This window comes from Pteropus vampyrus, unplaced genomic scaffold (assembly GCF_000151845.1).
Source record: "Pteropus vampyrus isolate Shadow unplaced genomic scaffold, Pvam_2.0 Scaffold635, whole genome shotgun sequence".
NCBI lineage: Eukaryota > Metazoa > Chordata > Mammalia > Chiroptera > Pteropodidae > Pteropus > Pteropus vampyrus.
Genome location: NW_011889416.1, coordinates 231,163 through 303,251, shown reverse-complemented (window position 1 = coordinate 303,251; position 72,089 = coordinate 231,163). Strand labels below are relative to the sequence as shown.

The 72,089-nt window shown below is 37.3% G+C and overlaps 2 protein-coding genes across 3 annotated transcripts; one reads left to right on the top strand and one right to left on the bottom strand.

The window, feature by feature from the left end:
• The first annotated feature begins 28,264 nt into the window (after positions 1-28,264).
• PGK1 (phosphoglycerate kinase 1) lies at positions 28,265-55,024 on the top strand. The gene is made up of 11 exons (XM_011384935.2): positions 28,265-28,434; positions 36,892-36,942; positions 39,583-39,738; positions 39,849-39,993; positions 46,286-46,389; positions 47,039-47,158; positions 51,875-51,989; positions 52,233-52,412; positions 53,604-53,781; positions 54,068-54,166; positions 54,537-55,024. Exons 1-11 carry the CDS (start codon positions 28,370-28,372, stop codon positions 54,575-54,577), a joined length of 1,254 nt encoding a protein of 417 aa, XP_011383237.1. The 5' UTR covers positions 28,265-28,369; the 3' UTR covers positions 54,578-55,024.
• A 1,482-nt stretch (positions 55,025-56,506) lies between these two features.
• On the bottom strand, positions 56,507-66,230 carry TAF9B (TATA-box binding protein associated factor 9b). Of its 2 annotated transcripts, none has more exons than XM_011384934.2 (7): positions 66,075-66,230; positions 65,402-65,483; positions 64,944-65,080; positions 64,714-64,848; positions 63,806-63,881; positions 60,843-60,953; positions 56,507-59,993 (listed from the first exon to the last, which is right to left on the bottom strand). In XM_011384934.2, exons 1-7 carry the CDS (start codon positions 66,123-66,125, stop codon positions 59,830-59,832), a joined length of 756 nt encoding a protein of 251 aa, XP_011383236.1. In that variant the 5' UTR covers positions 66,126-66,230; the 3' UTR covers positions 56,507-59,829. The 2 variants fall into 2 exon arrangements, with proteins under 2 accessions (XP_011383236.1, XP_023381638.1); XM_023525870.1 differs by lacking the exon at positions 66,075-66,230 and adding an exon at positions 65,670-65,697.
• Between the last annotated feature and the right edge of the window lie 5,859 nt (positions 66,231-72,089).

The window sequence follows — 72,089 nt, the reverse complement described above, 5'->3', positions numbered from 1 at the left end:
AAAGCAATCCAGATGTATATCTAAATATTAGGCAGAATTCAATCAATAATTTAAAAATTTGCATGGATAATACATAAAATGATTAATTCAAATACAAATACATGAGAATTGACAGTCTATTACAGTGATAATTTTGTATTTTTCAGAAAAAAATGAAAGGAAATTCCTCTTACTTTTTTCTTTTTATTATTATGACCAGCTTTTGATATTTCATTGTTATTGAGATACATTTTTAGAATAAAATTTTGTTCTCCCAGAAGAAAATAAAGTGCATAAAGTTAATTTATGGTGGAAATCTCATTAAAAGTCAATATAGAAAGATGTTCTTATCCTAGTATTTAAAAATGCATATGGGATTATTTCTTTTGTCCTGACCACAATGCAACATTGTTAGTTGTATACTTACTGGATTTCATCTATGTTTTTGTGACTTCCAAATGAAAATAATTCCAGGAAAGCATCATATTAAAGCTATTTAAAAATTGTTGACACATCTCCAGAAGTAACTTTATATAAATAGATTAAAGATTTAAATGCAAAACAAATAAAAGTTCTAGAAGAAAATAGAGCCAGATACTTAAATTTTCTTAGAGAAGTGTTGGGAAAGGCCTGTCTAAGCACAAGACAATCAGAAACCATAAAAGAAAAGACGTAAAATGTAAAATTGTTATATGTCAAAACAACAACCCATCATAAAATAAAATTAAAAGACAAATGAAGATAAACACATGCAATATACAAGTGAAACTTTTAATAAGTAAAGATCTCTTATCAATCAATAATAAAAAGGTGAATGCCATAAGAGTCAAAGGGACAAAGGAGTTTTATGTCCTTAATGGTCCTAATAGTTGAGACTCAATTCATGGAGGATTTTCTTCAAGGATGGCTTCTGAAACACAGAGCCTAGACTTTCATCTACAAAGTCTTAGCTGCTCTTCCACAAGAGGCAGAAAGGAAAAATTAACCTTATAATTCTTTAACTATTCTTAGAAAATAGAAAGCATAAACTAGTATCTCCATAGAGTAACCTGCCACATTAGTATGTATTGCTTCTATAATCAAAATATCAGAATATATTTTGATACACACAAAACAACAAAACAAGTGAAAGAGAAGCAAGAGCTTGAGCCCTTGGGCATCATGCAGTGACCTGGTTCCTTTCCAGGACCCTAACAGTATTGCAGTGACTGCACCCTAGCAGTCAAGTTCTGCTGGGAAAGTCTCTCCACCCAGCAACTTGACACCAGTGTAAATTCTTGCTCACTAACCTCAACTGGCCCCTTAACTCTGCTCAGCAATCTTACCCTATTTCTTTGTTTAATTCATGTTTCAATACCCCCCAAACCCTTTTCACTTTTCTCAAATCCCTAATCCTGCTAGTTCCCCCATTGTCACTCTGAGTAGATGACCTTACTTCTTATTTCACAGAGTAGATATCATATGGGCATTCTTTCAAACATTTCCTGCTATGAAATATACAATTCTGTCCCCATCCTCACTTCCTTTTGAACCATTAAAATATAGGAGATAGTTGCCCCTTCTCTGTTGAATGGGTATTATCTCATTCAGTAAATAGGTGTTGAATGAATCAATCAGGAAGTTACTCTGACCTGGGAGTACAGTGAAATTTTTCTCTGCAGTCTTCATGGTTCTACTGAGTTTTCAATTACTCTGTGTTTGTTCCAGTAAATCTGAGAAGACTGGGGCACTACCCAACTTAAACTAGACTGTGAGCTCCTTCAAGGCAGGGACGGCATTTGATTTATCTTGGTATCTTCCTCAGCTCTGCACTGTGCTCAGTAAGTGTGTTTGTTCAAACAGGATGCATGAAAGAATGAAGGATTACCATGTGACCTATCTTTGGCTGCTCTTGCTAATTTCATATGGCTTGAGAAGCTTTGTTACATTGGAATGAAGTCTCAGAAGAAAAATCCTTCATTCATTCTCATTTCAACAAAGAGCACATGAGTGATTAGAATTCAGAGGCTACCAGCTGGAGCAAGATGATTTCTCTGTTTCATCTTAGGAACACACACACACACACACACACACACACACACACACACACACACATCACACCACACAACAATGCTAAAGAGGAAAATGATTGAAAATGGGATGTTGAGAAAGTGAGGCAGAAAAAATAGACTGAAAGGTTAGGATGTGGGCCTTGAGAAGCAGGAGATGAGAAGTGAGAAGGGCCTTACTCATCTGTTGCAAGGAAAACGATCATATGCTCACTATTCCTCCAACACACATTCTACTTTCTGAAAAACATGCCTCTGCTGCCTCTAGGATGGAGGCAGACTATAAGTAAATATTTTATTAATTGGAAAGAAAAATACAACTACCATAGTTGAAAACATGTAAAAAAGCTAGTGAGAAAGCCAGAAATACAGCTGGTCAGCAAGTATACAAAAATATATTCTTATACATAAAATTAAAATGATAAGATTCCATTTTTTGACTAAACAGATGGTAAAAATGAAAAAGAATTATTACCATTTGTAAGTAAGGATTTGACAAAACTGTTATGCATTCATCTTGGGGATATTAGTGATAAATCTTCCCTTTCTAGAAAGCAGTTTGACATTGACAAAAGCCTTAACGTTTTACATACACTTCAATCTCATTCATAAGAGAAATGGAAATTAAAACTATAAGGAGATACCATTTTTACTTTGTCGAGCAAATATTAAAAAAAAAGTGTGTATGCTATATTGGGTTGGTGGGGAAATGAACACTCATACACTGTTGATGAAATATAAATTAGTAGAACTTCTTTGGAGGGCAATTTGCAATATTGATCCATAATTTAAACCAAAGCACTTTGACCCAGAATCAGTAGGAATTTATCCTACAGATATACTTTTCCTTCCTTGCTAAGACATCCATATAAGGATATTTATTACAGCATTGTTTTTAGTAGCAAAAGATTGGAAAGAAAAGTCCTTCAGCTGAGGAGTGGTTGAATACAGTTTGATACATACAAATAATGCAGTCATTGAGAAAAATGAGGCTTCACCTCTAACCTAGGCTTGTAGATTCCCAAGAGAGCCAATTTGTGGACTTCTGGCCTGACCCCTAGTTTCTTTTTCTGACTTTCTTCCCAAATGTGAAAGACTGTATTTAATATTGTACATCTTATACAAATAACTTTATTTACATTAATATATATATAGGTATCCATAGAATGTTGGGTAGATTTTTTTTTGTATCACCTTTTTGAAAATGCAAAATTATGACCACTTGCAATTAACTGTGATAGCAAGAGGGAGGAGATAATCTCATAGTTCTTTTTATTTTATTTTCTCATGCTAAAATATAACATAAAATGTACCCTTTGAACCATTTTTAAGTGCACAGTGGCATTAAGCACATTCACATTGTGCAAACAACACCACTATCCATCTTCAGAACTTTTTCATTATCCCACACTCAAACTCTATAATCATTAAACAATTCTCCATTCCTCCTCTCCCCAACCCATGGTAACTTTTGTTTTACTTTCTGTCCTATGAATTTGACAACTCTAGGTACTTCATGTGAATAAAATCATGTAATATTTGTCCTTCTGTATCTGGTTTATTTCACTTAGCATAATGTCTTAAAGGTTCATTATTTAATTTTTGACATGGAAAATAAAAGAAAAATAAGACATGGAAATTTTCCAAGGCATTTTGAGTGAAAAAAAGCAAAACCATGTGTGTAAATACATATATATGTATATATACATATGTGTATATATTGTATATATTATATATATTTTGCTATCATTTATGTGAAGAACAAAGAGAGACTTGGAAGGTATGAGAGAAGAGAGAAACTTATTTTTCATTGCATATCCTTTTATATAATTTGAATTTTCATCATCCTGTGTATGTATGTATGTACGTATGTGTGTGTTTTCCATTAAAGATTTTTTTTCAATGCCTATACTCTTTGATCTAGCATTTTGACTTCTAAGAATTTATAATAAGGAAATAATTGGACAAATGCTTAAAGATATACGAAGCTAATTTTTGAAGTATTGTATGTAATGTTGAAAATTAGTAAACCGTAATAATGTTTGGCAATAGGACACTGATAAAATAAATAATGATATGTCCATAAAATGAAATGCTATACAGCCTTCATAAATGACAGTATAAATTTATATATTTACTGACATGAAAAAAAGTCACGATGCATTGTAAACTGAAGAAAGCAAGTTATGAAACAGTAAGCCTAACATGATCCTGCTTTTATACACATACATTTGTATGTCTATATACAAAGGGGAAAATCTATGAGAATGCACACCAGAATATTAACAGTGGTTATTATTAGGTAGTAAAAGTTTGGTTTAAATTTTTACTTTTAAGGTATCTATAATTTCTAATTTTGCTCAGACAATCTGCATTATTTGTGTACGCATATGCATATGTGTGCATGTTTGTGCATAAATACATGATCATAACTAAAAAATTTAAAAAATCCTAAGCACTGGATTCACACCAAAATGTTAATGGTGATGGTTGTCTTTGTGAGGCGAGACTGGGAGAGGGGGGCAAGTTTATTCATTTTACTTCTTGTGTCTTTCAAATTTTCTATAATGAATATGTATTATTTTATAATATTAAAAAAAAAGGTTGAAGAGTAGCATCGAGGGCCAGCTTTCACTTTTTACTTTCTTTATTCTTGTATTGTTTGAATTTGTTGCAGCAAACACATATTAACTTGTAATGAAAAACAAACATTAAAAATGTGTTTTATCCAGACTTCGCATGAGCCACAAATAAATATGTTAAACTTCTGCTGTTTTTAGATTAAATTAATACTTAAGCAACACAGCTTAAGCCATAGTGACTAATTCACTCCACAAAGACTTCCCTCTGGCTTTCTTCTGCCTTAAGTCATTATTCTACTCTCTACTTCCTTTCATCATTAAACTTCTTCCTTAGGTGGATTGCTTTACTATTTTCATTGCTGCCCAATGCCTTTTTATGTCTCAATTTCTTTTTATCAATGTATTTATTTTACTGAAATTGTTTTTATTCAAATATTATCTTATAATTATGAAATTTATTTTACCCCCGTACATTGCAAGATCAGTTGACGTAATCATATACCTTCTTTAAAGATATTTCTCCAATTATTTGAAGAGGGCAAATCTTCTACTGATTCCCTTAGTCTCTGAAACTTCTTCCCTTTCCTTACAATGTAGAAATGTAGGTCTTTCCACAAAGACCTGGTGTCAGCTTTCTTTTCTCTCTTTACGAAAATAATACAGTTCTTTTATTTTGTATAGATCCTCATTTTCTTCAATTTTATATTTACATATAAAGTAAATTATGAAAAACTCTGCTAAAATATTTGGCCATTATCTCAAACTCAGATGTATAACAATGGCCTCATGATTTTTTCTGGCATTTTCCTTACAATAGTATATGTTCTCCTTCCCATGTGCTTTGAAGAAATTAACACCTATCCATTATCTAGACTTTAAAACTAGAATCAGTTACATCAACTTCTCCTCTTATGAGCTTTATATGCCATCAATGACCTACATTCCATTCACTCTATTGCCATACATTTCCTTGCCATGTCAATTTCTGCTTTCTCCAATCCTACCCTGCTAAGGAATTGGGAATAGCTCCATTCAGGCCTGAGGTCAATTTTAATTAAAATAGGCAAAAAGATCAGATACAAGAGCTGGTGCATTTTAAAAGTAGTTGTGTTTTGTTGCCATAAGCTAAGAATATAATGTGTCTAAAAATTGATCTACTCCCCAGAAAACTGTGGCTTTCATTAATTTCCGTGAATTAGTACAAACTGTATTTATAGAGTTTATGCTTCTATTTGCTAGATATAAATGTAGTTTTATACATGACCATTTAACAATGTTTTAAAACTCTTTCCAGTTCTTTCAACTCTCTCTCCATGATGGAGAAAGGAATAGCTTGACTCTTTATTTCTAGTTGTTGGCATTCTAATTCAATAGATACCCTACATCTATTTAACACACTAAATTTAAAAATTACCTTTTTTGTCACTACTTTTCAGAGCTTAATCATTTCTTACGTAGACTATAATAATATGCACATTTTTAAATTTTATATCTTAATCCAAATTTAACATGGCTAGCTATATTATTTTTTGAAAATTATGGCCATGCTCCTCCTCTGATTCACACCACTACTTAGATTCTTAATATAATATTTAAATATTTGATATAATACCTAAAAAGGCTTTACAATTTTGCTCAAATCTGAATTTTAAATTATACATATTAGGTATGCATTATTTCCTTTAGTTGCAAAATTAAGTAGGGTGACTATACCATGTAATTGATTATAAAAACTGGGTACCTACTGAGAAAAACAGGAGATGGAACATAGAAATAAAAAGCACAAATCAAATCTATCCCAGGCACACTGAGATGTATGGTCAACCTGACACATAATGTTTATCTGGCCTTGTAATTTTCCACTTGTGTACAACAGATCCTTTCTCCCTTGGAGTGATCCTCCTTGTAAAACTATTTATACTTTAAATTCTACCTTAAATGTAACATTTCTTATATTTTTTCATTCTCCAAACATTAAATACATTATTTAAGTTTTTTAGGTTGAAAATGACAGAAACTCAACTCGGATTAACTTATTGGGAAGTCTCCAGGTGAACTAAGCCTCAAGCATGAATAGATTGAGTTGTGGGCTCCACCTCACTAAACTCCTGCCACTCTCCCTTTAACCGTGGCTAGATCTTTTATATAGCAAGTGGAGTAAGGACATGGCTTCAGGAGGTAACAGATTATGTTATCAAAGATGGAAATTCAGGAGGAACTACAAGGAAGAAATGTTACTGATTTGGCTTAAGCCTTCTGTATATTTCTTGGCAGATTATGGTCGCTTGGAGGCCTATGTCATATTTCTACCATTACATCCGGAAGGACAGGAGTCCACTATAATTGGCTCCCACCATAACCACAATCAAGGAAGCCTTTATCAGAAAATAGAAACAAGATTTTAGAAAAAGTGAAAAGGGTCGCTAGAGCAAATAATTATTTGGTAGTAAAAAATAGATCTTTATGTTTGAATACATGTGTTTGAATCTTTATGATTTGTCAGCTATCTCTCTAAGCTTTATTTTCATTTTCTATAAATCCATTGGAAAATACTAAATAATTTTTTTTAACAACTCAGAGTTTTAAGCGATTTGTTATTATTGATATCAATATCATCACTTATTTTCTCTTGATGTGTCATCGATCATATTGTGCTTTTTCTTTTTAAATAAAAATATACCTATAAAAATGTATTTAAAAAAAACTTTCATTTTTAAATAAAAGAAGTTATCCACACAAAACCTGCACAGAAATGTTATAGCAACTTTATTCATAATTACTAAAACTTGGAAGCAACCACAATTTTCTTCAATAGATGAATGGATAAATAAACTATGGTACATCCAGACAACAGAATATTAATCAGTGCTAAAATGAAATGAGTTATCAAGTTATGAAAAGATATGAAGGAAGCTTAAATGCATGTTACTAAGTGAAAGAAACCAATGTGAATAGGCTATGTACTGTATGATTCCAACTATCTGACATTCTGGAAAAGATAAAACCATGGGGACAGTAAAAGTATCAGTGGTTGTCAGAGTTTAGGAGGAGAGAGAGATGAATTGGCAGAGCATAGATGATTTTTAAGGCAGTGAAACTATTCTGTATAATAATTTAATTGAGGATATATGTCATTATACCTTTGTGAAATCCTGTAGAATATATGAACCATAATGTAAAGTCATGATTTTTGTTAATAGTAATGTATTCAATATCAGTTCACCAATTTAAACAAATGTACCACACTAATGCAAGATGGTAATAGAGGAATCTGTGTGGGGGTGAGGTTTGAACAAGTAGTATATGGAACTTCCTCTACTTACTGCTCAATTTGGCTGTAAACTTAAAACAACTTCAAAAATAGTCTATTCACACAGACAACAGTTTAGTGATTACCAGAGTGGGGAGGTAGATAAGGGTAAAGGAAGTCAAATATACGGTGACGGAAAGAGATTTGACTTTAGGTGGTGAACACACAATGCAATATACAGATGATATATTATTGAATTGTACACTTGAAATCTATATAATTTTATTAACTAATGTTACCCCAATAAATTTAATTAACCCCCCAAAAATAGTCTATTAATTTTTTTTAAATGGTAAATTATCATGAATGAAGAAAACCATGGAGAAGTTCCCAAATGGCAGAGATGACCTTCCCTCCCAGCTCTGTGGACCTCCAGGTGCAACACCTGTGTCCAAATGTCCTCCACAGTCATTTCTTTACAGCTGTGGTGTGCAATGTCTTTTGCAATTTGATGAACTGCCTCCCCTCAATTTCAGCAGATTTGTACCAAGGCAAAGATGGAAATACCTCAGAATAAGCGAAAGTGATAGAGTTAACCAAGCATTTCCTGACATTAAATAAGTACAAATATATGAAATAAATAATTATGACATTAATATTTTTTATAAGCAGACTACTGTGGGCCTATGACTGATGGGAGTGTAAGGAGGAAATGGGGAAGTGAATGGGGGTTAGGGAGTGGTGGTGGAAAGGGGAAAATTTCAGAAGTGCTTGAAAATAAAGGAAAGGGGTGTGATAGAAAAGCCATGTGTAAAGGGGGGACACCTTAAGACAATTTCTAACATAAATGACCAGAGAGGAGTAACTGTGAAATTATCATTAAATTCTACACCAGGATGGAACATGGTCACAAATCTGAATGGAGATTAATGCCTGTTTGTTTTCAATATAAAGATATTTTCAGGTTAAACTTCGTGGCTCATTTGCTGAGAAGTCTGTGCCTAAGGGATGCCCCACACAAGTAGTGGGATTGGAAACTAAGTGATGAACCTCTTAATTGCTTAAGAAGATGGATTCTGCCCACTGGGCCCTTACTTCAATGAGTGCCCACACCAAATGTGAACAATACTTCCTTGTTTTTGTTTTTGTTTCGTTTCATTTTGGTGCTGCCTAAACCAGACAAATTATTAACTTAGCTGCTTACTTATGGGTGACCATTTTAATCTTTATAATAAAGTTGCATTTTCCCCTAATATAGTCTACAAATCCAATTGCTAAATAATTTACAAGTAAATAAATGAGCTTAAATTACAAAAAGATTGATCCTGAATCATTGGTCAAGGGAAGCTATAAAATATTAGCTGATGTTGACTTTCTATTGTTATGGAAAAATTTATGTGATTCTTGTCCAGAGTCTGGAGTTGGGCCAAACTGGCATAGAACAAATCTCTCAAGCTTTTCTTCCAGATGAGGGAGGAAGAGAATTCTATGATTATGACTTGGAGATAGCTGGAATGCTTCTTTCAACTTAGTTCTCCTAGTATGACTCATGGTTTCAGCAACGTGAAGAGAAGGGCTGGAAGGGAAACAGAAATCCCCACAGGGCAGAGGGTCACTTTTGGCCTAGCAAACATGAAAGCAAAGATTGCACAGGAATGAAATAGTATTTGTCTTAGCCGATAAACTGAAAAAAAAAAAAAAAACCACTTCCATCTCAAATAAAATCCATAGTTGTTTCCAGCTCTTTATATTTTAATTAAAAGTAAAACTTAAAAAAAAAAGGCTTTTTCTTAATAGTTTCATTTGAATTCTTTTCTTAAATTGATGGATTGGGTTTATATTTAGACTTCTTCCCAAGCACTTCTGCATTTGTAAAATGCGGAGTTAATATGCCTCATAATATTGTTGGACAAATCAGGTAATATGGGTGTTATGGGCTAAAATGTGTTTCATAATTTATATGTTGCAGCCCTAACTCCCAGTACCTCAGAATGACTATATTTGGAGATAGGACCTTTAAAGAGGTGATTAAGTTAAAATGAGGTTGTTATAGTAGGCCCTAATTAAGTTTAACTGGTGTCCTTATTAGAAGAGAAAATTTGGACACACAGAGAGACACCAAGGATGTGTGTACACAGAGAAAAGACCATGTGAGAACACAGTGAAAAGACGGTGGTCTACAATCGAAGGAGAGAGGTCTTAGAAGAGACACCCCTGATCTCCTAGAAGAAACTTTGATCTCAAACTTCTAGCCTCCTTAATTGTGAAATAATAAAGTTGTGTTGTTTACGCCACCCAGTCTGTGATATTTTGTTATGTTAGCCCTAACAAACTAATACAACTTGTGAAACATTTAGCATGATGCCTATCCCATAAGTACTCAATGGTCGTTTCCAGTTTAATTAGAGCTTTTAAGATAGGACACTATGCTTGCCAGCCGGGCTCCTTGATGTGAAATGCAAATCTTGTTAAAATCTAAAAGTTTTTTGAAATCCAATAATGGTTTTACTTACTGAACAGAAGGCATGATTTTAAATGCTAATCTAGAAAGAATTGACTTGGTATAGTAGACTAGCAGAAACATAGTTTATAAAACCAATTCTTTTTTCCCTTCTTACAAATATTGTTTTCCAACAATACTATTTTGCCTTATAATTGTCTATCACAACTAAATTTTTTCTCATTGTGGAAAATTTGGAAAATAAAAAAAAAATAATGAAATAATAAAAAATAATTGATGATGGAAATATCCAGAGACAACTACATTAACATTTTGGTTTATTTGCTTCCATGCATATATGCTTCTTTTTACATTTGATTTTGTATTGTAAGCATTTCCCTGTGTTATACAAATGTTATGTATAAAAGATTCCATCACATGGATGTACCACAGTTTATTTAACTTCCCCAATCTCAAGCATTTTGTTTATTTGTTTATTATAAATAGGCTGTGATGAACGTCTTTGTGGAAAAAAAATCCCTGTCTTTTTATTTTTTTCTGATTACAAAGTAATATATGTTTATTGTAAAGTATTTAAATATTACAGAAATGTATATTTGGAAACAATATACCTGGAAGCAAATAAAGTTATTCTTTATTATGAAAAATACCAAACATAAAAAAAATTAGGAAAAATAGTATCATGAATTACCATATACTCATCACCTGGATTTTTTTTTTTTTTACTTTTTATTCACTTTTAAAAATTTGCATGAGCTAAAATTCACTCTTTTTCATGTATTCCAAGAGCTTAGACAAATGCATAGTCATGGAACCACCACCACGGTCAGGCGACATTCTATTATTTCCTCGCCCCGCCCAATTTTCTCATTCTTCTCTTTTATAGTCAGCCTTTTCCAGGATAAATGAAAGCACCAGAGCCAGGACTAGAGCGAGGCGAGTGATGTGCATGTGGCAAAAAATGTAAGGAGGTCCCTATTCTCAGGTTCTGATCTTGCATTTGTTTGACCCTGAACGCCAACCTTGGGTCATCCTACTCCTAGCCCTTGGAATCAGACAGTATATAGCATTTTGAGAATGGCTTCTTTAACTTAACATAATGCCTTAGAAAATCATCTATGCTATTACATTTAATAATCGTTTGTTCCCTTTTATTGCTGAGCATTATTCTATTGTACCCCACTTTTTTCTTAACCATTTATTTTAAATTTTATGAGTTTGAAGTTGTCTTCTCCTCCTGTCCTTCTCTAAAACATTCCAGTTATTATCACATCATATTTATAACACTCTTTTCATTGAAAATATGTTCATGGAACACTGACCATGTTTCATATGTAAAAATGAACCCAAAGTAAATTGAAAATATACATATAGAGTTTCAGTTAAGATGATGTCAAAGCAATTGGATGACTAGTTATCTCAGGCACTTCAAGTGTTCAATGCATATCATTATCTGGCCAAGTCTATTCTAAAATAAATCCAAGTAGTTACTTGGCATTGTGGCAAACAAAAAAGTTGACTAAATTTTGTATTTTCAAGTAGTTTTGTTGATGTCCTCTAGGGTAATTAGCTTCAGGTGTTTCATTTTTATTATTTTTATTTTTTAATTACAGTTGACATTGAATATTATTTTATATTAGTTTCAGATGTATAGCACAGCAGTTATACATTTATATAATTTACAAAGTGATTCCCCCGAATAGTCTAGTACCTACCTGGCACTATACCTCAAAGGTAAAAGTATCAATAAAGCCAGATATTAAAGCAAGATGTTCAATAGCACTGCTTCTTGTCAACATTTTCCTAGAAGTCCCAGTCAATGAGAAAGAGAAAGAAAAATGCATAAATATCATAAAGGAAGAGACAAAACTATCATGGTTTGCAGGCAATATGAGTTTCTTCTAGAAAATCTAAGAGAATATATATAGTTAAAAAGTTTTGTCTTATTATTGTTTTTTAAAGTTATCACAAAAATTTAATTCACCTTGTTCAACCATTTACATCCACATCCAAATCTTGTTCCATGTGTAGCTTATATAGATTGATAAGTGGTCAGGGTTGTATGGTTCGGATCAAACTCAAGAGAAAATGAAAGACAGTATCTGTTAAATATACATATAATGCCCTAGCATTGTTTATTTCTTGTTGTGTATTCTGTTTTCCTGGCATACTTTCCCCCATCCTTTTATTTTTTAATCTTTTGATTGAGTATACATACAGAAAAGTGCACATATCATAAACCAGATGAAATTTCATAAATCAAACACACTCAAGTCATGAGCAGCTAATCAGCAAACTCAAAACTCCCTTGTGTCCCTTTCAGTCACTACTTACCCCTTGCCCTCTAAATAATTAAAACAAATTTAACAACAGATTTAATGTGCTGCCTATAAGTTGAATTATTATAAACAAAATCATATTCTAATCCAACTTGCTATAAAGCAAATAACCTTTTGTAATGCAAGCAATCATTTGTTACTTGTAATCATCTGAATTTTGATATATATTTGGTTTTGTTAAAGCAGAGCATATTTTAAATTATATTCCACAACCAAACTAGTATTACTTTTGAATTATTTGATAGCTTGAATTATCTACGACACTGTTCACCTTCATTAGTGAAAGTAACTAAATTATCTGTGTATATATAATGTATTGTCCTTTATGTAGAATGATAACATGCCTAATAGAGAAATGTGGTTCATGGTTCTTTGTATGATCAATCATTATTTTAGTAGCATGTATATATGAACATTATTCTTCAATTTGTAACTGTACGTAGAATCTGCTGGAATTTGTAGATTTGTGTCATCATCTTACAACTAGGCCAACATCTTTGTTCAAACTTGCCTTGCTTCAAACTTTTCTTAAAATGTTTATTTTGCCCTCTCTTTCAGTTGCCTTAATTCCAGTCTTTGATCATGAGCTATTTGGGTACCTTAATGTCATTGGGGCATTATGCATGTCCTAGGGTTGATCTCTTGTTCAACTGTAAAATAAATTTAAAAAAAAATTATTTGCAATGAGAAATAAAACTACCGTTGTGAGTAGACAACAGAAACGGCATTTCTCAAAACTTATTGTACATTTTTAGATTCATCTGGGGTGCTTGATAAAATTTTCTAACTTCTCCTTTATTTGCATTACATTTTTGTATCATATGAAGTTTCATCTGCTATATGATTTAGTAAATCTCATAGCATCTTTGTTGCAAGTTTTAGGGAACTAGACTGAGTTTTTGTCATGGCCCTTCCTTTTCCGTGTCTACCCTACCATTTCCCAGACTCTCATGTTTCATCCACCCAACCCCTATCACTGTGGCTCACCCAAGCCTGCCATCTTCTGGTAGTGTTCATTGCATTATTCCTTTTAGCTTTCATTTCTGAATGAAAGTCAAATTCCTTGTTTCCATTTTCCAGGACCATAGAAGCCTGGCTAATTCATAATAAGGTGTAACTGGGTGGTAATTGCTTCATAAGATAACTCTCCAACTCTCATTTTGCCAAGGCTTTCCAAACTTTTACCCAAGCATTGCTTTAAATGGTAGTAGTGTTCATGTACTTGGTAGGTTCAATGCATAATGGAAATCTGAGCAAGAAGGCCACTTAGCTCACTTTGAAGCCATTTGGAGATCCTTATCAATTCTTTCTATACATATAGCTGTCTTTGTATATGACCCAGTGGCTAAATGATTCAATAAAAATTCCTTGCAGGCTTCCAGGGGATTTTCCATACAAACAGCCTGTCTTAGCTCATGCTTTGGACTTTCCTAAAATCTCTTAAAGGTTTGCAAACTCCAAACAAAGAGCGTCTGGCCTTGAAGTGTCCGTACCTCTTGCTGAGCCACTCCAACTGCAGCAGTAGTGGCAGCCAGCCTTGGTTCACAGCTTAGCCTCTCCCAGGTGCCTCCAAGCCCAGCAAGGGTGGAAGACACCTGCAGATCGCTTTGTAGTTCATGCCAGGTGGCCCTGGGCAGGGCACTGGCAGTGGCTGAACTTGGCCTGTGGTGAGGCCCATCCCAGGGTGTCCCGGGGCCAATATGTCCAGTGGCTGGCTTTGGACCTCTACAGAGCACCACGAGGCTGCCTCCACAGACGACGCACTGGGCAGATGCCAGAGCTCTCCGAAAGCGAGTCCTGTTATGTATTGTCAGCCCCTGCACAACAATTCCTCCAATGTAGCACCGCCAGTCTTCACAATCAATCAGCCCGAAGGTCAGTCTCTCCCACTGATGTGCCAACAGCAACCAAGTCTCAACTAGAATAGGAGGGCACACACAATTCATACAAGGGACACACCCATAGCTCAGGTAACCAAGGGACACACCCAGGGCTCAGGTAACCAGGGAAGACTGCGCCACTGGGCCCTGCAGGATACCTACTACATAAAGCCACTCTACTAAGACCGGGAGACTTAGGAGCTCTACCTAATACATAGAAACAAACACAGAGAGACAGCCAAAATGGAGTGACAAAGAAACATGTCCCAAATGAAAGAGCAGAACAAAGCTCCAGAAAAAGAATTAAACAAAATGGAGATAAGCAATCTACCAGATGCAGAGTTCAAAACACTGGTTATAAGGATGCTCAGTGATTTCAGTGAAAATTTCAGCAAAGAGATAAGAAACATGAAAATGGCGATATAAAACATAAAAAAGAACTAGTCAGAAATGAAGAATACAATAACTGAAATAATAAATACATTAGAGGGAATCAACAGTATATTATATGAAGCAGAGGTTCGAATCAGCAATTTAGAAGATAACAGAAAACACCCAATCAGAACCGCTAAAAGAAAAAATGAATTAAAAAAAAAAAGATAATTTAGGGAGCCTCTAGGACAACATTAGGCATAGCAATACTCACATCATAGAGTTACCAGAAGGAGAAGAGGGAGAGGAAGAAACTGAAAATCTATTTGAAGAAATAATGACTGAAAATTTCCCTTTCTTGGCAAAGAAAATAGACATACAAGCCCAGGAAGTGTAGAGAGTCCAAAGCAAGATGAAGCCAAAGAGGCCCACATCGAGACACTTTATAATTAAAATGCCAAAGGTTAAAACAAAGAGAGAATCTTAATAGCAGCAAGAGAAAAGCAATTAGTTACCTACAAGGGTGCGATCATAAGACTGCCAGCTGATTTCTCAACAGAAACTTTGCAGGCCAGAAGGGACTGGCATGAAATATTCTAAATGATGAAAACAAATACCTACAGCCAAGATTATTCTGCCCAGAAAAAGCTATCATTTAGAATCAAAGAACAGCAAAACAGCCTCCCAGACATGGAAAAGCTAAGGGAGTTCATTGCTACCAAACCAGTATCATAAGAAATGCTAAAGGGATTTCTTAAAGAAGAAGAAAAAGAAAAAATGATCAAAAATATAAATAATAAATAAAATGACAATAAGTACATATCTATCAACAATTACTTTAAATGTAAATGGATTAAATGCTCCAATCAAAAGACATAGAGTGGCTGAATGGATAAGAAAACAAGACCCTTACATATGCTGCCTACAAGAGACTCTAGATCAAAAGACACACACAGACTGAAACCAAAGAGATGGAAAAAGTTACTTTATGAAAATGGAAACAATAACAAGAGACAAAGAAGGACCAGTAATTCCACTTCTGGGTATTTATCCAAAGAAACCCAAAACAATACTTCAAAGGGACATGTGCATCCCTATGTTAATTGCAGTACTATTTACAATAGGCAAGATGTGGAGGCATCCTGGGTGTTCATCAATGGAGGACTGAATAAATAATAGGTGATACATATATACAATGGAATATTACTCAGCCATAAAAAAAGAACAAAATTTTGCCATCTGCAACAACATGGATGGACCTAGAGGATATTGTGCTGAGTGAAACAAGTCGGACAGAGAAAGACAAATGTCATATGATTTCACTTATATATGGAATCTAAAAAGCAAAATAAATGAACAAACAAAACAGAAACAGACTCACAGATACAGAGAACAAATTGACTAGACGGCAGATGGGTTGGGGATGTGTGAAAAAGGGGAAGGTATTAAGAAGTACAAGTTGGAAGTTACAAAATAGTTATGGGAATGTAAAGTATAGCATAAAGAATATAGTAAATAATACTGTAATAGCTATGTATGGTGTCTTGGGTACTAGATTTATCGGGGTGATCACTTTATAAGTTATGTAAATGTTCAATTACTATTTCGTACTTCTGAAATTAATATGATATTATGCCAACTGTAATTGAAAAATAAAACAAATTATTTTAAAAATATTAAGCTTCATAAATATAGTTTAAGACCTTTTTTGTTTTCTCATTTTATAGATGAAAACTATGCTTCAGAGGCTTAGTAATTTATCCAAGATAACACAGATTGTTTTTATTGTAGCCAAATGAGTATTAAAATCTAGCTTTTGTAAATTATGCTATAACATTTTATGTACAGTGAATTATGTATATAACCCCCCCCAAAAAAATTCCTTGCATACTATTGATCTTATTGTTAGTAATCCTCGCTGTCATTTTCCTATGTGGTTTAAAGTGACTGCTTATGAAACCAGTATGTGATGACCAGAAAAGAGGCAGGAAGAAGTCTCAGTGCCATGGAGAATGTGAAACACATCACCACCTCTGTGATTTCTACCATGGTTTCATGGTATCTGGATTCTCCAGCTAATTTACAGCCCAAAGAGGTGCCAGTTTTCTTGATTTCCTTTTCCATTGGTCACTGGTGACATGCAGGTAGTAGAATTTAGTGATGGCTTTGGCTTTTGAGTAAATGAATATCTTGGGCTTTTCTGATATAGCTTATGAATGATCTTGTTTCCCCCAGACCAATTTTTCCTTTAATTAATTAATTAATTAATTATTATAGGCAATACATTAACGTGTTTCAAAAATAAAAACAAAATAACAAGGCCTAAATTTTGAATGCTCATACCCACTCTGGTCTTCATCCATCCCATTCTTTTCACTCTCATAGGTAACCATTTTATTTGTTTCTTATATATTCTTTAAGTGTTTCTTTATGCAGATATAAGCAGAAATAAATATATTCTCATTTCCCCCTTTGTTACACAAAAGGTAGCATATTATTATACACTATTCTGCATCTTGCTTTCTTTGCCCATGTACATCTAGAAGATATATCGGTGCTTACAGAGCTCCTTCTTCATTCTTCCTTACAACTTCACATAGTACAGTATTCAGTTATGTTGATGTAGGAAGGAAAAAGCCAGAGGAGAGCATGAACTTTCACTTTTAGGGTCACAATATGGAAATATCTCACGTCAATTGTCCATAACATGGACACTCGATCACTTCAAGCTACAAGGGAGACAGTAAAATGTAGTCTCTTTATAGATAGCCATCTGCCTGACTAAAACTTAGTGTTCTATTATAGTCACAAGCTGCATAATGACATTTCAGTCAACAAGAGACTGCATATATGACAGTGGTCTCATAAGGTTATAATGGAGCTGAAAAATTCCTATCGTCTAGTGACATTGTAGCCATTGTAATACTGGAGTGCAACACATTACTCACATGTTTGTGGTGATGCTGGTGTAAACAGTGTGTTGTCAGTCTTATAAAAGTGTAACAAGCACAGTTATATACGGTACATAATACTTGATAATAAATAACTGTTACTGGTTTATGAATTTACTATACTATACTTTTATCATTATATTAGTATACTCTTTCTAGTTATTTTTAAAAGTTTACTGTAAAACAGTATGTCATGTTATGCCAGCAGCCTTATACATCTCACACTTACGCATCTCTTGATTGTATCATTTTCTCTTGTGCTTGACTTAATTTCGTATTGTTTTTGTGCAGAAACATTGTGAACAGGCTTGTAGCCTAGAACAATAGGATATATCATATAGCCAAGCTGTATAGTAGGCTATACTGCCTAGGTTTGTGTAAGTGCACAATGATGTTCGCACAATGATGAAATTGCCTAACGCCACTTTTCTCAGAACTTATCCTGGCCGTTAAACTGAGTGTGTAGTTAAACTTTGCTACAATGGTGGTCTGATGCTAAGGACCTCAATGTAGAAGGTATCAGCGCATTGTAATGTAAAAAAAGGGCATAAATTTTTCCCTCCAGTAATTTGCAATAGGAGACTGGTGAAAAGATATCGAGGGTTCATGTAGGCTTTACCTTCTTGCCTTCAGAATTTTGGTGTTTTTCTTTTTTTTCCCCTCAGAATCACATTTACTGTTTGTTAAAGTGCTCTCTCTCTCTCTCTTTCTCTCTCTCTCTCTCTCTCTCTCTCTCTCTCTCTTTCTCTTTCTCATCACATTTATCTTTTTTTGTTTGTTTGTTCTTTTCTCATTGCTTTATTCACATATCCTTGGAGATATTAATCAATTTCTGAGGCAAATCTTGGGAATTGTGAACACCAGAGGGTGAAAATCATGGGAGCCATCTTAGAATTCTTCCCAAGGTTCCTTGGGAACAGACTCTGAATTTGAGATTTGTGTGTAGGTGGATTATTGGTAGTTGCTTTTGATAACAACACTTGTAAAGGAGTGAGGAAATCAATATTGGACAGAGAGGGAGAAGTTGCAATAGAAGCCTTAGCCAATCCCATAGACAGTTCTGAACCTGAGATGGTCCTTCGTAAATGTCCTGAAATGAAGCAAGGAAGCCAAACCTTTGTGACCTGCTTTGAGCAACCATTGCATGTGGGTTGCCCCCAGGGAACAGGGTATCTCCTTAGGTAATGCAGTCCCCTTCAACGCAAGGCAATTTCTGGGGAGAGACTCAGCTGTCAGCTGTCAATAACCAATATTCCCAGCAGCTAGAGATGAGTGCATCAGTTCTGAAGGGAGGATATATGTGACATGCCATATTGTCACTATACTTGATTAACAAGAATATTTCTTTAATCCATACATATATTTCCTAAGCACTGTGAATAAAATTCAGTTGAACTTATAACAATAAAAGTACTATAAAGGTTCAAGATTGTATTGGCAGGTGGCTTAATGAGGGGGAGTTACTCAGAAAAAAATTGTAGTATTGATCTATAATGTCAAGTGTGGGTGAGAGGGATAGAGTTGGGTGGCTCAGAGCTCTTTCATACCTTTTAATAGCATCCAAGCTAAGACATTAAAGTCCCAAGTCAGAGATATAGTCCAGTAAAATAGAATAAAAGCAGAAGCAGGATGAACTTTAATAGAAAAAAATCTAAAATACTGTCTCTAAGTTTAGAAATTATTTCTATAAATGAAGGAGAGGGAAATCATGTCTAAATAGCAGTTCATGTGAAAAATATCTGAGAGGTTTAATTTACCACAAAGTTTAGTTCTATGACATGACTGAGGAGAATGATAATGCAACCTTAAGCTGAATTAATAGAAGTCTAGGTCACTGTAAATAACAGTTCAACTGTACCCTGTGCTAACCAGACCTCATCTTTTCCCAGTCCAAGGTACAATATTTTATAACACATATATAGAAAAGTGCACGAATCATACATATACAGCTCAATGAATTTTAACAAGTGAACACACCCATATAACTGCTAGGGTGACCAATTGTTCCAGTTTCCCAGGACTGTCCTGGTTTTAGCACTGAAAGTCTTGCATCCTGGAAAACCCCTTGGTCCTGGGCAAGCCAGACAATTGGTTACCCTAATCCATCCAGATCAAGAAATAGAACATTACCAGCACATGGAAGTCCTCATATGAATTGTCAGTCACTACCCACTCTTTCTCCCCAAAGGAAATGACTATCTTGACTTCTAACACCATAGATTATTTTGAGATATTGTATTTTATTTGATATAGCACTACAAACTTAAGGGCAGAAGTTACAACCTCAGGGCTCATGGGCTGATTCTACCTGCTGGACATGTTCTGTTTGAGTCATGCAATACTGGTCTGTAGAAATTTTTCTTTTTTTTTTCACTTTATTTATTTGGGGGACAATTTTATGAGTTTTAACACATGTGTAGATTCATGCAACCCTTACCACATTCAGGATACAGAATACTTCCACAAAAATCTTCCTTATGCATCTCCTTTATAGTCATGCATCGTTCCCACTCCTAGTCTCTGGCACCCAATGATCTAATCTCCACCTAGTTTTGCTTTTTCCAGAATGTCATACATTTGGAATCTGATACAATATGTGGCTCTTGGAATGTGCCTTCTTTCAACATGATGCCCTTGAAATCAATACAAATTGTTGCTTGTATCAATGGTTCATTCCTTTGTATTGCTGACCAGTATTCCATTGTATGGATGTGCCTCAGTTTGTTTATCCATTCAAGAACATCCAGATTGTTTATAGTTTTTGGCAATTATGAATAGAGCTCCTATAAACATGCATGTACAGGTTTTTGTGTGAACATAAATCTTCATTTCTCTAGGGTAAATACCTAGGAGCGGGATTGCTGGGTCATATTTTAAGCGTAGGTTTAATTTTATAAGAAATTGCCAAGCTGTTTTCCAGATTGGCTGTACCATTTTGCATTTCCACAAGCAATGTAGGAAAGTTCTAGTTACCCTGCACTTTTGCCAATACTTGGAATTACTATTTTTATATTTATTTTAGCCATTTTAATAAGTATGATGTTCTATCTCATTGTGGTTTTAATTCGCATTTTCCTAATGGTAAATGATGTTGAACATTTTACCGTGTGCTTATTTATCGTATGTATATCCTCTTTAGAAAAGTGTCTGAGTCCTTTGCCCATTAAAAAATATTGAAATTGTTTCCTTACCACTGAGTTTCGAGAGGTCTTTATGTATTCTAGATACAAGTTCTTTGTCAGATATATGATGTGCAGCTATTTTCTCCCAATCTGTAGCTTGTTTATTCATTCCATCAACAGTGGCTTTCACAGAGAAAAGGTTTTTAATTTTAATGAAGATTAATTTATCAATTTTTTTCCTTTTTTGGATCATGCTTTTGGTGTCATGTCTAATAATTCTTTGCCTAGTCTCAGATCACAGATTTTCTCCTGTGTTTTCTTCTAAAAGATTTTTGTTTGTTTTGTTTTAGGTAGATAGAAATCTACATGTAGATTTTCAGTTAACTCTTTAAGAGAAGGGTAAGAAAAAGATAAAAAAGAGGAATTAGGCAGAGAAAGAAGTCAAATTGTTATGCAGGTATAGCAAAATTTCACTCAATTTGGCGAAGGACTCAATACTGCCTTTGTGTAAACAAAATGGCAGACCTTTATATCCTGGCCTTGCTCAGTCACCAGATACAGGCTGACCCAGGAAATGTGTGGCTTCAGATGAGGCAGCTCCTTGCAGTTGAGGTCCATTCTGAAGGAGCTGACAGTTAGAGGCTGTCTGCTAATCCATTTCCCACAACTGGGTAACAAGTAATTACTTAAAGGGAGATCCAGGAGAAACATTTCTGTTTTTATCAGAGACACAGAAGGATGACATGTGTTCTGTGTGACTCTAGAGGGCAGACCTAAAATCAGTGGCAGGAGTGGTGGGTTTAAAAGAGTAGATTTTAGTAGACCTTAAAAAATTTTAAGGCTTTCCTAAGCATATACAAAAGTAGATAAAATAGAGATAAAATAGTGTAATGAACCCCATACACCCATCACCCTGCTTCAACAATGATAGGCACATGACCAATCTTGTTCCATGTACACCTCTACCAACTCTCTCTTATTCCTTACATTATCATCTTACATTATTCTGAAGCAAATCCCAGATATCATATGATTTCCCCTAAATATTTCACTATCTCTGTTTGCTTAAGAGGTCTAGAGGCAGTGGCATGTTCAGTGGCAATGAGTATACCAACAACCCATATCTTGATTTTTAAATACCATTCCTCACTTAAAAAAACTAGGATTTCTTGGGGGAAATGAGAGTTCAAGACTAGGGCAGACAAAGTACAAGATATGTAAAAAGTAAGTAAGTGCTTAAAAAATGATGGAAATGTCAAAAGGACCCATGAGGGTCAAATTTAGAGTAATTTGAGCATTAAAGTAATGATAGTAGTGGTTTGTAATTAGTGGAATAAAGATCCATAAGTATATACTAATAATAAATAAATAAATAAGAAAATAAAGGAAGTAAGGAAGTAAGGGACTCTTTTTTCATGGTAGTAGGCCAACTTGTGATTGTAGAAGGAATGATGGAGTCAGAAAATCATTTTCCAGTTATCATAGCAATATTAAATTCAGGCAAGAATCATTAATGGATGATAAAACTAGTAAGGAACAAGATGTTTACACAGACTCAAAATATTTTCCCACAAATTGTTTATTGGTTACAATAAGGAGGAAAGAATAACCTATGACAGTCAAAGTTGTTAGACACTTCCTTTACCAAATGATCAAAGTTAACATCACTAATAATAGTATTAGCCAATATCACATGTCTCTTAATATGATTGCATTGAAAACACAATGTTACTTACACAGCATCCCCACCAAAAATGCATAGCCTGAATTGAATCATGAGAAAACATCAGACAAACTCACATTGAGGGAAAGTCTACAAAATAAATGGTCTGTACTATTAAAAAAAAAAAGTAAATGACATGAAAGACAAAGAAAAGCTGAGGAACTGTTCCAGATAAAAGATTTTAGGAAAACAAAAATATAGTATATCATCCTGGATTGGAACTGAGACCAAAATATTTGCTATAAAGGAAGTTATTAAGAAAAATTTGGAAAATTTGAATAAGGTTTATATATTGGACAATAGCATTGTATTGAGGTTAAATTTCCTAATTTTCATAATTGTATAATTGTATTGTGGTTATGTAAGTGAATGTCTTGGTTCTTCAGAACCAAGTCACTGAAGTATTTATGAGTAAAGGAGTATGGTATTAAAGTATTTTATATATATGTGTATTTATATATACATATATATGAAGAAGGAGAGAGAGAATACAATAAAAAAATTTTATCAGAATGTGGATAAAAAGTATATAGGAGTTCTTTGTACTATTTTTGCAACTTTTCCCTAAATTTGAAAATATTTCCAAAAAAAAGTTAAAAACATTTCAGTATGTATGGTAAGTTCTCTTTAAAAATAATAACAATGATACCGTTATCATATCTAGAATTTTTTGTCAAATACCCTAAGACCATCAAATATCCAATCTGTGTTCAAATTTTCTAGATTGTCCCATAAGTGTGTGTGTGTGTGTGTGTGTGTGTGTGTGTGTGTGTGTGTGTGTGTGTATTTATAGTTGGTCTGAATTAGGATCCTAACAGGGACCACACATTGTACTTGTTTGATATGCCTCATGTTTCTTTTAATCTATAGATTCTCCCATCCTCTTTATTCTCTTGCAAATTATTTTGCTGATTACATCCCAGATTGTAGTTCAATACATAGATGTCCTAATAATTACATCTGTCCAGTAACATAACTGTGTCCTTTAATGTAGAAAGTGATCCATTACTGAATATTCAAAAAGAAGCTAGATGCTTTAAAAGGCATTTTTATAGTATAGAAGTAGGAGTTTGGACCTGTGGGACCTTCGAGGTTGCTACCAACTATGAAATTTTTATTATATGAAAATATCAGCACAGGCAAGACATGGGTAGAAGTCTAGGCAGTAGCCACAGTTGCTGAACTATTTTCATCTCTTCAGGGGCTAAGGAATGCGTGTTGTATAATATCATCAGGTCTAGGTCTCAGCAAAATTAGGACCCAGGCTAAGTGTGTGTGGTGGTTTTAATATATGTCCATAAATTCCTCTATATTTCTCCTTTCAAGAAGTGAAACCCAATTCCCCTTCCCCCAAGTGTGGTTACTTCTAACGAATAGAATATGGCTGAAATGATGGTGTATGACTTTTGAGACTAGGTCATAAAAGGCATTGTGGTTTCCCTCTTGTCTTTTCTATCGAATCATTTGTTCTGGGGGAAGCTAGCTGCCATGTCATGAGAATATTCAACCAGCCTTGTGGAGAGGCCTATGTAGTGAGAAACTGAGGTCTCTTGTCACCAACCATGTGAGTGCACCATCTTGGAAGTGGATCCTCCAGTTCCAGTTAAGTTATCAGATAACTGCAATCTCTTGAATGACCCTGAGCTAGAACCACCTAGCTAGCTTCTTGAATTTATGACCCACAGAAACTGAGATTATATATATGCATTTTTTTCCCTCGGGGGAAAAATAGCCCCAAACATGAGTTTCCTTTTCCTCTTAAATCTTAGCTTCATAATGCTTCACTGCCCTTGTTAGTTCCTTAATACCTCAAATAGAAGCTTAAAAAATTTTGTCCAGCTTTTCTATTTCTCAATGGGATGATTAGTTGCAATTACATAGTCCAAGATTACCTCATTAGCAGAGATGAAACTCCCCAAAATGAACTTTTAAAAATGTAAACTTGCGCATACTACTTTTGCTTAAATCCCTCCAATAGTGTAGAAAAATGTTGTCAGCTGCAAGCAACAATATACACTACCTCCCAGCTGCCCAATCCATGGTTTCACTTTCCATGGTTTCAGTTGCCTGTGGCCAACCATGGTCTGAAAATATTAAATGGAAATTCCAGAAGTAGACAATTTATAAGTTGTAAATTGTGCATCATTCTGAGTATCATGATGAAATCTCATACTGTCCCGCTCCATCCCACCTAAGACATGTAATCATCCATTTGTCCAGTGCATCCATGCTGTGTACACTCCTTGCCCATAATTCATTTAATAGCTGTCTCAGTTATCAGATTGACTGTCATGGAGTCACAATGCTTATGTTCAAGAATTAAGGATGCTGGCAATTCGAGTATGCCAAAGAGAAGCTGTAAAGTGTTTCCTTTAAGTGAAAAGGTGAAAATTCTCAACTTAGTAAAAAAGATAAAATTTTGTATGCTAAGGTTATTAAGATCTATGGTAATAATGAAGCTTCTATCTGTGAAATTGTGAGGAAGGAAAAAGAAATTCATGCTAGTTTGTTGAGAGAGAAAAAGAGAGGGAGAGATCACATTCACATAACTTTCATTATAGTATCTTGTTATAGTTGTTCTGTTTTATTATTAGTTATTGTTAATCTCTTACTGTGCTTAATTTGTAAATTGAACTTTATCATAGGCATGTATATGTATAGTTTAGTACTATTTACAATTTCAGGTACCCACTAGGGGTCTTGGAACATACCCCCTGTGGATAAAGGGGGACTACTCTACTCAATGAAATGTGGTTTAAATTATAGGGTTTGTTAATCTCAATGACAAGAAATTGGGTAGTAGAGCAGTGCCATGGTTGGTTAATTCAGTAGGTAATTGGTGTCACCAAGGATTTGGGCTTGTTCTATAGCTCTGCTTTGTCATTCTCAACATGTTGGTGATTATTTACACTTTTGGTGGCGAAATCATTGCTGGAACTCTGTATTAGTTATCTACTGCTGAACAACAACAACAACGAAAAACCTAAAAAAAATAGTGCTTTAAAACAACAAACATTTATTATCTTACAATTTCTGTGGGTCAGGAATTCGGGAATAGCTAAGATGGGTAATTCTGGTTCAAGGTCTCTCATGAGATCACAATCATGATGTTGGCCAGGGCTGCAGGCATCTGAAGGCTTGAGCGGGCCTGGAGGATCCATTTCCAAGATGGCTCATTCACATGGTTACTGGCAGGAGGCCTCAGTTCCTTTTCTGGCCGTTCCTTACTATGTGGGCTTCTCCATCAGGTTGTTTGAGTATCCTTGTGATATGGTAGCTGGCTTCCTTGAGCGAATGACTTAAGAGAGAGAGCAAGGAAGAATCCACAGTGCTTTTAATACTTAGTCTTAGAAGTCATGCATAGTCATTTCTACCACATTCTATTAATCAGAAGTAAGTCAGTAAGTATAGCCCACACTGAAGGGGAGGGAATTAGGCTCCACCTTTCAAAAGTATGAGTATCAAACAATTTGTGGACATATTTTAAAACCACCACAAATAGCAAACATAATGTTCTTATAGGCCAGCATCCCAAGCAAGAAGGTCCAGAGTAAGGGCAAAAAATCCAAAAGACCTGACTCCTCTAGCTGCTCTCTCTTTTATCAGAGAGCAAATTCTTTCTCAGAAAGTGTCAATGGACTTCTCCTTATATATCATTGGCCTACATTGAGTCAATGCCCATTTCCAGACTGATTCATGATGAGGGAAGTCCGATTACCATGCTTAATTTAAGTCAATTATGATTCTTTCCTTGGGGCTATGACATAAGCCTGCTTTCTTTGAGTACTTGTCACTGGCCCAATAATCAGATCAGGTTTCTGTGTAGCAAGAAAGGTGGTGGCTAGAGAGTAGCTTTTGGGTAGGTAACAATGACGACAACAAATGGTTTCTCGTTGCTCTTAGGTTAAAAATCACCTCTTTATCATGCTTATAAGGCCCCAAGGATCTGGTCCTTGCTTACCTTCCCTCCTCAGTATAATTTTAGACCTCTCTTCCTCCCACTCTATTTCCCAGCAAGACTGGACTTTTTGTGTTGTCTCAGACTCCTTCCATCCGTAGGATCTTTGCATCTCTGATGCTATTTCAGATCTGTAGTAGATAAAGCTTCCTGATCTTTATGAGCTTTAATCTTCTCATCTGTAAAATAGATAATAATGCCTACTTCAAAAAACTTGTGAGGAGTGAGTCATGTATGTTCAGCCCCTAGCAGTGTCTGGCATACAGTAAGTGCTCAACAATCAGGAAGTATTAAGTTCAGGCTGTGAGATTGTATGCTTGTTTTGCTTTCCCCGCTGATGCCTTTGCTTGCTAGTCTTTTTGATCCCGAAAGAATTGCTTCCCACTACCATAATAACTTAGATGTAATGAAATAAGTGCTAACTATATGCGGAGATGATCATGGGGAGGCCAAGAGGCCCATTTGGGACTCAAACGTAGCGTGGACTCATTCGGAAGTAATTCCATGGAGGCTTCCCAAATACACATTGACAGGATTGAAATAAAGTGTTTGTCTTATAACTTTAAACTTGTGTCTCATTATCACACACACACACACACACACACACACACACACACTTACTTGTATCTAAATACCAATGCACTATGAATTAATATTTCCTACATCGTACCTGGAACTTGAGTGTGCCATTTGTAGGAAATTTTTGTTTTTGATTTAAATTACTTCATTCCAGTCAACTCTGTAAGCCTGTTAGATACCCCACACCTAGTTCCTAACAATGGTGACTGTATTGTAGTAAAGTGTATGGACTCTCCATCTCGACTGCCTAGGTTTGAATCCACTACTTATAAGAGCTGGAGACCTAAGCAAGTCACTAAATCTCTCTGTGTATTAGTTACTTTATTTATAAAATGAGAATGACAGTACCTACTTCAGAGTTTTGTGAGCATTAGTTAATACATGAAAAATGTTGTATGTGTTTACCATTAGCATTGTGTCGTAACCAGAACAATTGCATTTTTTTTTATCATAAAAAAGGTGTTGGGGGAGGGACCTAGGCCTTTCTCGACTTCCAGGTCTCCATTATTAAGGCCACTTAGCAGCCTTACGTAGAATTCCATTTTGAGGAGCCAGGAAACCAGAGAATCTTCTTAACAGTTCTAGTGCCATTTGCATCGAGCCTGGTAGGGCTGCCGGGGAGTACTTGGGGTGGGGGCGGGGTGGAGCTTTTCCTCAGGCTGTCGTTGATTTGCATGAGCTGCAGCTAATTGGGCGTGGTGGCGGGGACCCAGGCAGCAACCTTGGGACCCACTCTCCCCTCGTCGCTCCGCAGCGCCACCTGCCTGCATTCTCCTCCACCAGCCGGCCCAGCGGCGCCGCCTCCCGCTCCCGCCCTAAGTCACGAAGGTTCCCAGCGGCTCGCTGCGTGCGGGACGTGACAAACGTTAGCCGCACGTCCCACCAGTAAACTCACAGACGGACAGCGCCTCGGAGCAATGGCAGCGCGCCGGAGCCTTTGGGCTGCGTCCAATAGCGGCTGCTGTGCGCGGTGCTCTGGGTGTGGCGGCCGGGAAGGGGCAGGGCTGGGGGCGAGGCTGGGGGCGGGGCGGCGGGTTCCGGTGGCTATAGTCGTTCCGCACGCGTTCCTCTTCTGTCTCTGCCGCTGACTGATCCCCTGCTGCTCGCAGCTGCTGTATTGCTAGGATGTCGCTTTCTAACAAACTGACTCTGGACAAGCTGGACGTGAAGGGGAAGCGGGTCGTTATGAGGTAATTCTGCCTATTTTCCCGCGCACCCCTGGGGCTCTGCCTCAGCTTCTCCGGCCCGGGCCGCCTTGCTTCCCTGCCTGTCCAAAGTTGCTTTTAGTGCTCGGCTCGTCCCTGTGGATCCTAGTCGTGCTGGGCTAGGCTGCCTACCATTGTGACCGAGGCTTTGCCCAGGTTTAACGATTTCTAACCATATTTTCCCCAGCACAGGAAGACAGCCGTAGTTGCCCTTTCGGGATGGCTCCACCGAGGAAAGGCTCAGGTTGCTGGGACACATTTTGCCAGCTTTCTCTTTTCTGCCATGCAGTTCCGTCGCCTCTAGCTCTTAGTTGGCGTGGCGGGACCTAAGGCTTAGCCTGCAAATCCCTAGGCCCCAAGGTAGGGACCTTGAAAGGTCATTTGGTTAGTTTCCCTGCCCTGCCCCCAACCCCCGCCCTAGACCATCACAGGCAAAGGATAAACCGCCCACATTTTAAAGGCCCCTGCAGAAAAGGAAATCTTTTTCAGTGATTTAAATGTTCAGGAGAAGAACTCCCCCTACCCAAAGCATTGGGGGTAGGAGAGTGAAATGGGGCGGGGTGTACTGAAGGCTGCCCTGCAGAGCTTACGTAACAGGCCTCTACTGCCCTACCAAGTCGTTGGACCCCAGGCGTGGCGGAGTGGGGGAGGGTTGCATCAGGGTTGTGACACATTCTGGGTAGAGCAGGGTGTGGCTACTCTTGGTGTTCTCTAAACTCACCCCCAAGGGTGGCTAGAGAAACAGGATGTTAGAAGCGGGAAGGATTTCCCATGCGCTTTGTGGTCTCTTACTCTGCCCATGTGGATCCCCAGTCACTTAACCAACATGGCTTCTCCCTTATCTGCCCAAATTACCAGTATGGTGTATAGAACTTTTACATTTATTCTTTTTGTAACGTGGTACATTTGTGCATGCCAGGAGCAAAGTGCAGAAGGACAGGTATTTAACTGCTGCACTTGATTGTTATATACCTTGAGAGTATCCAAGGGTGGTGCTTTCCGTAAGGGCTTGCTTTGATAGTCTTGTGTAGTCTTGTCCTTTTTGGGAAGTGAGTGATTGATGGGCAGGCATGTGAATGGTGTGATTCAGCCCCTTTCCCAATTTGGGCTGGTTCAAGTGAGGGCATCTTTTGGATTTTAACAGTCACATAAGGCGGTAAGGAATCTCCCTTTACCCTAGGCTTAAGCATATGAAGGCACTATGATTTAGAGAATAGTATGAGTACCCTAAAAATTCATGTAGTTCCCCTTTCCCTCTTAATTTCAGTCTAGCCACTATTAATTTGCAAGTGACCTGTGCCTTGCTATGGGAATAGTCAGAAGAGCTCAATAACATCTGGCCATGAGAAATATCTGGTGTCTCATTTTTCCTAAATTATTTAGGCCTTTCCATTCTAGACAAAGTAGGAATTACAGCCATCCCAGTATTAGACAAGGGCCCTCTCTACCCATCAGATGATGTTAAGGAAAGGGCATAGACCCTATGAAAAACAGGTCAGGTGGACATTGGCATGCAGCCAGATCTTGGGTTTTGATTATTTCCTCCCATCTGCTCTATGCTCAATGCTGACCTTTCCAGATGCATGCACCATCTGAAAGTCAGTGGATGGGGCATCAACACTGGTCATCTTCCTACAATTGCAGTTTGAGGCTTTATCTCCTCTCTCCTGGGTAACTGGCTTGAGGAATTAACTGGGCAGGTTGGGAGTGAGACTAGAGGAGGTACTTACCTTTTCTCTCTCTGGACCTAATGAAATATCTTTCTGCCCAAGAGCGCAAAGTTTCATTCAACACAGATTAACCCTGAGCCTTGAAATGGTTGGCTAGTCCTGTTTTGCTGATGGAAAATGACCTGTCCAAGGTCACTAAACTACCAAGTTGGTGGCAGAGCCAGGTCTAGAAGTCCATCTCCTTGGCTACTACCCACCAGATCTTCTGAATACTTGGACACAGTGAACAAAGACAGGTTAAAATAGACCTTTTGTCTGCTGAAGGTTGCAATTAATAATTTCCCAACCCTGTAGTCGGGATAAATTCTATTTATTTGGCTTGAGAACAGGAAGTTACTTTATTCCCTGATTATTAACATATCTTTTGAACAGAGAGTCACATGGTAGCACTACTTTTTGGAAAGCCTAGGCAGCCATTTTTGTCAGCTCAAATTTCTTTTTGTCTCAATGCTGTTATGTGGTGATTGCTGGCAGTGTTTCCAAGTTAGGGCCTCCTGAGTAGTGGCTGCTTCACTTGTCTCCTTTTTTTGTCCTGCAGAAGAGAGCTTTGATGTTTGTTGAGTCTTCTGGCCCCTGCTTTAATTGCCATGGGAAATCGATTTGTTGAGGGGACTTTTGATAGCCAGAAACCTCTGACTGAATAATTACCATGTTCCACATCCGTTTTTTGGGACACCAGTTAACTTACCTTTGAATAAACTTTCTGCTTATTTTTGCAATGTCATTTCCTTTCTTCTTCTCATTGGTTGCCAGTCATACTGCTTTGCTTTTTCTCTAACCTGTTGTTACTTGTTAAGCCACAGCCTGATGTAGTGGAAAAAGAAATGGAGAGGAAAAACAGCAGATTTAAAAGAAGGCTCTAACACAGCCGTAATACCCCAATTTTCCAGTCAAGGGCGGTAAAGCAAGGGTGGACCTGGTTCCTTTGAGAGCTTTTAATGGAACTGGACCTGGACTCCTGAGATTTTAGGTGATAGAGACTTGATATTCCAACTGAGCAATATTTTTAACACTTTATTTTGAAATAATTATGGATTCATAGGAGGTTGCAAAGATAGTAGAGAGGCCTTTGTTCACCCAATTTACCCATTGTATACATCTTAATAATTATAATACAATATCAAAAGTAGGAAGTCGACTTTAGAATAAAGCATATAGTTCTATGCTATTTTATCACGTGTAGATTTGTGTAACTCCCACCACAATCAAGATATAAAAAAATTGTTTGATCACCACCAAGATCTTCATTATGCTACCCCTTTAGTTATAGCTCCTCTTCCTCCCTTCTTAACCTCAGGTAATTACTCATCTGTCTTGTTTCTAAAATTTTGTCATTTCAAAACTGTTATATAAGTGGAATCACACAGTCTATTACATTTTGGGATTGGCTTTTTTTCACTCAGCATATTGCTGAATAGTATTCTGTGGTATAGACATTACACCATTTGTTTAGCCATTCACTTACTGAAGGACATCTTGGTTATTTCCAGTTTTGGGCTATTACAAATAAAGCTGCTGTGAACATTGAACATTCATGGACAAGTCTTGGTATGAACATATGCTGTCATTTCTCTTGGGGTAAACACTGAGGAGTAGAATTGTTAGGTCATATGCTTAACCTTTTGAGGAATTCCCAGACTGATTTTCCAAAGCAGCCACACAATTTTACATTCCCACCAGCAGTGTATGAGTGCTCAGTCTCTGCATCCTCGTCAGCATTTGGTGTTGTCATTATTTTTTATTTTAGCCATTCCGATAGGTGTGTAGTGATGTCTGACTTCATGCCTGAAGTTAAGCTTGGGAGTGTGTCAAGGAAGTGGAAAAGGGGTACAGATTTTACATAGAATGGAACAAGTGGAATGTATAGGCAAGAGCAGTTTCTGTGGAGTCCATATAGAGGAGGAGCTAAAAGCAGAGTTGTTGCTGAGAGAGTCTAGGAGATGATAAGGAGAGGTAATCCACAGGCAATGAGAAGAGAATTCAAGTCCATTTCTCATCAGTAAGCTGTGCCATGGCTGCTTGGATAGATGAGACAGATTCTTGAGTGTTTCTGCCCCCCAAATTTCCTCCTTGTAAGGGCTTGGTGGTAGGGAGAAACACTGTGAGGGGTGCCTTGTGCTCAACCTCATGCCCTTAGCCCTTTTGACTTTGGGCCTTCTGGGAGGCTGTAGGGAGAGAAAAATGACCAGTGGTAATGGGATACTTTAACCTCTTTGGAATGCACTTAAGGGCTGGCAAGGGCCTTGTTCAGGATATTTAAAGAAGATGCTTAGAATCAAGTAGCCTGAAACTAAGGAGAGTGTATTTCTTTCTTCAGAGGCATGTGTACTGCCTTTAGCTTTGAAGACTTTAATTAAAATGCTTGAATATAGAATTATTCCCTCAACCCACCTTTGGAAAGGCTGTTCTTCAGTGAGGTAGATTGGAGTACAGGCATACCTCGTTTTATTGCGCTTCATTTTATTGCAAGTAACAGATAATGTGTTTTTGTTACAAATTGAAGGTTTGTGCAATCCTGCATTGAGCAAGTCTACATGTGCCATGTTTCAACAGCGTTTGCTCACTTTGTTTCTGTGTCACATTTTGGTAATTCTTGCAATATTTCAAATTCTTTCACTGTTATTGTATTTGTTATGGAGATCTGTGATCAGTGATCTTCATTTGATGTTACTGTTGTAATTGTTTTGAGGTGCCGCGAACTGTGCCCATTTAAGACAGTGAACTCAGTTAAGTGTTATGTGTGTTCTGACTTGCTCTACTGACTGGCTGTCCCCCCATATCTCTCCCTCTCCTTTGGCCTCCCTATTTCTTGAGACACAGCAATATTGAAATTAGGCCAATTAATAACCCTACAAAGGGCCTCTAAGTGTTCTAGTGAAAAGAAGAGTTGCACATCTCTCACCTGAAATCAAAAGGTAGAAATGATTAAGCCTAGTGAGGGAGGCATGTTGAAAGCTGAGATAGGCTGAAAGCTGTTATCCAAGTTGTAAATGCAAAGAAAAAGTTCTTGAAGGAAATTAGAAGTGCCGTTCCAGTGAATACATGAATGATAAGAAAGTGAAACAGCTTTACTGCTGATACGGAGAAAGTTGTAGTGGTCTGAATAGAAGATCAGACCCGTCACAACACTTTTTTTAAGCCAAAGCTTAGTCTAGACCAAGGCTCTAACTCTCTTCAATTCTTTGAAGTCTGAGAGAGGTGAGGAAGCTGCATAAGAACAATTTGGAACTAGCAGAGGTTTGATTCATGAAGTTTAAGGAAAGAAGCTATCTCCGTAACATAAAGTGCAAGGTGAAGCAGCAAGTGCTGATGTAGAAGCTGCAGCGTTATCCAGATGTAGCTAAGATGATTAACGAAGGTGGCTACATACACTCAGTAGATTTTCAATGTAGATGAAACAGCCTTATATTGGAAGAAGATGCCATCTAGTACTTTCATAGCTGGAGAGGAGAGAGCAATGCCAGGCTTCAAAGCCTCAAGGGACAGACTGACTCTCTTGTTAGGGGCTTATACAGCTGATGACTTTAAGTTGAAGCAGTGCTCGTTTACCATTTGGAAAATCCTGATGTCCTTAAGACAATCTGTTCCACCTGTGCTCTATGACGGGAACAAAGTCTGAATGGTGGCATATCTGTTTACAGTGTGGTTGACTGAATATTTTAAGTCCACCGTTGTTGCTTAGAAAGGGTTCCTTTCAAAATATTACTGCTCATTGACAATGTACCTGGTCATCCAAGATCACTGATGGAGATGAGATTAATGTTGTTTTCATGCCTGTTAACACTCATTCCGCAGCCCATGGATCAAGGAGTACTTTTGACTTTCAAGCCTTATTATTTAGGAAATACATTTTGTAAGGCTCTGCCATAGATAGTGATTCCTTTGGTAGATCTGGGCAAAATCATTTGAAAACCTGGAAAGGATTTACCATTCTAGATTCTGTTAAGAACAATCATGATTTATAGGAAGAGGTCAAAACATCAGTATTAACAGAAGCTTGGAAGATGTTGATTCCACCTCTCATGGATGACTTTGAGGAGTCCAGGACTTCAGTGGAGGAAATAACTACAGATAGAAACTGTGTTAGAAATAGCAAGAGAACTCTAATTAGAAGTGGAGCCTTATGATGTGACTGAATTCCTTCAATCTCATGATAAAACTTTAATGAATGAGGAGTTGCTTAAGGATGAGCAGAGAAAAGGGTTTCTTGAAGTGGAATCTTCTCCTGATGAAGGTGCTATGAAAATTGTTGAAATGACAACAAAGGATTTAGAATATTACATAAACTTAGTTGATAAAGCAGGGCAGGGTTTGAGAGGATTTGACTCCAATTTTGGAAGAAATTCTACTGCAGGTAAAATGCTATTAAACAGCATTTCATGCCACAGAGAAATTGATTATGAAAGGAAGAGTCAATCAATCAATGTGGCAGATTTCATTGTCTTATTTTAAGAAATTGCCACAGCCACCTCAGCCTTTAGCAGCCATCACCCTGACCAGTCAGTGGCCATCAACATCGAGGCAAAACCCTCCACCAGCAAAAAGTTTATGACTCGCTGAAGGCTCAGATGATGGTTAGCACTTTTTAAGCAATAAAGTATTTTTAAATTAAAGTTCGTACATTGTTTTTTTTAACACATATGCTGTTGTATACTTAATAGACTGCAATATATAGTATAAACATTTTTATGTGCAGCGAGAAACCAGAAAGAATTGCGAGACTCTTTTTATTGCAGTATTTGCTTTTTTGCAGTGGTCTGGAACTGGACTTAGAATATTGGTGGTCTTCTAGGACCTTGTAATTGTCTGCTAGGCCTCAGCCTTTGAGAGGAAGGGCTAGGAATGGAGCTTTATGATCAAGCACAGCAGCAATCTTCTTGATTAGGTCATACTTTCTGTGTAGTTCCTTAGTGTGTTTTTAGTGTAAACAGTAGTATAAACGGAGCTGCTATGCCAGAGGAACTGCCTGGCATGTTTTATGCTTCAAGTCTTTGGAATGTTAGAACAGGGCAAAATAACCTTTGTGGGCCAACCACAACGTTTTGTCCCAAAAAACTGTTTGCAAAGATAGCAAGAAAACAGTTATGACTATGGACTGATGACTACTGGAAAGAAAATTAACGTTGTTTAGAATTAACATCATTGTTATGTTATCTGTACCAATAGAAATGCTTTCCTTATATTGATGTAATTGTTCCCCCTCCCTTTCTTAAGTATCCATTGCCTTTTTCTCCTACTTGGAACACTGGGCTTCTGCCTGAATCAGCAAGCTCCGAATGGCTATTCTTATTTACTCTAAATGCTTGTTACTTCTCACTTTGAAAGGTCTCTTATTTTTAGATTAATATTAGTAATAATTGATTTGCCTTTTACATCACAGAATTATGTTTTTGGAGCAGTATTAACATATGTAATAATAGTTACCACTTTTATGGTATTTACTCTGTACCAGGTACTCTTCTAAGCATTTTACAGATCGCTAACATTTAATTCTTACAGTAACATTCTACAGCTACAGAAAGAAACCACTTAAAAACAAGTCACGGGGATATGGTGTACAACTTAGGGAATAGAGTCAATAATATTGTGATAGCATTGTATGGTGTCAGATGGTTGCTCAACTTACCATGGTGATCATTTCTTTAGGTATATAAATGTTAAATAACTGCTATACACCTGAAACTAATACAATATTGTATGTTAGCTTCTTTTAATAAAAATCTTTAATTAAAAGGCTCCTGGCAGGCAAAACTTAGACCTTACAAATAACTACCACACACGTTTATTTTTAGTCAGATTGAAGTAGGCTGATGTTCTAAGGAGTTCAGAAGAAGGGGGAAGGAATTACTGATTCTTAAAAATGGTAAAGTAGTAATCTGGGTAAGAAAGGAGACTACAGAGTAAATTATTGCTTGTGTCATCCTGATCACTTCCTTCTAATTGCCTGTTTGTCTAGTGGGCAGAGTCATGTGTTCCACTCCTCTCAGGCTTTTTGAAAGAGACTTAGTTATCTCTCTTTTGCTAGAAAGATCCTATGTAAACTTGCTTTTGGACACTAGGTTTCTTTCTGGTCTCAAGGCCCCCAGCTGTTTCCAGAAAGTATATTATGTGTTTTATTTTTCTAGTTATTTTTTCTTTTGAGTGATGTTAGTTTCACTGGGACCCAGAAATAATATCAAAAGAATCAGAATAAAAATGTGTTCCTTATTACCCCTCACACCTCCAGCTACTGCTTTTATCAGATAATATCATGCCAGGCCCACGTAGAAATCTTTTTAGATGGAACAGGTTTTAGCTTCCTAGTTCTTCAGGGCTAGTTCCTGTGATTTAAGTTAGGTTTTATTTTTTATTTTTAAAAATTTCGCTTTTAAAGTATGAGATACATACCCAAAAGGCACATATCATAAGCTCAAAGAATTATCAAAAAATGAACACATTTGTGCAATCACCCAGGTCAAGAAATAGAACATTACCAGAAACCCAGAAGCTCTCTCTGGTGTCCTATCCCAGTCAGTACTTATTCCCTCCTCCCCATGGCTAACCACTCTCTTGATTTCTAATACTGCGGATTGTTTTTAGGGTGAGTTTTGAACTTCCAACTTCAACTTATTTATAACTGGTTCATTCAAAGTACCTCTTCTAATCTTTGAAGGAACAATATATTGATCATGGTGCTGTACCTGAACCTGAAACTTTGTTTTTTTTTTTTTAGAGTGGACTTCAATGTTCCTATGAAGAACAATCAGATAACAAATAACCAGAGGTAAGTTCCCTGCTAAGCCTTGAGCTAGGTTTAAGATGTGGGTGGGTATGGGTATATAGGATAGAATGTTTTTTTTTCTCTTATTGTAGAACTACAGTAACTTAAGCCATATGATCTTGGCTTTCCATCAACCCACCACTTGGTCTGCTTTCTTATGATAATGTAGAAATTGAAAAAATTAAGGTAATTTTTTTCTGTCCCTGTTTTTTGAAAATTTGAAGAATTTGGGGTTATGCATTTTTAAGAATGTCAAAGATTAAGGTAACTTGGCTTCCCTTGCAAAATGAACTCTGCAAGAGAAGGATTTTTTAATATCTATAATTATTAAGCCTACGTGTAGTGTTACAAGCTCCTATTCCAGATGGCCAAGATAAAATACGTTTTTGATTTAAGGGAAAAGACTTCAGAAGTAATATTTTCAGTTTGCTTAGGCTGCTTCAAATGCGTTGGCTCCTAGATTTAGAAGCAGAAATTTTAAGTGATAGTACTGCTCTTGATTTTGACTAGATTGTAAAAGAAGATATTTATTTTAAATTTTAAATGAAGGGTTTGAGCTGGGAAGGTGCTTTGTAGTGATCTAGACCAGTGCTGTCTAGTGTCAATATAATATGAGCCACATATAATTTAAAATTTTCTAGTTACCATATTAAAAAAATAAAAAGAAATGGGTGAACTTAGTTTTCATATATTTAATCCATTAAATCCAAACAAATCATTTCAATATGTAATCAATAAAATAATGGGACATTTTTGAGATCCAGCATATATTTTACACTTAGAGCTCAATCTGGGCGAGTCACATTTCTAGTATTCACCAGGCACATGTGGCTGATGGCTACCGTATTGTAGAGTGCAGGTCTAGACCCAGAACATTTTCAGATATTGGCCCCGGAATGGAGCCTGGCAATCTGCCAAGCACATCCCCAGTGCACCATAATGGAAGGTCTTTGTACAAGGCAGCTCTGACCCTTCTGATTTTCATTATTTTCTGCAGCATACAGAAAAGATTGGAAATATGCCTATCAAGGTATTTAATGAATAAACAGCAGAGAGACATGTCTGAGTAGATCTTTTCATTTTCATAAATCCTTCGAGTTGATGAACAAAATAAATCTTTAGACATAATAGAACTTGCCGATAAGGGATAGCCTGAAGATTAATTTGCCTTCCTTGGGCAAACTTTGTACCTGGTTAAAGATTTCCTCTTTGCTTGGTATAAATGAGTTGTTATATCTGCCAAATAGCATAAGCTATTTGGAACATAACCAGGTTTTTTATTACTTGGTATTCTGCTGAAATGTCATCTTATCAGAGAGACTTTCCCTGGCTACCCTATCTAAAATCCCCTCCACCACTATTCCCCAATCATTCTTGTCCCCCTACCTTGCTTTATTTTCTCCATAGCTCTTAGTACCATCTGAGATAGATATATATTTTGTTTATTTGTTTATTGTTATTTCTCCTGTCATTAGAATTTCACTTCCACGAAAGTAGAAACTTTTATTTACGATTGTATTCTGGGAATCTGGAACAGTACCTGGTACAAAAGAAGCATTCAATAAATATTTGTTGAATAAATAAATGATTTTCTTATCAATTTTAATTTCTTAAAGACTGACAAAAAATGGGAAGTTAGTAGCAGGTTCGTAACAGCAATTTGAAATATGTAAAGGAAGTTTAATTATTTTTTTGGTTAAACTATAATGTAATAAAGACGATGCATTATGCAAACCACATTCTGTATAATGAATATATTTTTTCCTACTTAGGATCTGTAATGGGTGCAGAAAAGTTATTACAGTTCTCTCTAAATTTCCTTTAATGTTTTCGGGATTTAGGAATTTTATATTCCACAGTCACATGAGAGGGTTTTTTTTTTTTTTTTTTTTTTTTTTTGGCGTCCCCAAGACCATCCATATGTTTGGTGATTTGCTAGAAGGACTCATAGGACTCATTATATAGTTCTCACTGCTAAAGTTTATTACAGCGAAAGGATGTATGACAGGATCAGCAAGGGGGAAAAGACACAGGCAGAATCTGGAGAAATCCATGCATGGGTTTCTGATGCTCTATGTTTCCTGTGAGGGAACACACTGAATGTGCTCGTTTCTCCAGCAATGAAAAAATGCAATAATTGTGTGCAATGTTTCTGCCTAGAAAAACCCATTAGAACCTTGGCCCCTAAGATTCTTATTGGGAACTGGTCACGTAGGTACCCTCTACCTAGCAACTACCAAAATTGCAGACTCCCAGAAGGAAGTAGGTGTTCAGCATAAATCACCTTGTTTGTACAGACAGTCTAGGAACAGTGAATGGCTCTTGTCAGTTAAAGAACTGAAAGACCACTTTGAAAGCCAAATTCTAGACACCAGCCAAGGATCAACCTTGCAAGCAGGTTCTTCTAAAGATAGCTTTTCTGCACAGGGGGCAAAACAGGAGAATGTACAATCCTAGGGAGAGTTGGTATCGTAATTTACTTCTTCCCCTGAACATGAACCTAAGGACCATCATTGAGCCGAAAGTAGATTTGAAAGAATTTAAAGAAAAGGAGCTTTATGTTTTATGAGGCCGCGAATAGAATATTTTCCACTAATTCCTAGGAGTAACCTTGCTCTAATTGTTGTCTCTTTTTGGTTGCAGGATTAAGGCTGCCATCCCAAGTATCAAATTCTGCTTGGACAATGGAGCCAAGTCAGTTGTTCTTATGAGCCACTTGGGCCGCCCTGATGGTGTTCCCATGCCTGACAAGTACTCCTTGGAGCCAGTTGCTGCAGAACTCAAATCTCTGCTGGGCAAGTAAGTGCCAGGCTCTGGTGCTGGTGGAATCTGTGATAGGAGATGTTTTCAGGCATTTTGGTTCTTAACTTTCAGACTGCCCAAGAGTCTCCATCTTGTCCTCTCCCCAGGGATGTTTTGTTCTTGAAGGACTGTGTAGGCCCCGAAGTGGAGAAAGCTTGTGCTGACCCAGCTGCTGGGTCTGTCATCCTGCTGGAGAACCTTCGCTTTCATGTGGAGGAAGAAGGGAAGGGAAAAGATTCTTCTGGGAACAAGGTAGGACCTGTGATTTTTGACATTAGTGGGAGTGAGGATGGTTGAGTCTATAAGCCTTTGATTGAAGAATACAGGAAGCTCATGTTTATTTTTCCTTACACATCTTTTTATTGAAGTATAACATGCATATAAAAATGCACAAATACATTGCTTGATGAATGATCACAAAGTAAACACACCTGTGTAACCATAATCTAGGTCAAGGAATAGAATATTGCCAGCATCTCAAAAGCCTTCTTCATGTTCAAGTGGTTTTGAAATATCTTTGAAAAAAATACGTGAACACCATTTGAATGTAAGAGTATTCAGTGAACATGCTACTTCTAATTGTCCCTTTGTTACACACTTGGCCTGTGATACATGAGAATTTTTTTTCTGACAGTATGTGATAACCTATTGAAGAATAGGCTGATTCCCAAGTGCTGAGATCAGACATTCACATGTGGTTGTGGAGGTGAATGTCCATGCTACACCAGGTGTTCCTCCAGCAGGGTCAGTTTTAGATTTTGTGTCAAGGCTGGAACACTTTATAAGCAATAGGCCCTAGTGTATTATGGAAGGACAATCTGTTTTCTTATTTAGAAGGGGGAATTAAAGGCTCAAGCGTGGTATTTTTAAAACAGTCAATTAAATTTGGTATAATATGGGTTTTCTTATGTGATCAGTAAAAGTACTTTGCTAAGTCAAGCGGAAAGGGACTATTTGGGACAATTGATTATAGTTGGGTAAATAATGGTCACGATGATATTGCCTTGGATTTAAGGCATTTTTCTTAAAAGTGTAAAGCATTTTTCGAATTTCTCTTTAAGATAAGGAAGTACAAGTATCATCATTTCATGAAGAAAATAAGTCTCAGAAAAGCTGTCTGACTAAAGTTAGAGGGCAGTGGTTCTGTTACTGGCCTTTACATATAGCTTAGTCCATTAGATAAGAACTTTTTTTTTTTTTTTTTGGTAAAAAGCCAGACAATAAACATTTTAGGCTTTGCAGGCCACACAGTCAGTCACAACCATATATGGTCTGCCATTGTCATGCAAAAGCAGCCATAGGGGGAAAAAAAACAAAATTAAAAATCCAAAGAGAAACTTTCAAAAACCAACCATAGATAAGCTACAAAACAGATTATTATGACCTGACAACCAGAATTCAAATATTAAGCGATAAAGCTGGGTCTTTGAGGATGATTTGGAATTTGCCTTGTTGGTAGAAGCGAAGTGTAAGGCGCCCTTTGAGAACTTTCCATTTTTAAGGTCTGTAGTGTCTTGGGGAACAAGATGCTCGGTGGCTAGTGTCTCAATCTCCTGTTGTACTTCTGACATTTCTTAAGATTGTTGGAGTGCCTCCTTTCAAACAGTTTCTTTTCATAGCACTGTAGGCCCTAGTCTTGCCTTATTTTGCCTTTGGCATGGTCTTGCTATAGTAGTAGGAGTCTCATGCTGACCTAAAATTTGGTGCCCTTTTAGACTGAAACTCAAGCACAGACTCTAGGGCTTAGAAATGGCAGGAGGCAACCGGCAAATTGAGGCAAAACGTTTTATTCAGGAAGTGATGAACCAACTATGCTAGTCTATGACAGTTTTAGTTAACTTTACATTTAGTCTGCAATGACTTTCATTTCAGTGCTTGAAATTTTAGGAGCCAATTATGAGTTTAAAATGGATTAAAAAAGAACATAAAATGTTTCCTTTATTCAGTGTGCCTGCATTGGTTTTTAGGAGCATTCTTTTCCTTCTAGTTATTAGCAGACCAAAAATGAGAAATGGGATTTTATTATTTCTATAGCACCTTTTTTTTCATGAATAGCTTTCAATTTGCCATTTTTCCTCAAATAGTTATTTTTTAAAATATTTTTTATTTTTCAATTATAGTTGGCATACAATATTATATTAGTTTCAGATGTACAACATAATGAACAGACATTTATATAACTTATGAAGTGATCACCCTGATATATCTAGTGCCCATCTGACACCATACATAGTTATTACAATATTATTGACTATAGTCCCTATGCTGTACTTTACATCTCCATGACTATTTTATAACTACCATTTTGTACTTCTTAATCCCTTCCCCCTTTCACTCACCCCCTAACTTCCCTCCCATGTGGCAATTCTCAAAATGTTCTCTGTATCTGTTTGTTCCTGTCTGCTTATTTTGTTCCTTAGATTCCACATGTAAATGAAATGATATGTCATTTGTCTTTCTCTGTCTGACTTATTCTACTCAGCACAATACTTTCTAGGTCCATCCATGTTGTTGCAGATGGCAAGATTTCATTCTTTTTTTATGGCTGGGTAATCTTCCATTATATATGTTTACCCCGTCTTCTTTATTCATTCATCCACTGATGGACACCCAGCTTACCTCCATATCTTGGCTATTATAAATAATGCAGTGAACATATGGATGCACATGTTCCTTCAAAGCAGTATTTTGGGTCTCTTTGGATAAATACCTGGAAGTGGGGTTACTGGGTCCTTCTTTGTCTTTTGTTATAGCCTTTGTTTTAAAGTCTATTTTGTCTGCTATAAGTATTGCTACCCCAGATTCTTTTTTTCATTCTCATTTTCATGAAACATCTTTTTTCTTTTTTCATCCCTTTCAGTCTGTGTGTGTCGTTGATCTGAAGTGAGTCTCTTGTAGGCACCATATATGGAAGGGTCTTGTTTTCTCATCTATTCAGCCACCCTATCTTTTGATTGGAATATTTAATTTTTTTTCTTTTGAAGTACTTGTTAATAGCTATGTAGTTATTGACATTTTATTATTCATATTTTTGATACATATTTTTTTCTTCTTAAAGAAGTCCTTCCAACATTTCATATGATAGTGGTTTGGTGTTGATAAATTCCCTTAGCCTTTTTTTTTTCTTTTTTCTTTTTTTTTTTTTTTTTTGTCCAGGAAGCTCTTAATCTGTCCTGCAATTTTAAATGATAGCTTTGCTGGATAGAGTAACCTGGTTGTAGGTCCTTCCTTTTCGTCACTTTGAATATTTCGTGTCATTTCCTGCTGGCCTGCCAAGTTCTGTTGAGAAATTAGCTGACAGTCTATGGGAGCTCCCTTGTATGTAACTAACTGCCTTTCTCTAGCTGCTTTTAAGATTCCCTCTTTGTCTTTAATGTTTGGCATTTTAATTATGATGCATCATGGTGTGAGCTTGTTCACGTTCACCTTGTTTGGGACTCTCTGCGCTTCCTGGGGTTGTATGTCTACTTCCTTTGCCAGGTTAGGGAAGTTTTCTGTCATTATTTCTTTAAATAGGTTTTCAATCTCTTGTTCTTTTGGTACCCCTATTATGTGAATGTTGTTATGCTTGATGTTGTCCCAGAGGCCCCTTGGACTATCCTTACTTTTTGAGGGGAGAGGGATTCTTTTTTCTTGATGCTGTTCTGACTGGGTGTTTTCTGCTACCTTGTTTTCTAAATCACTGATTTGATCCTCTGCGTCATCTAAACTGTTGATTCTCTCTAATGTATTATTCATTTCAGTTATTATATTCTTCATTTCTGACATTCTTTTTTATGTTTTCTATCTCCATTTCTATGTTTTATATCTTTGTTAAAGTTCTCACTGAGTTCACATACTCTTACTCTTGAGCATCCTTATAACCAGTGTTTGAGTAAACAGTTCATTGAGCATCCTTATAACCAGTGTTTTGAACTCTGCATCTGGTAGATTGCTTGTCTCCATTTTGTTTAGTTATTTCTCTGGAGCTTTGTTCTATTCTTTCATTTGGGACATGTTTCTTTGTCTCCCCAATTTGGCTGTCTCCCTGTGTTTCTATGTATTAGGTAGGGCTCCTAAGTCTCCTGGTCTTAATAGAGTGGCTTTATGTAGTATGTATCCTTTGGGGCCCAGTGGTGCAGTCTTCCCTGGTCACCTGAGCCAAGTAGGTACTCAAAGTGTGTCCCTTGTATGGTTGTATGTGCCCTCCTGTTGTAGTTGAGCCTTGTTTGCTGTTTGCACCTCGGTGGGACCTTTGAGTTAATTGGTTGTGAGGCCTGGCTGGGTAGGGGCCGACCTGATGGAGTATGATTAACTTTAGCAGAACTCTGGTGCCTGCCCAGTCTGCCTTTTGGTTGTGTCTTCCTCAGATGCAGCCCTGGATGGTGCTCAGGCTCCTGCTGTAATAGAAGCAGGCCACTGGGCATGCTGGCCCAAGGGCCTCCTGGGAGGGACCCAGCTGCAGGCCAAGGTCAGCTGCAGCTTATGCTCCTCCTGGGCCACCTGGCAAGAGTCACCAAGTAATATGCAGATGGATGCCACCCATGCTATGCTTAGTGGTGCCTTGAGAGGCCAAGCCAAGAACTGTGGCTAGGTGCTGCTAATTCTGGGCTCAAGACTGCTCAGCAAGAGGTATGGGGCACATCAAGGTCAGATGCTGCTTCTTTGGGTTTTGTGAACCTTTGTGAGATTTAAGAAAAGTCTACAGCATGAACCAAGACAGGCCATTTGTATGGAAAAAAACCCACTGGAGGCAGCTTGAGTAGGTCCGCAAATTGGAAGTGACTGGATCTCAGGGAATTACCTAGGTGGGACAACCTATGTCAGCCAGGTTGATAGAGACGCACAGGTATGGCGGCTACCTGAATCTGTAACCTGGGTGCAGGGAGGGCTCAACAAAGGAACAATGGCCCAAATCTGTGATGCCTTTTGAGCTGCTGTCCCAGGCTGGAGCTCAGAGCAAGTGAGTCAGTCACCAAGTAAGTCTGCTACGGGCCCTTTAAAAAGAACGTTTGACTCTTCCAGCCCTCTGTCTCACTCAGCCACAATCGCCTCTGGTTTTCACAGCCAGAAGTTGTGGAGACTTCCATTCCTGGCACTGGAGCCCTGGGCTGGGGAGCCTGGTATGGAGCCGAGACCCCTCGCCCTGCCGAGGGGATTTCTGCAGCCAAGATACTTCTCCCAATTCTCAACTGTCTCACGCAGTTGTGGGACTGGCCCGTTTCGTGTCTCTGCCTCTCCTACCAGTTTCAAAGTGGCTTCTCATGCATGTTCCCCGTCGTAGGACTTCTGTTCAGCCAGACCTAAGGCGACTCTCAATGATGGATGTTCTGTAGTTGTAATTTTGATGTGGTTGTGAGAGGAGGCAAACACAGCGTCTACCATCTATGCCATCTTGACTGGAAGTCCCTATAAACAGTTTACAAATAGAGGGGTTATTATTCCTTTTTAATATATGGGATAGAGAGCAATTTGCCAAAGGTTACATGGTGAATTAGTGTCAGAGCTAGGCCTAGAACCCAGGTCTCCTGCCATTCAGACAATGTTTTCATTACTATATCACTCATCTTCCAGTTACCAGTGGCATATGTTATTCTATTTTAGGGAGATTATGGAGGCTCTGCAGTCTTTAGTTTTAGTGCCCCTGCATTCTTTGGGTCATCAGAGGAAAGCCCCTGTTCTTTGTGGCAGTTGCCTTCATCTTGATACTTTAGGAGGATGGGAGTGGGCAGTGGCTAACATGAACATCTGCTCTGTGCTATATACTCTTCTGTGCTATGTCTCTGTTAATCTGTCTTCCTGTGCTTTTTCACTTAGTCTCCTACTGGAGACTCTTTGTTCATCCTGCCATCCTGCCCTCTGTCTCTTTTTGGGGGAATCCCTGGATAGTGAGCTGACATTTCAAATCCTTGTCTTCTACTTTTTGTTCCTCTCTCTCTCTTTTTATAGAAGTGTATTTCTTGTTTTCTCAGATTCCTAACTTCAGGAAAGGCCATATAAAATGCCTCCTTTTAATCAATATAAAATGTTTCTGGGGTCCTATCTTGTCATGTTTCCATCTGTCTTTTGTGTTCCAGCCTGTCCTTGTTGTTTTCATGAAGAATATGTGTGAGGACCTCTATGCCTTTGCAGAAAGGCCTTGTTAACCAGCATTTTGAGTCAAGTATAATCTGAACTTTTACAAGGAGAATATGTTAAAATGAGGATATGAGTCAAGATAAGGAGAGGGAAGAATAATTAGAATCTTGTCCTAGGAGCTGGGGAGAGGTCAAATGGATGTTGTTAGCTTCGTGTGATTAGAGGTTAAGCCATTGTTCAGGAACCTTAGGTTTGCAATATGAGGGAAGGCGAAGGAGAGCAGAAACATGCAGAAATGACCAAAAGACCTGGAATATTTGGAAGGAAGAACAGGTACTGTTGCTAATTGTAAAAATTGATGTCCCACCAACTCAGGGTCTTTAGAAATATTTAAGTGGACTCTTGATATGAAATCCTTTTGCAGTTGTCTTTGCAGCCATCAACATTTCCAGTTGTTGATTTTCTCATTTTTTGTTTTTCTCTGCAGGTTAAAGCTGAGCCAGCTAAAATAGAAGCCTTCCGAGCTTCACTTTCCAAATTAGGGGATGTCTATGTCAATGATGCTTTTGGCACTGCTCATCGAGCCCACAGGTACTAAGAGTCTTGTTTGATGTCAAGCTGGAAGCAGTATTCCTCTGTTTACTAGAGCAGCTCAAGCTCTGGTTTGATTTTGGAGATTTCTGTATTACACTGTGATCCTGTAGGCTTCTATCTCCAATTGGAGCTACTGGTTAGACTGTGGCTCTTGTTTAAGTATTCCTGATCCGAAGAGGAAATAAAAGTAAAAAATGCTGAGAATTGTGGAGCTTTTTGTCAAGCTTAAATAAGTAGTTGCTCTTTCTCACTTTTGATATTTCATATAAAGCTAACCCTTTGTGAACATTGTGGGATCAGAATCTTATGCTGTCAGTAGGAAGCAAATTGAGGACTCTTCTGTTGTCATCAACTGGCTGATTATGTATTGGGATTAAACCTTTGGCCTGAAGACTAATAATTGGGTATATTAAATTCTACTTAAGGTCATTGCTTTTTACTTGTACCCCTTGACCTTGCACTGTTAGTCAAAAATCTTATTATGTACCTGTGTTTTTTTTTTTTTTTTTTTTGCAGTTTAGGGATGAAAACCATAGTCTCTCAGAATCTCCGAAGTTAAAGTATTTCAGTGATAAGAAGATGGCCTCTAGAATTGGGAGAATTGGTAGGGATTGACTAAAGTTTGAATGTCTCTGGTCTTTTTTAGCTCCATGGTAGGAGTTAGTCTGCCACAGAAAGCTGGAGGTTTTTTGATGAAGAAGGAACTGAACTACTTTGCCAAAGCCTTGGAAAACCCAGAGCGACCCTTCCTGGCCATCCTGGGCGGGTATGAAGAACTCTTCAAGATCATGCTTTCAGTAATGTGTTTGCCTGGTAGTAGGCCATAACTTGGGCAATTTATTGTCAGATAGCACAATCAAACTGGGTATCTGAGGATAATTTAATAAAGCGACTATCTACCAAAGGTAGCTTTTAGGGAAACTCAAAAAGGACAGTACAGTAATCCGGGGCTAGCAACAGCCATCACCATCATCATCTGTAGGCCTGAAGAAACAAAGGGAGGGAATAGTTATTAGAATCCAGAGAGGGTAGTTGTTTGGAAGGGGCCCCTCTGATAGGAACTATAGCCTTTGGTCAAGGGACATACGAATAGTCATATGGCAGGGAGGGGGCCGAGAACATAAATATTCTGATATCTTTTCAATCTCCTCCTAATTTACTCCCTCCCACCCTCAGTTGGCTGTAAGCCAGAGGGTTAAGGTGTTTCCTTGATGCAGTCCATGCAGGTCAGTCTCCTGGGACAGAGAACAGAGCCAAGGATAGAAGGTGGTTCTGGAGGGAAGAATGGGAAAGATCCACCATAGGTGCTCATCTAAAAATTAACGAAGCATTTGAACCTTTCATAATACGTACAATCTGGCAAGGAATAACTGAAAATCTCTTCATGTATGTTTAATATATCTTTTAGAACTCATTTCTCCAGATTACATACCATTTTATATTTTGCCCTGTGGGTAAAGGTACCATGTGGATAATAATATTCTAATGGCTTGGTTAAAAACAGAAATTTTAGAATTGTTGGGTCAAGAGGCTAGGAGGATAAATTCTAGGTGATAGAGTGGGGACAGGGACCTGGGACTGCTTGGAAAAGATAACTTCCTGTCACTTGGCATGGCTATCCTAGGTAGTAGCCTCTTTATGGCTGGATGTCTCTGACCTTCTATGAGCAGGGTTTCCCATCCCTCCCAGCCCCCCCCCCCCCCCATGAGACTGAACTCATTCATCATTTCCCCATGAAAGCTGACTCTGGAGTTGGGTATTAATTTCAGGTAGCATAGTTGCTCTAGGCTTTATGAGCCCAGTTTCAGGGTCCTAAAAATCAGGTGGGTACAGGTTATCTGTGTCCTCGAAGCATTGCCTCTCTTGTACACTGTGTTATAAAGGTCAGACTGATCCTTGCTTCACTGGAGATGTTATGAGCTGTCTGACCTTTTTCTCCAGCCTTCTGTAGACCTGGAGTATGGAAGTGAGTGCCACCTAGTGGTTATGATTAGGTTTTAGACTCAGTCCCAAGTAGATGTTTTAGGACAGTTGATGTGTGGAGGATTTTTTTGCTCTTTCTTGCAGTGTAGTCTCCTTAGACCATTAACAATTTTGGGGAAAGTTTTACATTTTATGAAAAACTATTGTGGAAACAAATATACACAGAAGTTGAGAGAACAGTATAATAAACCCTCAGGTACCTATCACCTTGTTTCAACAATTTTTTTTTTTATTTTTTAAAATTTTATTGTATTAGTTTCAAGTATACAGTACATTGGTCAGACATTTATATAGTTTATAAAACTAATTGCTCTTTCTCTCCTCTGGCTCTCCTCCTAGCCAACACATTAATGTTAACTGCAATCCCTTTGCTGTGCTCCCCATCCCTGTGACCATCTATCAATGACTAATTTGTACTTCTTTAACCCTTCACCCCATTCTCCCAGCCCCTCAACCCCTCTCCCCTTTGGCTGTCACCAGATTGTCCTCTATATTTGTGAGTCTCTTTTCAATTAGGTTGTTATTTTTGTTCCTTAGATTCTGCATATAAGTGAAATCATATGGTATTTATCTTTCTCTGTCTGACTTATTTCACTCAGCATAATAACCTCTAGGTCCATCCATGTCAGTGCAAATATTAATGGCTGAGTAATATTCCATTGTATATATGAACCATAACTTCTTTATCCAGTTATCTGTTGATGGGCATTTAGATTGCTTCCATATCTTGGCTATTGTAAATTGTGCTGCCATGAATATTGGAGTGTGTAGATCTTTACGAATTATTGTTTTGGTTTTCCCTGGATAAATACCTTTTGCTGGGTCAAAGGTATATCCATTTTTAATTTTTTGAGAAACCTCCGGACTGTTTTCCATAGTACCAATTTGCAGTCCCAACAAGTGTATGAAGGTTCGCTTTTCTCCACGTCCTCTAACACACTTGCTGTTCTTTGATTTATTGATGATAGCCATTCTGACAGGTGTGAGGTGATATCTCATTGTGGTTTTAATTTGCACTTTTCTGGTGATTAGTGACCTTGAGCATCTTTTCACATGTCTATTGGCCATCTGTATTTCCTCTTTGGAGAAATATCTGTGCAGGTCCTCTGCCCATTTTTTAATTTGATTTTTTTTTTTGTTGTTGTTGAGTTGTATGAGTTCTTTATATATTTTGGATAGTAACCTCTTATCAGATGTATCATTAGAGACTATCTTCTCCCATTCAGTCAGTTGTCTTTTTTTTTGTGTGTTGATGGTTTCCTTTGCTGTACAAAAACTTTTTAGTTTGATGTAGTCCCGTTTGTTTATTTTTTCTTTTGTTTCCCTTCAGATTTTATCTGAAAAGAAATTACCGTTAGCAATATCAGAGAGTTTACTGCCTATGTTTTCTTCTAGAAGTAGAAGTTTTATGGTTTTGGGTCTTAACATTTAAGTCTTTAATCCATTTTGAGTCTCTTGTATACAGTGTAAGAAGGTGGTCCAGTTTCTTTTTTTTTTGCACGTATCTGTCCAATTTTCCCAACGCCAGTTATTGAAGATACTGTCTTTACCCCATTTATATTCTTTCCTCCTTTGTCATATACTAAGTGAGTGTTGTTTCAACAATTTTCGACATTTTTGCCAATCTTGTTTCATCTATCCTCTAATCCTTTTTTTACCTGGAGTATTTTAAAGCAAGCCTTAGATATCATATAATTTCACTTATAATACTTCTGTATGCATCTCATAACTAATAAGGAGATTTAAATAACCACCATGTTATACATAACAAAATTTAAGTTTCATTTAAAATACCTAGTCTGTATTCAGAAGTTCTTGATCATCTCAGAAATGTCTTTTTACAGTTGGTTTGTTTAAGGATCTAAACGAAGTCCATGCATTGCATTTGGTTGTCAAGTATCATTCTATAATAGTCCCCTCTTCCTTACTGTTTTCATTCTATCAACATATTGAAGAAGTAGGGAATTTGAGCTATAGACTATTTCACATTCTTTAGAAGCGGTTGAGTCTCTTTCTTCCTTTTTACTTATTTCCTCTTCACCCCTACCCCGTGTATGTGTGTGTGTGCATGTGTGTATATAACAGTTAATGCAGTCTTATCCTTTGTGATAACCAGCCTTTATAAGTGAGATAAGCAGTCTCTTGTCATCCATTCTCCCACATCACTATTATTTTGAACCTTCATTTCACAAATCCTAGCATAGGGCCTATCACTGACACATCAGTGATAGGGCCTATCATTGAAACATCATCTTGTTTATTGAATGAAGAGGGAAACAGGCCCAAGGTGATTTGTTCATTTAAGTGGGATTTTGATATATCAGAATGTATAAGGAAGACAAGCTATTTACTTACGTGGGGGATTTTATTTTATTATATTTTATTTTATTTCCCTTACATACCTTTATTCCTTTCTTTTTTTAACCAAAAAAAGGTTTTCTTATAAAATAAATTTTGGGCAAACATCATGCAGCCCTTCTTGATGATTTTTCTCCCAGAGAACAAAATTCAAAAGGGCCCTATGGGGCAGGGAACCCCTATGTGGGAGATTTTAAAGGTTGTGCTTCAAGCGAATTGGTTTTTCTTTAGTTTCTTTTTTCTCTCACAGGGAGGTGAAAGGATATGTGTATTTATTGTCTTATTTCCCTCTACTAGAATATAAGCTCCAAAGAGGTAGGGATCTTTTGTTTTTGCCACTTTGTTTCTCAGAGACCTAGAATAGTGCTTGGCACAGAGTAGGTGCTCAATAAATGTGTTGAATCAAGTGATCCAATAGAATAATGAATGCCATAAAACAAATGTCCCAGCCACTGAGCATAGACTTAAGAGTGTGAATATCTGTCGATTTTTGCTCAGTATATATTCATTTGATATATAATGTGATCCCTGCTGTAGGGGTAAGACAGTTCTGAGTGGGCTCAGGGAATCCCACAATTAGCAATCTTACTTAGGTATAATTAACAATCTTGACTCTCTGATTTTTATTTTGGTGGGGGGAACAAAAGAGGCCTATTTGGAACTCATTTTTCCTTTATAGTAGGCCTTCTTAGCCCTTCTTGGTCTAGAGCTATACCTGAAAACAGGGGTCCCCAAACTTCAGGCCACGGACCATTACCAATCAGTGGCCTGTTAGGAACCAGGCCACACAGCAGGAGGTGAGTGGCGGGTGAGCGAGCGAAGCTTCATCTGTATTTGTAGCTGCTCCTCAGCACTAGGATCACCACCTCAGCTCCACCTCAGATTATCAGGCATTAGATTCTCATAGGAGCACTGGCACCTGGTGCCAAAAAGGTTGGGAACCGCTGCCTTTAAAAGGATTTCTTAGAAATGGATTGGTCTTTTGGATTGGAGAAGTATAGGGCAAAGTTAATCAATACTTTTGTCACTTTGTGGGGGCATTTCTTTGTTCTTGTGCCTTGAAATAAAAACTCTGACTCTGTGTAATAGCACTTCCTTAATTCATTGTTAGTTTGGTGATGATTCTTGCTTTTTCTTCTAGAGCAAAAGTTGCAGACAAGATCCAACTGATCAATAATATGCTGGACAAAGTCAATGAGATGATTATTGGTGGTGGAATGGCTTTTACCTTCCTTAAGGTGCTCAACAACATGGAGGTAGGAAACCAGTGCCAGGTGGATTTGAAATAGCTCTCCATGAGAAATAACAATTTATGTAAATTTAAAAAACCAGCTTCTGACATGAACCCTAAAAACTTCCATTCTTATTTATTTTGACAAGTTGTTTTTCTTTTGTCTTGGAATTGTTACTTTATGTTGTATCTTATTTCTGTCTGCTTTGTGAGGTAATCATGTTCTTCGTATAGAGGCTGATCTTCATCATCTTGGTCCCCTATGTAGATTGGTACTTCTCTGTTTGATGAAGAGGGAGCCAAGATTGTTAAAGACCTGATGTCCAAAGCTGAGAAGAATGGTGTGAAGATTACCTTGCCTGTTGACTTTGTTACTGCTGACAAGTTTGATGAGAATGCCAAGACTGGCCAAGCCACTGTAGCTTCTGGCATACTTGCTGGCTGGATGGTGAGTCACTTGAGTGGTTGGTAGTATGAGTTAACAAAAACATTTTGGTATCATTCATTTAACCAACCAACAAGCATTTTAAAAGAATCTCTATAAGAAATCTCTGTCAGAGAGGGCTCCAAATGTACTGAGGCCCTCCTTGGAGGAGAATCTATGAGCGAAAGCAGTGGTATCAGATTGCTGCTGTGTTCATCAGTAATGTGGGGACAAAACAATTTTTTTTTGTTTATTCTAAATTAAAATTAACTATGTGCTGGGGACAAATGCAGTATACTTTCTTGGTTTAGGCTGTTCTGGATTATGTTGCTACCTAAAGCATGTATAAGAAATCGTTCTTTGAAAACATTAAGATAGTAAAAGTGTACTGATACTTTGTATCAGTATATGTGTATGTATGTGTATATTAAAGACTAAATATTTGATTGTTGTGTTCTCCACATCATTTTAATAGCTGAATAAAATTGTATCATGTTGACATACTAGTTTGCTTAATAGTTTTCCTTTTGTTAGGAATGTGGGTTTTATTTAGTTCAGTGTTTCTCATAGTGTGGTCCCAAGGATAGCAGCATATGCATCACTTTGGAATTTGGTAAAACATGCAAGTTCCTTGGGCCCATCCTAGACCTACTGAATCAGAAACTGGGGATGAAGCCTAGCAATTTGTGCTCAAACTAGCCCTCCTGGTGATTGTGATGCACACCAAAGTTTGAGAAGCTCTGATCTAGTTCTTTGTTTCTCAACTTCAGCACTGTTGACATCCCAGGTAGTTTTTGCTGTGTTGTGGAGGGCTGCTGTTGCATTGTAGGATGTTTAAGGCATCTTTGGCTACTAGGTGCTAGTGGCAACACCCTCCACAACTTGTGACAACCAAAAATGTCTCGACATTGCCACATGTTCCCTGAGGAGGGGCAGAATTGACCCTGGTTGAAAACCACAGATTTAGTTTTTTACAATCATAATAGTGTGGCTAAGAATGTTTTAATCAAATAACTTGAGGTTTTCCCTTAGACTTGATCTTCTATAAAGGGCATGAACAGGTTTATACTTTTAAAAGACTGAAGGGTATCTTGGTTTTAGAAGAAACTCTGGTGTTGGTGTTCAGCCTTAATTCTGGTCTTGGTGGAGGTGGTATTTGCTTCTCTAAGTAGCTTTTCTTGGTAGCTCATCCTCTCTTTTAACTCTACCCTATAGGGCTTGGACTGTGGTCCTGAGAGCAGCAAGAAGTACGCTGAGGCTGTCGCCAGGGCTAAGCAGATTGTGTGGAATGGACCTGTGGGCGTATTTGAATGGGAAGCTTTTGCCCGAGGGACCAAAGCCCTCATGGATGAAGTGGTGAAAGCCACTTCTAGGGGCTGCATCACCATCATAGGTAAGGGGTCCTGTACAAAGCTAATTCCAGTGTGAGCTGGCAGAATTCTTATCAGAGGAAAGTAGAAGGGAAATGGGTAATTTTTCTTAGGTTTCTTGACACTGGTTGCATCTTGAGAGCTAAATGGGCATATAATTCATGGAGGAGCATCTTAATGAGATGGAATTGGGGGTTCATCAGCTACCATTTGGGCTTGAGAGTGCAATGTCTTATAGTTTGGGTGCCAGTCTTTTTTCTTTTTTTCTTTTCTCTCCTTTCCCTTTTTACTTGGCTATTCATTCAACAGGTGGTGGAGACACTGCCACTTGCTGTGCCAAATGGAATACAGAAGATAAAGTCAGCCATGTGAGCACTGGGGGTGGTGCCAGTTTAGAGCTCCTGGAAGGTGAGGTTCTTTCTTGTTTTTTGGCTTGTTTGGGGGAAGGATAGGGGTTATGCAGTTAGAGGTGGGTAGAATGCAGTGGAGATAGTAGGTAGTGTTGTCATTAGCAGTCATTTTTAGCTGGGCAGTACAAATGGAGGAACTTTAAATAAAGCTCCTGGCATTCCATTTGAGGTGGGGAGGGGCAGATAGGAAAACTTACTCTCAAAGATGTTACACTCTAATGGACCTGGGACCCAAAATGTAAATGTTTCCCAACTCCTGGCCATATATCCTAAAGAGCAGACATGTTACAGAGAAGATAGAAGGTGGCGAATCTGGCTTAGTGGATCCTATAGTAATGCTGTCTCTGTGTGCGCTCTCTCTAAAACAGGTAAAGTCCTTCCTGGGGTGGATGCTCTCAGCAATGTTTAGTACTTTCTGCCTTTTGGTTCCTGTGCACATCCTGTGAGTCAATTTAGCGCTTTCCACATCTCCACTTGGTATTAACTAAAATCTTCACCCATGTCAGGATTCAGCTAGTGGCCAAGAGATGCAGCATTAGGAACCCTTAAGCAGTTGCACAGCATCTCAGCTCATCTTTACTGCACCCTGGATTTGCCTACATTCTTCAAGATGCCATTTGAATTTCTTAGTAACTAAACCATTGTGCATTCAAGAGTGCATGTATTTATATTTTGCCTGTTAAAAGAAAGTGAGCTGTTAGCTTAGTTCTCTTTTTAGAATAGCTTATTCTGGCTAGCTTTGTCATTGTTTCACTACTCAGCATGGAAACAAGATGAAATTCAAATTGTAGAGAGAGAGGGAGATGAAGTTCGTGATCTATTAAATAAATAATAAAAGTATCCATTGAAACTGGGATTTTTTTCCTGTCATTCTTTGTTAGGGTGAGAACACTCTTGAAGGGATCAAATCATCTACATTTCTGAATGCAAGAAATGGGGCAGCAGTGGTGTGGAGGTAGAGGAATTGTCTACTCTTGTATTAAATCCCACTTTATGACAGACATTGTGATAGGTACTTTATTTCAAATTTTATTTTTATCTGTTGCACATGACCATAATTTAAAAAGTCAAGGCTTATAAAAATTCCCACTTCCCAGAGGTGACCATTTTCTACTCTTAGCTTTTTTCTGATATTTACATTCATGTTTCTAATATGCGTATGGGAAGATTAGCTCCCTTATAGCCTGTTTCACAATATGTCCCCTACTTAATTCTCTCAATAGTTTTGTCATAATTCTAGATTACCTTGTGATTGTAAATACTATTCACAGCTGAGCTATGTTGTGTGCTATGATTACATTTACTTATGTACCTTTTAATTTTCTTTGGAGTTACTGATAGTTTAAAAATTTATTTTTTTCTATGTACCTCTCACTGATTCATTCCTAATATATGTAAACATATGAGATAGTCTTTTTATGAGAGATGTCCCTGCTGGAGTCCTGTGTTCCCATTCCAGTTTGTCTTGGCTGCCCTCTAGGTTTGCTGTACAGCTACTGCCCTGCAGTTTCCTAAGAGGAAACCCCTCTGGGGTAACCCTCTTGGTTTACTCTCCTTTTTATGAAATACAGATTTCACTAGTTTTCCTGGGAGGCAAAAATTTTAAGACTTTGTGTTTGAAAATATCTTTATTCAACCCTTATACTAGCCTGTTTAACTATTTATAGAATTTCCATTTGTATATCAATTTCTCAGACTTGAAGGCTTTGCTTCATTGTCATTGCTGAAAATCTAGACATTCTGCACTCCACTTAGCCAAAAGACCAAGAAGTGATTCTAATGACATACTGATACTTTTATTGTCCTTGTAATTTTCTCTTCTTTTCCCTTTCCTGTCATTTTAATGGGGTTTCATGAGTAAGCAGACATAAACATGGAATTTCTGAAGCCCATGTTTAACTAGAATTTCTCTGCTGGGCATTTTACATATTAGTTATGTATTTCACCTATATGGATGAAGAAATAGTTGAACGCTTGGACAGGATCACAGAGCTAGTAACAGTAGGTATTCAAGTCCAGGTTTGTCTGATTCCAAAGGCTGGTGCTTTTTCCTTGGGCCTCACTCCTGAAATTCTTCTAGACTAAGACTTTTTTTTAGCTTAACTCTGGAGAGAACAGCAAAAGAAAATTTTGGAGGCTGCTTCAAACAAAACAAAAAATTTTAAGGCTCAATTTTTTTCTTAAAAATTCATTTTATTTTAATTAATAATGTCCCCATAGTTGCAGTTAATTTTAAATGTACCATGTTTCTGCACACCTCTAATGGTATGCTATACCCTTAGAAATGGTTTGAGAAGCAGAAATTCTAGTCCAGTCTTCTTTTTGTAGATAGGCTCGGAAATGCTACCCATAGATCTAGGAAATTAATGTCACAGCTGGGCCAGAACTTTAGCAGACTGATGACTTTTTCTCCCTTGTGATTACCTTTCCCCCAATATTTTATTTCAAATGTATAGAAAAATTGAAAAAAACTGTAAACTCCCATAAACCTACCACTTCTACTCTATGACTGCCAATTCATTCATCTATCAATTCCTGATTGTACCTTTTAAGTACTTTCTACTAGACTACTTCCAGGATCTTTCCTCATTTATTTGGGTCATTAATCCAGAGAACGAATGGGGAAGTGCAAATAGCCAAATATTTGAGTACCTGCTATATGCTTAGGACATAATGGAGGGAATATAAGATAGCATTGATGCCATGAAGGAATTTACAATCTAGTTGAAGATAGTATATAACAATTTATGAGCATATAAACTAGAATAGTATAAGGATGTGCTTCCTGGTTTAATAAAGAATTATGGATTGATAAAACATTTCAAAGGTTTAGGCTTAAGTGTAGCAAGTTCACTTTTAACTCCCAGACAATATATGTATGCCTGTATACAGAAAAAATTATAATCTTCCTGTCATAAACTAAATCAGTCTCTTTAGCTCAGTGTTTTCTTTTCTGCTTTCCTTTTCCTTTTTATATCCAAAACTTCCCCTCTAGCACATGATAGAGAAGTCAAAAAGGGGTACACAATGAGAAGACTCCTTCCTACCTCAGTCCCCTAGTTGCCAGTTTCCCTTCTTAGAAGCAACCACTTTACGACTGGTTTCCTTAAATCTGGAGCTATTTAATGCATATAAAAAGCTTATCCAGGTGTGTATATACATTAAATATATTAAAATATATATGGTGGCATATTACACACTGTTTCGTACCTGCTGTTCTGATTAGTGTTTTCTTCCCTACCTCCTGAGTACTTCCCTTCACTCTTGGACTCCCTAGACCAGTGTGCATTATATCTTTCATTCTCTCACATGCTAGCTGTATTCCTATACTCATACTCAGATCGAAGACACTTGTTTCCTACATGTTAAAGGAAGAACTTGGGACAACAATGTCCTCACCTCAATTACAATTAGTACATCTTTAAAAAATTCCACCTAGAAACTGGAGGACAAGGGCTGCCTTAAGTCATTCTTGAAGGTAGATTAGGTGGATATAGTTAAGGAGGTCTGCAAGATAAAGCAGTCCTCATCTGAAAGCAAACCACTCACTAGCTGACCTAATAAGTTAATGGACACTCAGAGTGTAACCTCAATTATATGTACAAAATCCTACCAAAGATGGAGCATGTTATGTTTTAAACAGATTTAAATCCATATTCTTTCATATTTGTTTCACTATGAAATCACATGCTGACTCTAAATAAAAGCAAGCAATTCCCTGATTTATAATTAATTCACCCATTAAACAGATCTTAATTGCTCTTTGGACCTCAGAATTACTAGACTTTGTTCATCTTCCTTGAATCCCTTAAGTAAAAAATGAAAGATAAATGATAAGTTCAATATTTTTAATTAATAATCTTGGAACAAATACATTAACAGTTATATAGCATTTTACAATTCTGAAAGAACTTTCACTCATACCAATTAAACCCTCACAACATCCCTGTGAGGTAGGCAGGGTCAGTGTTGTTTTCCTATAACTAGTGAGGAGAACAAGGCTCAGAGGTGAAGGTCACGCAGTTGGTAAATGATGGAGCCAGGACTAGAACCTAGACCTTTTGACATGCTGCCTCCCTGAGAACATTCAAGTAATGATAATGTATGCTATATATATGAACATTTCTCCTGTGATGTTGATCAGATCTGTTTTTATATGTTTGATACCACCTTTTCCTAACATCACAAAACACTCAAATTGTGATGAGATATTTCCTCCCTGTAGCTGGACTATTTCTATTGGATGTATCAAGCACCATCCTACGATGAAATTTGTGTTTTAAGTTTTGAGGATCCTTGGCTACAACTTCTAAATTACGATATGAAAATTCACTTTAGAAAATTCTGCAAAAGTATTCCTATGTTGAATATGTCAAACTCACTTAAGAACTACACAAGCCTGTTTATATTTTTGAAAGCTTTGCAATCTTTCCCAATAAGATGTATATAAATGGAAAAGGGGAAAGGTATTTAGTAACATTACAACATTACTGGGAAACCTATGCAGAGTGCACCTAAGTGCAAGTCACATCACACTAATTTGTTTTTGTTGTTAGCCTTCTAAAGGAAGGAAAACCATTAGAAAACTTTCAGGTTCGATCCCATCTTAAGTGTGACATCCTCAGCAACTAGCCAGAAAAATGATCTGAATTATACCAGTAGGAGGAGGGTTCAAGCAGTAGTGATCAAAGCATATAGGCATGCGGTAAAAAGAAAATACTTGCTCTTCAGTGGTTTTGCATAGGTCCAGTGTAAATATAGTTATCACTTATCAAGGCAGATTTTAAGCTATAGTTTCATCTATATTAAACTTAGAAGTGTGAAATATGGTGGAGTTATCAACTGAAACTGAATGTAACTGACCCAAAACTATCTGTCAAAAGCAGAGTAAAGCTCAATGGGCATAAAGGTAAGGGGCAAAACTCAACTGCTCTGGTATGGAGAGAAAAAGTAAATGCAAATCTTCAGGTTAAACTGAACCATAGAACACTGGGCATGTAAAGCAGGTTTTAAAAATATGAAAATGACACTAAGCTGTATTATCAGGAATGATATTTTTAAATTCCAGTTTTGGTCTTATAAATTTAAGAGAATGGGGAGAAACTCAAGCCTTAAGCCTACAGAGACACAAGATGGTGCAGAAAACGAATGGGATATAGAAACAAGTTGAGGAGGTGAAAGGTTAGGGAACACCAAGAAACAAATACATTCAAAGTGGCTTTAGATTCCCTCTAAATCCATCCTCTCCAAAAATGTTTCCTAATTGAGAGATCTGATAAAAAAGTTGGTGACAATAAAAGTGACTATTACCTTACAAAATAAAGTATTTAAATGTAGATAAGAAATTATGCTAATACAGATTAGTCCACTGACCAGGCTGTGGAAACTGAAACTTAAATGCTGCTGTTAGTGAGACATGGCAGAAAACTACTTCCAAATATAGAATTGCCATATTAGGACCCAACATTAGTGAAACTATTAAGAAACAAGTGCTTAACTTTTTACACTTGAAGCCTAATTAAAAAAACATTGGCATCTTTAGTTAAGAAATTAACAGTTTAAATGAATTAAGTTTTCTAAGCTAAAACTTGAGATGATTTAGAATGTTCTAGTTGGGCTCAAAACCAACTACATGTTTGAAATGCATCTAGACTATATTCCTTACATAGTATCATTGTCATCATCATCTTCGTGTTTTCTCTTCAATGGGTTTGATTCATTGGCCGTATTCTGTGATGAAACCATGTTGGTGGTAATAAGAATATTTTTGGGCCCAATCATTGAAGAATTAATCAGAACATTTTGAACTGCAGTTGTTGTAGGAACTGTAAACAGAGAAAACACCCCCGAACTATGAATTACCCAGAACCAGAACATATGGTAAAAAGTATTTAACAAAGCTGAATGTAATTCTAATAATTTCAGTAGCAGAAGTGTGACTACATAGAAGAAACTCGGGTAATTATATTGCCTAGTACAAGGTTAAAAGAGTTCTGTTAGTTTTTTTGTTTTTGAACTTAACTACCTAAAATTCCACTTAGTACTTAGTCATGGGAAACAGTGCACTGGATTCATCATGGCACATTCTGAAGGCATATATATGTTCAAGGTCAGGAATGATGCTTTCCTTATAGGCCAATATTTTATATAAGCGGTTTTTATACAAGTAGTTTACTGTGTGTGGTTAGGTTTCAGATGTGAAATTAAATATGTATTCATTAACTATAACAGAAGTCTAGTTATTCCAACTTTATATATATCCTTCCATGAAGTGAGTAAAGGTACAATTTTCATTTGATGTGCACTAAGTTATATTATTTTCCTGAGCCTTAACCCTAAGTGCTTTTCCCTGAAGATGTCTTAGATTTGTGGATCCTAACTTTAGTTAAGCGTTTTTCAAGAATCTGATGATCACACTGAATCCTCTCCCACACCCCAAAATGTTATATATATGTAAAATTTCATATAATTTTAGTGGGCTCATAGACCCCCTCTGAAGATTTGCAGCATTACTGCCACCTTCCTGTTATGATAGTAAAACTATTTAACTCTTGGTATAGGAACACAAACTGTTCTATAATTACAAATTATGCACAAATTTTAAAATTAAAAAAAAAATATTTTAAAAGAACCACTTTCAACCCTCTACCCTCCCTACCTGCCCATTAGGTTACCTGGTTTGACAGGTGCGGACTGGGAAGGTGGAATCTGCACCGTAAATCTTTGGCTTGTCACTGACACTGGAGGTGCAACTTTATTTGGGACAGACACTGTTTGTGGGGTTGCTGTAGTTATAATTAACAGACCATGTTAGTTAGATGACTTATACAGGTTCATATTCTGCCCTCCTTAGCTTATCAGAAACTATCTTAAAAGCACAGGGAACTAATGAAAGGTGAAAAAAAATTATTTGAAATAAGAGTGAACCTCAATAGTTTAGATGCTGAAACTTCAGGATAGTGCAGTGGTAAAGAATGTAGGCTCTGGAGCCTACCTACTTGTGTTTGAATCCAGGCTTTATCACCTACTGAGTGTCCTTTGGCGAATTATTTAATTTTTTTGTACCTCAGTTTCCTCATATGTCAAATAGAGACAATAGTATCTATTTCATAGAATTCTTGTGAGAATAATCCATGTAAAGCTCTTTAAACAGCGACAGACACTGAATTTTAGCTACGTGGAGTCATGATGTTGAGTATTTAAATAAACTAGCAGACTAGAGACCTAAGATTTCTATTTACCTTAGATGGCACTTTTAATCTGTCACTTGCTGAGAATTAGAAGATGTCTACTATGCCCATGAAACTAAATCAACATGCATCTAATGAAAGTCTATCAGATAAACCCCTTGGAGTCCCCAGGTGGGCACAAAAAAATCATATTCCTTTTCTATATCTAGAAATTTTTTAAGAATAAAGAGATCTTGGCGATAACCTAGTCCAACCCCTAGTCATCTTAATTCTTCTCATTATTCCAAGGAACAACTCAAATACCACCCCATTGTTCGGAAGTCATTGCCTGCCTCTGAAATTCCCTTAATACAGTGGTCCCCAACCTTTTTGGCACCAGGGACTGTTGCTCCTATGAGAATCTAATGCCTGATGATTTGAGGTGTACCTGAGGCAGTGATGCTAGTGCTGGGGAGCGGTTGCAAATACAGATGAAGCTTCACTCAATAGGCTGCCACTCACCTCCTGCTATATGGCCCAGGTCCTAACAGACCACAGACCGGTACCAGTCTGTGGCCTGGGGGTTTGGGGATCCCTACTTTAATACATTATAGGAGCCTTATTATTAGTGTCTTGTACACTAAATTACAAGCCCCGGCTAACCTTTTTCACCCTTATGAGCACATGACTTTTGTGCCTTACTCCTAACAGGCATTCAACAAATGTTTGCTTAATGATTGAATTTTGCAAGACTCAAAGACAGTATGTATATTGATGCCACAGCTCTCTCAAAAAATGCATATATGGAAATGTGTCTGTTCCTAGTTTTTCCTTTGGGGATGCAGGCTTTCTTTCCATACATCCCTTTCCCCTGAAACCAACAGTTTTCCTGAAGCAGTTTTCCCAGGGGGTAGAGTTACTGAAAGAAACATACGAACATCTTCAGGAATGAAAGGGAAGAAAACCTAAATGGGGAAAAGAAGCCCAACCCTGAAGATGAGACTTTAATATATCTCCATCCCTAGGCAAATTTTGGCATATATTAAGGAGTGGTCCAAAGAATTTGGTGAAACTTAATGAAGCCATATAGGTATTTTATTTCATCAAAATTCACAGGTAGATGTTTTCTTGACCATTACCATAAGGAATTGTTAACATTTAAGTAAGTATGGAGTTTAGGTTTTAAAATTGAACAGAGTAGACGCTTAGGTCTTATATTTCATAAAACCCACTGAAAAAATTTTTAAAGTTAAAAACTTGAACCTTTAATAGTTTTTAGCAGCTCCCTCAACTCTAGATTTTAAGAATTTCTAAAACATGTACAATAAATGTCTAACTAGGAATAAAAATCACAACTGATAACTAAAATTGGTTAACTTGCCAACATGAGAAACTGATGACCACAGCCTACAGTTTTAAAGAACTGGTATTCACTTAAGTAACATGAATCTACAAACAGTAAATAATCAAAGTTATACAAATTATTTATGTAAATTTCTGTCCACAAAGGTCATATGCAGGAAATTAGAAATGTATAAGTAATACTATACTAGGCTGGTTTTAAAATGCTGGAATGTAAATTAACATCTTGAGAAAATCAAATGCTGCTTATACTAGACTCAAGTTATAAGCAATAAGAGCCAAAAAAACAATATCCAAAAAATCCCCTCAAAGAGAAGGGAATTTTTCTTCTGAAAATTCTTTGACTATGAAAGAAATCCAGCAGGAATGAAGGACAAAAAAAATCAGGAAATCTAAATTCATTATTTATGTTTTCCTTATTACTCAAACGATGACATTAAACAGATACAAATAATGGTTTCTAAATACCATTCTCCACTAAAAGGAGCCAGGGCTCTGGAGAAATGGCTGATTCTAGGACTGGGGTAAAAATATAAGATGAGTTTGGAACATCTTGTGGCAGAAAGCAAGAAATGCTCAAAGAACTATGGAGACTGACAGGGTCAAAGATGAAGGCACAGAAGAAGGAGCTTCCACTGACCAATATAGAACAATCAATACTACCTTGGAAAAGGTTAGTATAAAAAATGATTGTTTTCTTTGATATCCTTAAGCTTTTGTACATTTTAAACTTTCCTTTTGACATTCTCTTGCCAATTTATTCAGAAATTAATTTCTGATAAGTTGGCTACTGCCATGAGTGTTTGGCAACTTCATTTGCATAGCTTAAATTCCTGTTTTTGGTGTCATATTTTATACCAACAACAATGCTGGATAATGTCGTAATCTATACTTACTTGGGATCAGATATTCCTTGTGGTTTTTCTCAGTTTGAAATCTGATACAATATATGTCTATAGCTTTACTAGAGGATGAGTAAATGTATTGATGGCAACACACATATGGGAATTTCTGACTCACCTTTTGACTTGTATTATAGTTCAAAATCAAGTGCTGAGGCACTTCTTCTTTACCAGCCAGAAATGGCATTTCCCTCTCTCACTTACCTATAGTAGGAGTGGTAGGTCTGCTACTAACAGCACCAACACTTAACCGTGGAACTAATCTTCCTTGGTTAGGTCCCTAGGGGATTTAACAAACAAATTAGTTTTAATGTTGTTCAGATTTTACACCTAAACTTACCAGGAATGAAATTAGTATTGTTGATATGAATTATTAACGGATAATCTATGGCAAGAATGTCCTGTTTTTGTTCCATTAGTGTTCTAAATCTAACATTTAAACAAAGGTTTTCACAAATATATATATAAACAGATATGAGTGTGTGCATATATAAATATGTACATATATAATTCTATAGTATTTAGGTGAAGGTAGGGTCTTATTTGGGGATAACAGCTAACTTCCTTATAATTTTTAATCTTAACTAGTCAACATCTTAACCTACAAGAAATAAACTCTTATAGTGGAACTTAAGACAATAAAAGGAACCCAATATAGGGAGAACTTTTTCAGTGCTAGGAGAGCCTTAGGTCGTATTTCAGAAAGCAAGTCTAATTCCTAATGGTATGTCATTTACTATGTTATTGGGTTTCACAAAAAAACTATGGTATAGTGGAAAGATTATGAATTTTGAGACCTGGGAATCTGTCCTAGCTTTGCTACTAACTCCGCAGATAAGTTTAGGTTCAGTTTCTTGATGTGGAAAAAAAGTGTTGGGTTAGATTGAACACAAGTTCCTTTTAGCTCTAAAAGTTTTGGGTCTTATATTTTATATCTTAACATGGCAACTAACTGCAGACATGATATTTTCAAAGCAGCAAATTAAAAAAAAAATCCTAGAAAATTATCTTAGCCTTTAATTTACTGCACTATCTACAGGCATTTGTTTTTTTACAAATTTCCCTAACACATCTTACATTTTAAAAAAGCTAAATTGACTAAAAATGCTTACCTTTTTAATTAAGGACTTCAGCTTATAGTTTGGAGCTGTTAAGCAGTATCTGTCAGGTGGCAGTCTGGGTCCTACATATGGCTTAATCAGAGGTAAAGGGGTTTGATTTTTCTGCCTTGCAATATCTAGTAAAAACTAAAAAAAAAAAAGAAAGAAAAAAGAAAATCCTAATTAGAACTACAATGAAAAAAACTATAAGTAAAATGAACTTTAAGTAAAAGTTTACTCACATCTCTCGGAGGAGGAGAGGTAAAAGACTGGTCAGCGCGGCACTGGATTGCTAGTCTCACATCATCTGCATCAACATTAGGTTTCTTAGCATGGCTCGAATAAATTTTTGCATCATCCAGAATTGTAGTCACATATCCTTTAAGAACAAAACATTATTTTCTTAAACATATGAAAACAGCTTAAATTTATGGCCATTTTTCTTAATGGAAGGTTCCATTAATTTCTAGAAAGTTTATGAATTTTGGTTCTAATATTTAATTGTCCTATCTATACGATCAAATTTTAAAAAGATATCAGTATAAATGTTACTGTCCCCTAGCTTGAGCTCCTTTTTACTGCTTTAGGTTGAATTCTATGATAGTAACTGTTAAAGTAATTTAGTTGAAAAGGTTCTTAGAATAAGACAATCTTTTCAGATTCACAAGTTAGGCAAATTTTTGGTGTTTTGTCAACTTACGGAAAGCAAATTCCAACATTTGATTTATAACCCTTGGTTCGTACTCAGTAATTCCCATATCCTTCAGGATCTGTGCCATCACCTGTGGATTCAAATAAACATGCCAGATGCATAATCTAGGTACTGGAAATCAAGACTGGACCGAGGGTAGTATTTATAATACAAGGTCCCCCTTCTCTGGGCTCCAAACTTGTACTCGTCCTTTTCCTCACAAGTGAATGTAAGGATCATATCAAATCCCTCCATACCTTCTTTGCTGAAAACTTACTTTTTTGGCTAGGGGTAGGAGCAGGGGCAAAGAGGCCCGGGTTGGTTTTCTCAGCAGAAGTAGGGGTGGCTACAGCTGGTTGTCATTTTCAGATGCGGCGAAGAGAGAAGCTAGCATCAGAACCCCGGACGCGAGAGTCAGAGCTCGCAGACCAGGTGAGATGACCAGGTGGCCGGGACCCGAGGCCCAGGAGACAAAGCCCGGCAGCTGGCCTGCGCACTCTTGCGGGGCTGCTGGGATGGCGGGAGAGCGCCTCGGGTCCAGGGCACCCACAACTCCCCCTCCCGGCCTCCCAGACTGGGCTGAAGCCAGCACAGAAGCCCATCAGGCCCCATGCCTGGGCCTGCTTCCCAGGTCCCTGGCCCCGCCGAGCTTTGCGACCCGCCTCTCATCCTTCGCACTTACCAAAGCATCTCTGGGAGCATTCTTGGGAGGCGCCATTTTGCCCGACTCCATGTTCTGCCACTACTCACCCGGGGAGAGAAGGCTGCTCGCAGGATCCTCGCTCAGGCTCCACCCCTGCGGGGAGCGCAAGGCGGGGTTACCGCGCTGGCCCCCGGGTCGCCTTTTGCCAGCCGCTACCTGGCCCCGGGGAGGCTAAGGAGGAGCCGCAGACTCCAACCGACTAGGAGAAGCGGGTAAGCCTTCCCCGATTAGACCTCAGCTAATACTTCCAAGAGCCGAGAAGCTTGTCTTCCCAGAGCTGTTCTCCGGAAAAGTGCACCAAAAGGGCCAGCCTTATCTTTTATGGGACCTCTCCTCACACCTGCACCTCCGGCCCCTTGGGTCTCCCTGGAATGCATACAGGGGTCCTGCCTCCACCCGCCCTGGTGGTAGGGTTGTCTGGTCAAAAGCAGACTGCCCAGTTAAATTTGAATATCGGACCAACACCGAATACACTTTAGCATAAGTATAGCCCAAATATTTAGTGGGCTATACTTATGTTACAAAATTATTCTGACATTCAAATTTAACAGGAAGGTCTGTATTTTTATTCGCTAATCTTGATGCAGGACGGGGCAAATTTCCCTGAGTTGGGGGGCGGGGGAGAGGGGAACCAAGCCATGCAACTTGAGAAGAGAGGGTCTTTTGGCGGTGAGTGTAGAAAGAATTCAACACACATGCCAAAGTTAGAGTCAAAAGGAAAGTTTATTAGAAAAGGAATAACACTCCACAGAGTGTGGTCTCCTCTTAGAGTCAGACAGAGAGAGAGAGAGAGTGAGAGAGAGAGAGAGAAATAGAGTGAGAGAGAGTGTAAAGAGTACTGAGAGAGAGACAGAGGGACCCTGAATGTTCTGGGAATTCAGTTTATATATCATTCTTCAGTTCCTGTGAGTTATAGTTTAAAAGACTTTGTCAACTCATTTCCTTTGCCATGGACATACAGTGAGGAAGGGGGAGAGTATATAGCGTGAAAGGGTAAGACTATATAGTGTTAAAGGCCCACTGGCTGACAGTTCCCAACCTTTAATACATAGGTTCTCCGTGGTTTTAGCCATAGAGAATGAATGAGTTTATTTATGTAGGGCAGCCACTTAAAAACTCTGTTGTTGCTGTTTCCACTTTCACAGGTATGGGAAATGGGTTGTTAGCAATCCCAGTAGAAATCTTCCTTTCTTCTGCAAGTGTCCTTCTAGCCTGGTTGCAGGGCTGATCAGCAGATGGCAGTCTCTGAATGTAGCTTGATTAACATTTTTAATTCTCTTGCTTCTTCCCTACGTTAATCTGGCAACTAACTCTACACTACACTGCTCTGCACAAAGCAGGACTTTGGTCAGCTATAGTCACACCTGAAACCCTGTTATGGTTCCCTATTTCATACTGATGAAAAGCTAAAGCCTTTGACCATCTGTGAGAGTCTCCACTGGAGCCCTCCCCATCCCCCCAGCATTGTTCCTTGGCCCTGAGTAGTTTCTCTGTGTCCTTGCTGAGGCCCACCTAGGGCCCTCACTTGCCTCCCAGATGCCCTCTCCTCCTCACTCTCCCCAGTACAGCCTGAGTGACTTAAGAAAAACATGCATCAGTTAACTATCTTTAGCTTAAAGTGTTCCAAAGTGAACTCTTTCTTACTCCTTCATAGTCCACCAATATACTAGAATTCTCCATCCCAAGAACAGGCATCCCAACCCAGCAGTTAGCCATGCTATGCTCTTTCTCCCACAATCTACACTCAGTCTAGCAGCAGGTCCTGTCAGGGTGACCTCCCAAAGTTTATCTGTCTCCACATCTCATTCCAGTGCTACAATGTTAATAGTTCAAGCCAACAACCTTACCAAGACTACAGAAATAGGTCCCTAAAATTATGCTCCTTCACATTCCTCACACAATCAGAGAGATTTCTTAGTCATAAATCAAATAATTGTATTCCTTTCCTTAAAACCCTCTAATGGCTTCCCTCTCCCACACAAAAATTCATGCTGATTTCTGGGGCTTAGCAGGCCCTTCAGTTTTGGGCACAAGCTTACTTCATCTCACTTGTCTGAATTGGTCATCCACCAGGCATCCATCTTGAACTCTGGGCAGGTTACCCAAGAACCTCATGTTCTCAACACATTGTTTCCAGTGAGAACCCTGATACCAATGCTCTGCAAGTGCCTTTCCCAGCTCACTGTGGGCAGCCTCTATGTAAGACTAATAATGCTTTTTTTTCCCTTTTGAATTTATGCACAAGGTACACAATTTAAAAAATATGTTTAAAAAAACAAGAAAAGAAAACCTGTCTGGTTTGTTCCAGCCACTCATTTCTCTTTTCACAGAAGGCACCACTGTTTACCACTTGTCTATGTAATTACAAATATTACCTTCTTCATATGTTGTTCCCCCACCTGAATGGTACTATACCATTCGGGTGACCAACCTTTGGAGAGCAACATGGGACAAAGCTGTACTAGATGAAAAGACTCATATAATTGATAATTGTACAGATGTGTGTTATTGCTTTAATATAAAAATGTAAAAATAGATGTTCATCCTATTTTTGTTCATTTTATGTTTTTTTTCTGTATTATTTGCTATTATTTAAATGAAACAATAAGACTAGGACATCCATATCAATACCTATGGAACACCTCATTATTATTTTAAAATAACAGCTTTATATATAACTCACATACTGTACAATTTGCTAACTTAAGATTGTACAATTAAGGAGTAGTTTTAGTTTATTCACAGAGTTGTGCAACCATTACACCATGCATTTTAGAACAGTTTCATTCCCCCCACAAAACTCCCCACTTGGACACAAAATTGGCTCCTGTTGCAATATATGATACTTATACACCCTATATAGTCCATGCTTCACTATGATACTACTTCTTATGTAGTAGACATTAGGCTCATCCTTGTCTACTGCACACTAACTTATTTTGTGTAGTTGGAGTAATTATTAGAGATTTTCAGATATTTACAACTATTTATCCAACAGATAATCCATGATCTATAGTAATAAGAATTTAAAAAACTGGTGTAATTCATTATCTAGAGTTGTCATTGACAGTCATATTAGTCCTTGATGTCCTCTTGGCTAGCCGACAGAAAATTTGTACTATAGCAAATATTTCTTGTTATATACCTACATAAATACTACAGGACAAGTACAATAGTCTTTCACTAGCCTAAAAGAAAGGAAGAAAAAAAACACTAGGTCTAAAAGAGACCCAGCTGGTTTCTGGTACATTATTTAATTGCCCAGGTTTTAGAACTTTGGCCCATAGCTTTGAGATTTGTTAAAAGGACTAGTAGTCATTTTGTTTCTGATAATCACCTGTGTTACAATTTGGCTGGTGTATCCTGTCCAGAGTCTTAAATGTTACTGCACAGCCATTGTCATGTCACGTGGTTCAATAAGTCATCCTACAACAAAAGGAGAAGAAAGGATTAACTCTTATTTAACTATAGACTATGTTTAATTGATACTCTTCTGATTCTGATCAGCAAAATCTGGTGAAAATCCAGTTATGGATTAAAGTTTTGTGGCCTGATGTCATCTGCCCTTAGGAACTAACAGCAATAACAACATAAAAGCATCCTCTGATATCCAGGAACTGATCTAATATAGCTAGGCCTTAGTATTGTTAGGAGCATACCTGGTGCTGCTAGCTAGGCTGTTATTCTCCTGTTGGACATAACAATCTCAACACCAACATCAGAGAGAGTCACTCTGTGACCATGATAAAGTGAGACATAGCAAAGCCACTTCATAGCTTTGTCTAAGCACACAAAAAACAAGGTCACTGTGACTCATAAAATGCCAAACATCCCCGTACTTAGGTATCATGAGTACTGCTACTTCTTTACCAATTGTAGCTTTATCCTTGTTGTAAATCTGCCTTCTCTATAGATAAGATTTATTGTGATGCCCCTAATTTCTGACATTACCCGATCTAGGGTAAACACCTTCCTTCTTAGACCCTCTAATATCCTCTTACTGAGACTGCCCATAATTCCCCATGATATAAGTCCTCCCTTGCTGCATGAAGTAATAAACACAACTTGTTCAACTGCAGGTACATTCTCGGTACTCTTTGGTTTAGAGAGCATTAACATTTGCTGTCTGTGTATCCTGTTTGGTGAAGTGTCACTTCTCTATCTCTTTAGCTCATTGTTGAATTGGATTGTTTGTTTTCTTACTATAGTTTTAAGAGTTCTTCATGTATTCTGGATATAAACCCTTTATAAGATTTGCAAATGTTATCTCCTAGTCTATGGCTTGTGTTTTCATTTTTCTCAATGATGTCTATTGAAGCTCAAAAAATTTTATTTTGAGGAAAACTAATTTATCAATTTTTAAAATAGAGTGTGCATTTTGTGACATATGTAAGGAGGATTTTCCTAATCCATGGGTTTCAATATTTTCTCCTGTGTTTTCTTATAAAATTTTTATATTTTAGCTCATCTTTATATCTTTGTTTTTTATATATGTTGTGAGATAAGGGTCTAGATTCATCTTGTTGCATGTGAATATCCAATTCTCCCATTTGTTGAAAAAGAATATTTTCCCTATTGATTTGCCTTGGTATCATTGTTGAAAATCAGTTGTCCATAGTTAAGGGTCTATTTTTAGACTGTCAATTTGTTTCATTCATCTATATGTGTATCCTTATGCCAGTACCATATTGTCTTGATTATTATAGTTTATAGTCAGTTTTGAAACTGGGAAGTGTGAATTTTCCAACTTTATCCTTTTTTCAAAATTGTTTGGTTTATTCTTGGTCTTTTGCATTTCCATAAAAATTTTAGGATTAGATTGCCATTGTTTACAAAAAAATCCTTCTGAGGTTTTTAAAGGTATTGCATTGAATTTTTGACATGTTATTTAGGAGTGGGTTTAATCTGAAAATATTTTGAAATTTTCCAGCTATCTTTCTGTTACTGATTCCTAGTTTCATTCCATTGTGGTCTGAGAGCATTCGTTGTATGATTTCTATTTTCTTAAATTTGTTAAGTTGTGTTTTATGGTCCAGAATGTGGTCTGTCTTGGTGAATGTTCCATGTGAGCTTGAGAAGAATGTGTATTCTGCTGCTGTTGCATGAAGTATCTAGAATATATAAAGATTTCTTACATCCGATGATAAAAAGACAAATGAACTGTATATTGCTCCTCTGCAAACCTCAGTTGAAAATGAGCCTTATTTAGTAATTCAAACACACAGTATTGTGATCACAGGAGCAATATAGTACCTGAAAGTGTTGAGAAATTATTGTGCATACACTATAATGTCATAATTTAAAAAATGATTTTTGAATAAGAACATTTTAACAGTCTTTATAATTATTGTGAAGTTAAAATGAATAACTTTGTTTAGTGAATCTTTTAATCGTGCATTAATGCTTTATGTTTCTATATTTATATTTAAAATTTACATGCAAATAGAAATATAGAAAATTTGCCAATACCTGATTTTCCCCCTAATTTTTAAAATCATAACCATATACTTAGGTAGGTTTGACTCCATGGCAAAAAAGAGATCTAACTCTCTGAACTACCTATAAAAGTGAAAAAAATTTTTTTTTGTGAGAATGAAATGTTTCTCATCAGTGGATCTTAACAGGTTCTCTACATAGGTAGCATAGTATAGTAGGATGTCTTTTGGTATAATTGTTACCTATTTGGCATGGATAGCACATAGGTTGGTGTCTCCTAAAAATTTTATTTTTATTTTTTAAAATAATTTAAAATAACTTTCAATTACAGTTGGCATACAATGTTAGTTTCTGGTGTCCAACAGGTGATCATACATTTGTGTATGTAACAAAGTGATCACCCCAATAAATTTAGTGCCCACCCGATGCCATACATAATTATTACAATATTATTGACTATGTTCCCTATGCTGTACTTTATATCCCCATGATTACTTTTATAACTACCAATTTGTACACAATCTCTTCCCCTTTTTCACCCACCCCACAACACTCTAT

Excerpts from the sequence above, each read along its gene's own strand:
- PGK1 (XM_011384935.2), top strand. The coding sequence starts at position 28,370 with ATGTCGCTTTCTAACAAACTGACTCTGGACAAGCTGGACGTGAAGGGG. Across the intron at positions 36,943-39,582 it reads CAGATAACAAATAACCAGAG|GATTAAGGCTGCCATCCCAA; the intron begins GTAAGTTCCCTG and ends TTTTGGTTGCAG. Across the intron at positions 51,990-52,232 it reads AGGTGCTCAACAACATGGAG|ATTGGTACTTCTCTGTTTGA; the intron begins GTAGGAAACCAG and ends TCCCCTATGTAG.
- TAF9B (XM_011384934.2), bottom strand. The coding sequence starts at position 66,125 with ATGGAGTCGGGCAAAATGGCGCCTCCCAAGAATGCTCCCAGAGATGCT. Across the intron at positions 65,081-65,401 it reads AATGTTGGAATTTGCTTTCC|GATATGTGACTACAATTCTG; the intron begins GTAAGTTGACAA and ends TTGTTCTTAAAG. Across the intron at positions 64,849-64,943 it reads CCTCTCCTCCTCCGAGAGAT|TTTTTACTAGATATTGCAAG; the intron begins GTGAGTAAACTT and ends TTTTTTTTTTAG.